The 72,089-nt window shown below is 33.3% G+C and overlaps 3 protein-coding genes and 1 non-coding gene across 28 annotated transcripts; 1 reads left to right on the plus strand and 3 right to left on the minus strand.

The window, feature by feature from the left end:
- Positions 1-5,290: 5,290 nt before the first annotated feature.
- LOC107897291 (ABC transporter I family member 11, chloroplastic) lies at positions 5,291-13,687 on the minus strand. Of its 25 annotated transcripts, none has more exons than XM_041078716.1 (16): positions 13,442-13,687; positions 13,305-13,362; positions 12,897-12,976; positions 12,629-12,680; positions 12,413-12,546; positions 11,893-12,007; positions 11,665-11,751; positions 11,447-11,495; positions 11,135-11,219; positions 10,704-10,799; positions 9,609-9,756; positions 7,358-8,337; positions 7,028-7,181; positions 6,457-6,513; positions 6,293-6,360; positions 5,291-5,694 (listed from the first exon to the last, which is right to left on the minus strand). In XM_041078716.1, the coding sequence occupies exons 1-10, from the start codon at positions 13,528-13,530 to the stop codon at positions 10,721-10,723; spliced, it is 828 nt and encodes a 275-aa protein (XP_040934650.1). In that variant the 5' UTR covers positions 13,531-13,687; the 3' UTR covers positions 5,291-5,694; positions 6,293-6,360; positions 6,457-6,513; positions 7,028-7,181; positions 7,358-8,337; positions 9,609-9,756; positions 10,704-10,720. The 25 variants fall into 25 exon arrangements, with proteins under 25 accessions (XP_040934650.1, XP_040934641.1, XP_040934631.1 ...); XM_041078707.1 differs by having other exon boundaries at positions 6,293-6,384; positions 9,609-9,778; XM_041078711.1 differs by adding an exon at positions 8,433-8,466 and having other exon boundaries at positions 5,326-5,694; positions 6,293-6,384; positions 9,609-10,799.
- On the plus strand, positions 6,991-9,862 carry LOC107895707 (protein LAZY 1). Its single transcript, XM_016820941.2, has 5 exons — positions 6,991-6,996; positions 7,083-7,149; positions 7,618-8,366; positions 9,510-9,801; positions 9,855-9,862. Exons 1-5 carry the CDS (start codon positions 6,991-6,993, stop codon positions 9,860-9,862), a joined length of 1,122 nt encoding a protein of 373 aa, XP_016676430.2.
- A 42,696-nt stretch (positions 13,688-56,383) lies between the features above and the next one.
- On the minus strand, positions 56,384-57,076 carry LOC107895706 (uncharacterized). The gene is made up of 2 exons (XM_016820940.1): positions 56,771-57,076; positions 56,384-56,686 (listed from the first exon to the last, which is right to left on the minus strand). Exons 1-2 carry the CDS (start codon positions 57,074-57,076, stop codon positions 56,384-56,386), a joined length of 609 nt encoding a protein of 202 aa, XP_016676429.1.
- Positions 57,077-61,934: 4,858 nt separating this feature from the next.
- Positions 61,935-62,041, minus strand: LOC121208670 (small nucleolar RNA R71). The gene has a single exon (XR_005903801.1). It is a non-coding gene; the product is annotated as a small nucleolar RNA R71 (small nucleolar RNA).
- Between the last annotated feature and the right edge of the window lie 10,048 nt (positions 62,042-72,089).

Below are 72,089 nucleotides of genomic sequence, written 5' to 3' on the forward strand. Positions count from 1 at the left end.
TGAGCTATTTCTAAGCCATGTAGAATCATCCACAACTCAGTAACCATAGTCGAACCCTTCCCAACAAATCTTTAAAACCCTTCAATCCAATTCCCAAACAAGTTGTGTAATACTCTCCCAATTGTTGACCAATTTCCATCCCTACTAATCGCTTCATCGATGTTGACTTTGATCCATCCATGGTTGGGTGGACACCACCTCCCCATCACAGCTTGGAAATTGGAAATCTCTGGATCTATTATTCTTCAGATTTGCTTCAATGATATGTTTAGCAAAACACTCGGTGCATGTTATCATATCTTTTACTTTGTCAATCGCTTGCTGGAACACGCAATTATTCCTATTTTTCCATAACATCTAACACAAAGTCAAGAAGATGATTATTGACTCAGCTCCACTAGATCCGACCTGAAATCGTCCTCTAAAATTGGCAACCACCCATTCGGCCAAATCCAAATAAAAAAAATCTAGAGACACAATCAACAGAAATCGTCTACAACGATACTTCAGTCGCAAAATGACAATCACATAGAATGTGTAAATATGTTTCTTGAGGGCCTCCACAAAGTATACACTCTATGTTGTTAGACAAATTCCTCTTAACCCTTTCACAGTTAGTAAGGAGTCTTCGATCTAAAACTAACCAAAGGAAGTGTTTAATTCTAGGAGGCAAAGCATTATTCCTTATTTCCAAAAGCTTTTTTTTTAAATTCTTCATGTTTGTTTATAGCTTATGTTAAGAATCGGTGATTGCCTTTCTTAATAAAATCATTTTCAAAGTTTGAATATTTTATCATTTTAATCAAAATCTCATTACTTTTTAGATAAATTATTTATAAATGTATTACTTTACAAAAAAAATTATATACACATAATGAGTGTATCATAATTTAATATAAAATAATAATTTTATTATTAAATCAAGAGATTATTAACTTAACTATAATTGTTATTGATATTAATTTTATTAATTTTACAAATGATAACATCAATGTTAATAAAATCAAATTGAATATCAATTATATTCAATCTTCAATTTTTAATTAATCAATTGAGTTGACACTTATTCAAATTATAATAATTAATAAAATAATTAATAACAAACAACATATATATTTTACTTAATCATATTATTTTTAAATTTAAATCTTATTTATTAAAAATAAAATAAAAGTATATAAAATTTGATTTTCTATTGTTTTCTATTGTTCTTAATGATCTTTTACCAGTTGCCGATTGAGTCTTAACTCCATTGACATTGATATTGTTATTAGTGTAGGAGGACGTGGGTTCAAATGCACTGGAATACATTATCCTCCTATTTAAGGGTTGAGAAAGAATTACGAGTAATTCTAGATGTTGTATAAAAAAGCAGATATAATAAAAATCTATAATGAGGTTAATGTTTTAAAAAAAAAATTCTTCCAACTCATAGAGTTAGTTGCATAAGAAATTGATTATGATCCTCATTTGGAATTAGTTTTTAAACTTTAAAACATTCTAATTATATCCTCAAACTATCGATGTTATATCAATAATGTCTTTTTGTTCCTAAGATTGTTAATTTAATCATTAAATAAGACGTCAGGTGTTATGTGACATAATTTAAAATGAAAATTTAATATTGTAAAAATATTAAATTTGAGGTTTTCAAAACTTTTGCTCACTCTCTTTTTTTAGTTTTACTTTAATTTTTAGTTATTAATTCTAAAAGTCACACGACAATATCTTACTCTATTAATATTTACAAGAGGAGAGTAAAAGCCTAACAACAATGCAATTAGCACGATTCGAACCTAGACTATGTCTGGAGCAATAAACACCTTAATTATCAGGCTAATATGGAGTTTTATATATTTAAATTATTAACTTGAATTTTTATTCATTTTAAATTTTTAAATAATAAAAATATTTATTTAATTGGAATGATTAATTGTGTAATATAAAATGAAAGATGTTGTTTGGGTTTCTTTTATTATTTGGGCTATTTAATTATGAATTTGTTTGTTGGTAGGCTTTTGCTATATTCTAGATTTTGGATTTAGTCATTTTATTTGTTAAAATTTAATCTCTTTATTTTTTAAATTATTCATTTTCAGTCTTTTTGTTCATTATTTTTGTTTAATCATAAATTTAAGCTTCAACTTTTATAATTTTTATTAATTTAGCGCTTACTTGTTTTTTTATACTTTAACAATTCTTATGGGATAAGCCAAGATGGTAGGTGTGGTAATGTATATGCTATGTTATAACCTTAAAATTAAAAAAATAATTATATATATACAAATAGCTAAAAATTCATAAAAGAATCTAAAAATAAAAAAATTATTTGAAAAAAAAACTATAATTTGATAAAAAATATATTATTTACATTTTTTTTCTCTTCAATTTTATAATGGAGAAAATTATTGATCGGGTCAACAACATTTAATAAAAAAATGTAATGAGTTTTTTTATTTTTATTTGAAAGTAACGTTTTAAACAGTTATAAAATAATAAATATTAAGAAAGAAGGAAAAAAGAAAAGAAAAGAAGGTTGGCAATATGAGATCATTTTCTGGTAAAATCTAAAGAGGATTGAAGAATGAATGATGGTGAAAGAAGAAATGCGATTTTTTGGATTAAAAAAAAAAAAGGGGTTAAATTAATAAAAGAAAGCTAAGTTTTTAAGTAGAGATAAGAAAAGGATTAAAATGAGTAATTCAAAAATTAAATGAACCAATTGTAAGTAAAAGAAATTGATAAATGTAGCCTCGATTTTATTGTTTTGGGTCATGACAATAAAATCATTAAGAAAATAGATAATCAAATTTAAAATTAGTTTTTGGTCTACCTTTCAATTTTTGCCTATTAAGTAATAATCTTTGGATTAATCAAAATAGTCACTTTTTATTTTCTTTAAGTTATATTTTACTCACTTATATTTGAATTGTTATGTTTTAGTTACTTACGTTATTGTATTGTAACATTTTAGTCACTGTGTGATAATTACTATTAATGGTAAGCTGACGTAGCACGTTAAATCATCATTTCAAATAAAAATTTTAGGTTAAATTTATAATTGGTCCTTATATTTTTTTTCGTTTTGAGCAATTTAATTTTTTTTCTTTTATATTAAAAGAGATGGAGAAGGGACGGAAATAGAGGGAGAAGAAGAAGAGAATGAAAAAGAAGAAGAAAAAGTTAAAAGAAAAAGAAAAAAATTGCTTGAAATGAAAAAAATATGGGAATCAATTGTATAATTTAACTTAAAATTTTTGTTTGAAATGATGATTTAACGTGTCACGTTAGCTTACCATTACACCGTTAATGGCTCGATGACTAAAATGTTACAACATGTTAACATAAGTAACTGAAACGAATATTTCAAATATAAGTGACTAAAATATAACTTGAGGAAAATAATAGTGACTATTTTGGTAGTTTACCTTTGTTTGATTTATTTGGTAAAACGGCCAACATCTTAAAAGAGCTCATATTAGGTGCCTTAGAATCAATGATTATGATTTCTGAGATTTACCCATCTTACTTGCTACATCAACTGTAACTTAATTCTTAAATATTGATGTTTTTGTTTTATACCAATGCTTATATAAGTTTTTATTGGATAAAAATTTAAATTTTTGTTCTACTTTTTAAGAAATCAATTCATAATATTAACATCTCGGTTTAAAAGAATTAGATTATTAGAATTTTACAGGTTAAAAAATAATTATATTTAAAATAAATAATAGAAGAATATATATAAATAAATGATATTTATTTTTTTAACATGAAATTTATTTATTACCGTAATATATTTATAAATAAAATAATAATCTTATAAATAAAACAATTTAGGGAAAAGAAAGTTAATGAAGAAGACTTAACGTATTCAACTTTTCCCTTTTTTTCAATATTAATAATCATCATATTCAAGTTGGATCAATACAACTTGAGGGTATATGCAATTTGGGATATATATCTACATACATATATACATATATACACACACAAGTGAAGATGAAGTCTTGAGATTCAGTAAGTGGTAAGTCATGTTGGCAACTTTGCAACCAATTCCTAGTTGGATAGTATGACGACGGAAGATGTGAAAATTGAAAAATTCAAAGTAAGCGTTATTGATGGCAATGCCTAGCACTTAGTAGATTTGACGAGAACTAAAGAATAAGACTGGAAATATAATAAACAAATTATTGTTTATAAAATGAAATTAAAAAGGGAAAAAATTCAATCTAATTTAAGTTTTGTTTGTGAGTTTTTAAAATTATTTTATTTAATAAATAAATTTGATGTTAAAAAAGAGAAAAATAGATATTCATCTATTTATGATTTTGTATGTATTTTTATCAAAATTATGTATTTTATCAACAAATGAACTTTTAAATATTTTTTAAAGATTAATATTTAAAAAAAAATTAAGAGTCAAAACTAAATTGACAAAATCTATAAAGTTAGTTGTTAAATTTGTTGATTTTTTTAGAATTAAGACTAATGATTGAATTTGTAAACGTTGAAAGGCTAAAGTTATTACTATTCCAATAAAAAAAAGCTTCCATTAGTGATTTAACGAATAGGTGGCTAAATTATTATATTTCGATAATGTTAATACTAAAATAAAAAATTTTAAACTTGGGTGACCAAAAGAAAATATACTAATAGTAGAGTGACTATTTTTATAATTTACTCTTTAGAGAGAAAAATGGGAAAAACAATGAAAATTTGTAAAAGTTCCATGTGGGATTCACATGTCCACCATCAAATCTGGGGTTTATTTAGCCAACAGAAAGTCATGTATGTTGCACCCTTTTTGCTCTTGTCCTGGTATAGACTGTAGCACACAGTAAAAAGGGATTGGGGGGGGGGGCACCCTTTCCCACTTTCTTCCATAAAATAGCCATTAGACATGTTTTATGTCTACTTGGGTCTTCTCTCGCAACCTTGTTCTTCACTCATGTTCTTTAGCAGCTCAAATTGAGCACCCTCAAACCCAAAACCATGAAATTATAAATAATGAGCATCCCCTCAAAGCCCTACTTTACCTCAAATACAGTATAGGGTTTTTGATAGAATTGCCCAAACATGTTTCACCTCAATCAGTATCTCAATAATGAAATATTTCAAGCAATCATAATCAACAAAGACAAAATGTGGGTTGTATTATCCAAACAGAAAAAGAGTACTGGATATGGATATGTGTCCAACACAACTATACTCAATTTTTTACGTGTTGGAAGATCGTATTCTCATACTTACGCCTTAATATGTATTGGATATAGGTGCTAGATGCGGATACTTAAAAAGTTTTTTATGATTAAATGAGCCATAAGAGAAACTTGTGTTTAAAGTTTCATTCACAAAGACTCTTAATAACAACGTTAGCTGACATCAAATATACATGTAATGTAAGTAATACGGCCCTGCACTTTCATTGTTAGGTAATGATAGGATATGACTGAAGATAAGTATTCAACACAATGGACCATGATTATATGCAGAGGCACATGACAAAAAGTTGCCCTCACATCCAAATTTGGGGGGGGGGTCTAGGATTCAAGTTGAAGACATTTTGGGGTGGCTTTTGTCTTGATGCGAACCATATCTTCCTCCTCGGCTCACTCTAACATCTTAGACTCTTTGATGCTTTTGGGTATACTGAAGTATCAATGTCGGCAACCCTGTCTTATTGGCAAGTTTCTTAATCCAAAAATATACATGCAAGAACAAGAGAGCATGTTAGTACCAATCTTCAATTGCTAAAAAGGCCTCATTATCATGCCTGCATCAAGTGCAAATTCATTATAAGTATCACCAGCCATGTGTATGATAACGACTACGATGACATTACTGCATGGTGGAGTTCAGTTTTTTTCAATTTATGGAACCATGTAAAATCTAAAAGAGACTTGATGAAATTGTTATTTATTCATCTCAAAAGTAAGGCTATATATACACATTTAAATGGCTTAAAAGAGGAAAGAAATTAATCAGAAAATTCGCTATCATTTCCCTAGAATTAACCCTGATATCATGCATAAGATTTGTGTCTAATAATCTGTAACCAGCCTGTAACATTGCAAGATATAGAGATGTATTACCATGATAATTCGCAATAAGTAAAGCTGGGAAATCTAGATTATAAAGTGAAACTTGCCTCTGCCCTATGTCCCATATGAGATGCCCATGTTCTCATTTTAATCAAGGTCTAAAATTATAACGAATTCTAATTAAGAAGAACAAGGAACATGGTGTTAACGAAATTCCATGAACAAAATTTATGAAAATGCATGATTACCGATTATCATCTGCAAACAGTTGAGTTGAACAATGTTGCAGGTTTCACCAAGCTTCAATTGAACTAAGCTGTGAAATCAATAGTTGCAGTTCCTAACACATAAGATTGTTTGAGCTATTTTAGCTAGAAAAAACCAGAATGACATTAGTACAATAGATGAGGACCTTATTGAGGTAGAAACCTTTAAGTACGTCCCTAGTCCTCGTAATGGTGGCAGCATCCTACAAAAAAATACACATCATAAAGTAATTGTACATGAGATGTCTAGTCTCATTGATCATATGCACCCAATTTGGTTATGAATTGTTTGCATGCTTCTCAGTGTACCATAATCTGATATAAGATAGACTTGGTAAAGTCATGGCTGTACAGATCTTGTATGCATTCAAGTAGGCATGCACATACTTCAACAATGCATGTAATGCAGGACAGAGATGACAGTCATGAAAGCAAGGGTCCAGGAACCACTCTCCAACTTTTCAATTTGATTTGATATTGCCAGAGACCAGCCAACCAAAGTCTGTATTTTTCTAATTGTTTCTCTCTAACAATCACTGGCCGATTACTTGCTACTAGTATTGATGAGGAGATCCTGGATGTTTCGTGCATTATTCATCTAAATTATCTATCTCTACACATTCCTCCTATGAAAACCAAAACAATCTGACATCAAACAAGCTCTTCAAAGCGAGAAAAAAATGAAGGTAAGTAGTCTCCAATTCATTAGATTCTTACAGTAGCATAAATGTTAAAGTCCTGCTAAGTTCCCCTCTTACTGTTGTTGCTGCAGTTTCTAGGATGGACGTGGCATAAGTTACAGCAAAGTAATATTGAGCCTTTCAAGGATTTCAGAATTGGTATTCCGACTTCTTTCATTCACAAAGCAATCCTGGAGGCATGAAAATCATCACTAGATTGGATCAGCATAGCTGAATATGGATAATCAGTTGACTTGCCCAACACGAACTAAGGCATTAGTCATTAGAATCCCTCGCAGAGTTATATATAGATATAAAACAGATAGATTATAAACCTAAAACATAGGGTAAAATATAGGCTCCTTACACTACTGTTGAAACTAGGTGGTGACGGCCACATAGCTAAGAGTCAGAACTCGGTATCATTTTTCCTCTAAAGATTTTCTAATGTAGTAGCCACCCATCTTCATGGTCTCAGGTGTATCTTATTTCTCTTCATTTCATGATGGCTAAACCAAGTACATTAATATAAGTGCTTAAAATGAAAATCCATAAGTTCTGCTTAAGCACAACATAAATTCCTTTTTGTGCAACTGTTGTCTGATGTCTTTAAACTCCTGACTTCAGGGAACTACTGCACCTGTCTTTCAGCTTATTCATCCTTCAATGAGCAAGACTCGCATCCTAAGTCAACTTCCAGCTGTGGATATGGATCAAGATACACAACCCAGCGCAAACAGGAAAGTGAAAACTCCACAGATTTCAAAGCTGGTGAAGTAGACAACTTTGGAGATGAAACATCCACTGACTTTCTGACCATTGGAACTCTGGCATCTGAGTGGGCTATTGGCGAGCCTGTAACACCAAGATTCACCATGTTTTTGGAAAACATAACCGAGGGAAAAACAGAGGTGACAGAAAATGATTTTAAGGTCATCAATGATGAACTGGAGAAGTTCCTTGGGCCTGAAGCTGAAGAACATGGGTCTCATGAATCATCAGGAAGGAACAGTCTGGTTAGCACAATTGCACTTAATGGTGAGCCAACACAAGAAGTGAGTGCTGAAGAATATGGGAAGGCAATTGTTTGTCCACTTCAAGGATATCTGTTTGGGTCTTCGATAGAACTCCCAGAAACAAGATTTCAGGTAAAGAAAGAAAAGGCAACACTTGCAGAACTGTTCTACGGTACAAAAATTGCAGATGAGAGTACTATGGAAAAATGTGGGAAAGAAGAAATGCAGACCAAACAAACAAGTAAACCTCTCAAACATTTCATCAAGAAGATTCTGAAAATGCTTCATGCTTCTTCAAGGAGTTCTATCTCTTTCACCAAAGAAACTAATCCTGTTTCAACCAAGAAAAAACTCCAAAAGGTGAGTCTTCTGTCTTCAGGGGCTGGATTCTCTAACAACTTTATAAGAATTTTAAAGGAGGAGGACCTCAATAATGTAAAATCCAATGGTGCATCCCTGCCTTCGAAAACACATATTTTGTAGCATTGATATTAGTCAAAAAGTCTACAATAATTAAAGAGTACAAGGAGCAGAAGGTACAAGAATCATGTATGCCAATACCATAATTCTCAAGCCTTAGATTATAAACCATTCACTGAAAAACGAGTCAAACTCTGGCAAGTCAGAACATTTCAGTCCTAGAGTCTAGAAGTCCACAACATGGCCTTTTGTGGTAATAAAATAATAAAACATAACATAATTCAGTGGCATATATTTCTGGGACAGTCTTTAACTATAATACTTGAATTTAGGATGAGTCTGTATTACGAGTATGTGTTTAATTTTCATTTTAAAGTTGTTCCTTATATTTGGAATATTATATTTTCGTACCTATGTTCAATTTCTGTGCAAGAATTGGACATCACAGCTTTAGGACTGAAAAGTTCAGATAATATAGACCTAACTCTCTATCAGCAAAGAATACTTGCCAAAATTGTCAATAACATATCAGCTAGGGAGGATTTAGATTTTGCCCTTTTAAACAGAACTCGGTACCTACACTAGCAAGTTCAGAAAAAAAAGAGAAGTGAAAAACTGAAATTAACCACATGCTAACATGACATATCAACCTTTTTCTTTTGGTAATTTGCAAATTCTATGGATATTCCAATAAATCTAATTATAATCTCACCATTGAAAAACACTTCTGCTTCTTCCCTGAACATCGACATGGTCAACTGATAAGTCCTATGTTACTTGGACTTAGCTGATGTCGGATACAAGTACGTATCCAACTCAAGTATCCTCAATCTTTTCCAAGTTCATTCATACATTTGTAGAATCATAGCTCATACAAATGGCTGAATATGTGATGGATATGGGTATTCAACATGGGACAAAAGAGAAGAGTCAGAGCAACATAAGACAAGTCCAATTCTCCATTTATTTTTATACCTTAGATGGAGCAGATCTAGGATAGTCCTTCAGATTAATTATTCTAATGAAAGGGGTAAAAGGATTTCTAATCCCCAGCATGAGTTTTACTTTCAGTGTGGCTTGCAGGTCACTAGACTGTTTCACAGAAAAATCCATCCTGAAAGCTCTATAGCTGAAAGAGAATCAAAAGTCCAGCACAAGAATGAGATGAATAATACTCCTTACAATGATGGTGATAGTACTGATGGAGAGCAGATGCACCAAGTTGAAGTCAAGAACTGGTTTTCTCAGGGATCAACGTCCAGGGCAGGAACACAAAATTACAAGTCCTCGGTAATGCCTCAGCCTCAATATGGAGTTACTGGTTGTACTGCTGCAAGTTCAAATGGGGCGCACTGGATTAAAACAGAAGCAGACTGTAAGTATCATGCACCCCTTGACATTGATATAATCTTTTGGTATAAATTTCAGCTATCTAGGGCATTTAAATTAATTCTCCAGCCTCCCCCCCCCCCAAAAAAAACAGCCAAAAAAAATCATAGTATATAGTTACCATTGTTTATGTGGTTGATCCCAAAGTACATTCCATAAAACCGAAAAGAAAAAATAAAATCAAAACAATGACGTCGAAAGGGAAAACAGTCAAATGCATACCATCAGAATGTTGTACTGGACAAATATTTTTCTTGAAAAAGTACATAAATATAATTCAAGAAGTATTTGATACACCACCACAATTGATGTTCATAGTTAACCTATGAATAGGCAATATTTTTGGCATAACCAGAAATATATTGCTAACCAATATATTATTGTGATGTTAACACAAAGACAGTAGCAATATAGACTGTATTGAGATTTGCAATAAAGTAGTTGAGTGATTAATTTTTTCTAACATATGTCTTCCCATCTTCTGCTGCTGCCATTGTAGACTTGGTGTTGGAGCTGTAGAGAAGAAAGGACAACAAATGCTTACTAATAGCTTTCATCCTTCACAATAAGAATGTCAATCTTGTGTCTTCACAATATCTACTCCATTGTAATGTGTTTAGTTTTGATGAACTCCATAGCCTATTAGAAGAAATCTATATTATCCTTCTGGGTGTCATAATAAAGTTGTTCACTTGGTTTCTCTAGTCTTCTGAAGAAATGCTTATGATTATTTTTAAGTCTCATCCAAATTCTTTCTTGAGATAATCTGATCCACATGCAATGTACCCCAAAGAAATCCATCATTGAGCTACAGCAATACCTGAATTTAGTCTGAAAACTTGAAGAAAGAGAGGACTATCAAACCTCAAAGTGAGAAATGTCAATAACCTGAGCAATATTCTAAACTAAATCACTAGCTGCTCTTCCCTCAGAAATCCACCCATTTCCATCCTCCAAGATTGATCAACTAACTCTTCTAGCTCTCTGAAAATAAACCAAAACGCTCCATAAGCTGAAAGTATTAGCACATACAATCGAAAGAGAATTAGAAACAACAAAGTTCGATTTATTGCATCTTGGATATCATCATATAAATCATAAAAGGGTTTAGGTACAACATATATCAACTTGGATTGATTAAGTTGTACAACTCATTATTATAAAAGAGTTGTTAGAAGACGGCATTGGAATTGAATGAAGAGAGAAGGTTCTTACCCAGTTCTCTTTTACCCAATTATGACATACATAAGCTATATATTATAATACTCTAATATAACACTCCAATGGAAAAAAACCTAGAATGGAAATCAAAGACTTACTTGAGATCATGACTGACAACAAGTATGGTTAATTCTTTCTTCAGATGCTTCAAAAGTTTAACAACATCTGCACGCGCCTTCCAATCTGATTTTGCAGAAGTATAAGGAACAATAAGATTTAGAGGGTAAAGAAATCTGAAAGTGAACTATTTATAGACATGTCAAAGCCAAATCAATTAGTACAATTTCTTGGTGCTTTTGAAAGCACTTCATAAGTCATGCTCTATCCAGGAACTCTAGTTTCTAAACTATATCATAAACAGAAGATAACATAAAATGTAAGAAAACAGAAAAGAAAAAGCAATGCCATACCAAGACCAGCGAGAGGCTCATCCAATATTAATAAGTCAGGGACTTGTGCCTTCAGCCATCAGACAATGAAAAAGAACAACAAGAAAAAGAATTATAACCAAAATAATTAGTGGCCAGAAATCATGTCAAGATATAAATAATCACAAAAGAATTGGCATTATGAATATCCTTGTTTAAAAATTGTACTGCAGATTGCAAATAACTCGCTAGGTCCTTACTAATTGAATTGCAAGAGCAAGCCGTCGTTTGTAACCACCACTTAATGAGTGAGGATCTTTATCCAAGGAGATACCATTCAATCCAACCTAACATCATTTAAAGAATTCATCTTAGATTTGGCTAAAATGAAGGCTTTAAGAACAAATACCCACCAAAAGCAGTACATAGGTGAGAGGGAAAGTTTAATGACCCCAAGTAGATAAAAAAAATGATATGAGCATGCATACCCAATTAAACGCTCTTTGGAGATTTAATGCCAGATGCTCCTTCAATTGAGGTCCACCCCTTTGCCTTGGCCAGCCAAATGTAACTTCGTCAAGCACATTGTCCGCTACAAAATACCTAGCCAGCAACATATAGAACTTACAAGAAGTAAGAACATGAACAACGATAGAGAATAAATTAAGTTGACAATATATAAGAAGAGTTCAAACTACTAATTGGTATTAAACCAGTTAAACATTAAACAAATAAAAAGAAGCATTTTGCTTAATGGGCATAAAACATTGCATTAATAACAGAAGCAAGAGTTTTCATCAACAAGATACAGTACCAGGAAAAACATGCATGTTCCTAAGACATCTTTGAAAGATTGCAAAAGCAACTACTTAAGAAAACTCAAAAGTCCAGCAAACATGCAAAAGATGACCCATGAAGAAAAAATTACAAGAATGTAGCTATCAAAGAGATCCAAAATCCAATCAAACAAACAAAGACGAACAGAATTTTTCAGTTGATATGATGTACCTCTCTGGGAACTGGAACACAATACCAACTCTTTCTGGAACCAATGACTTCGGAGATTGAGTTGGTTTGCCATCATCTGTATATCTCTGAATAAAAATAGAGCCTGACGTTGGTTTGCTCAATCCTGCAAGTAGCTGAAAGGAGAAAGAAAAATAAGAGACATACAAGGTATATAAAGTGAATGATCAAAAGCCCACATATACATATATAGCAGACCTGCAAGAGCGTAGTTTTTCCACTTCCACTCTGTCCAAAAATTAAGCCAAAGCTGCAACAATTCACACAAACCATTTACTCCATAACAAAAAGTCAGCTTTGAAGGTGCAGCAGGATATTCCAATGTTGTATGATCATTCTCTTTTTTTTTTTTTCGAGAGCTTACATCCGATCAGCTGATAAATTGCCCAATGTTCCTAAGAGTATTCCCTATGCAACATTGATTTTAAAATAGTAATATTCTATTATTGACAAATAAAGCATTTACCTTTTCTCCGGAAGTGAAAAGCTAACTCCATTCAAAAGGTTAATCTGAGTCCCTGGAGGTCGATAATGAACATCCTTAACCTTGAAATGACAAGATGCAAGGTTTCAGCAAAGTCCATCACTTTCAATATTACCATTCAATCAAAACAAACAAACCCCATTAATAATAGCATTAAAAAAACCATCCATCTGCAAAATAAAACAGCTATAAAATACAAATTTAATAGTCATATTCACCAAATGCAATCCCCCAAACATGTTTAAGCTACCGCTATAATTATCAATTTGGTGCGTGCAAAATAATAACATCATAATTATTACTCAAAAGAAAACTGACGAAGTAAAAACAACAAAAAGAAACAATTAATTCCCTAAAACCATAAAAATAAGATTAAAAGAAAAAACTTACTTCCAAGCAAGAGTAATCACATGAGATTTTAATGACTGGAGTTCTTTTGAAGTTCAACCTGCAAAAAAAAAAACGTTCTTTGAACAAATTCCTTTATTCATAGGGATTAGTGACGTTCTGCTGGTTAATAAGCTTACATGGATGGCGATTTCGAGGAGATTAAGGTTAATGGCTCGGTAATTCTGGAACCGAATAAAGAAGACGCTGTGAAAGTAAAAGCCGCCATGCTGGGTCCGAAAATGAAGTGAAATTCAATATTAAGATTATCGAAATGAAGAGAGGTGAGTGAGTAGGGGAAGAGGAGGAACACGGCAGTCGATGGTGGTGCAGCAGGCGTTTGGCGGGACTGAAAGTAGATGAGGCTTTGTATTATTTTTGGTGGAATTAGGACTCATTTTAATGGATCACCTCAATTTACCAAAAACAATCATTGGGCCACCGCAGCAAGCCCAAAAATAAAAATCTTCATTATGTTATAAAATAAAGAATAAAAAAGAAAGATAATAAGGAATAACAAACATAAAATATCAAAAGAGAAGTAATTTTATTAATCAATACAATGCATATTTAAAAAATATGAATGAAATAAATTTTTATTACTAATGAATTTTAGAGTTCTAAAGTATATAAAAGTTCTTATCATGGACATCCATTTTATAATAATAAAATATTTATAACATTTCCCCTCAATGTCCATTAATAGATAATGTGTAATGGCTTGATTTCCAGTGGTATCAGAAAATATGGTTTTAGATCCCGTTTTCGTAAACTGAGTCTGTAAATATTAAATAAGGATATTTTCAGAGTTAATATTTAGATGAATTGAAATTAAGATAGTTAATTAAGTCGAAATTGTGTTTAATTAAGACCCATAAACTAAATTGTCAAATACAATTGTTATGAATTTTTAATTAGTAAATGGCTTGGGGACTTCAATTGGAATTAACCAAATATCCAAAATAGAAATTAGACCATGCTCAAACATGAGATACTGGACATTAATGGTAGGAGTAGATCAATTTAAGTAATTAAGGGTTTATTTAATTAAACATAATCAATTAAGTAATTAAAGGTTAATTAACATATAAATAACAAACAAAGTGGAAAGGAAGAGAAAATATGTCATCTTCTTCCCCAAGCTATGAGAACTAAAACAAAAAAAAAAAGAAAATAAAGAAAAGAAGACGCTTTAAGGGTTCAAACAATTAGCCAATAATTAGGTAATGTAATTAAGTAATTTTTTTTTGTAGTTTTTATAAATTTGAAGTCATGGGAGCTTGATTTAACTAGCTCAAATACCAATTTGTGAAACTGTTAGAGTTTTAGAAAGTTTCCATGTTCTAAAGATTTAGGTGTTAAATTGATCGAAATTAAGCTTAGTTTAAGAAAATGACTTAATTGTAAAGTCTAATTGCTAGTTTAGTATATTATGGACCAAATTGAATAAAATGTAAAACTGTTAAAAAATTGATAGGAATAGAAAATAGAAGTTCCCTAATGAATATATGTGAAATTAGATTTTAATTCGAAGGTCTAAATTGAAAGTTATGCTTGTCTTGGAAATATGTATAACTTTGTAATTGAATGTGAATTTGATCTGGAATTTGATATTACATATTTTTGTATTATTATTCGTATATAAAGACGACGTAGGACCGCTGAAAGGGAAAGGAACTCAAGTTTTCAATTTGTATTCCAATGATTCAAATCATTATAGTTGTTGCATATTTATACTGTTTTGCATAGTATGATATTGAGGTGAGTTGAAAATGATTACCTGGATTGAATTGTTATGATTGAGATTGGTTATCGAAATAGATGGCTAAACTGAATAGAATTGAAAATAGTGTAACTTGATGAAAATATGAAATTGCTTTTGAATTGGGTTGAATCATGTTATGTTATGTAATGAAATGATGAATTGGTTGATGAATTGAAAACGATGAAATGTAAATTTAGTTATATAATGAATTGGATAATTGCTTACCCTATTAATTATTTGAGCAAAATCGGATATATTTGGCATGTCATATGATAGATTGAGTATAGATTACTTCGGCTATATGTCGATGAGTGCTGGGCATATTTTCCTTTAGACATTTCGATGAGTGCATGGCATAACTTTTATTTTGGTTATACCGATAAGCACTGGGCACAATCTATTTACTTCAGACATTCCGACGAGACATTGGGTGCCAAATTGGTATGTTGGTTGGGATCCGTGTATCCGTTCGAGTCTGAGTCATGCTAATAGAGAACATAAATGGTGAATTGGTTGATTGATATTTGGAAAATGATTAAATGTTATAAAGTTGAATTACATGTATTTATAAACAATATTGATTATTGATAGCATGTGAAATACCATATGAATCGGTTAACGAGCCTGAGGGTCGATATGGTAAGATAACAAATGAATTGATTCGATTCAGAAACGAAATGTGATATGATTAAATGTTGAAAATTGAGGAGGAATGCAAATATTATTGACATTAATGGAATTGGTATGATATGGATACTTAGATTGATAATTTAGGTAATGTATAGTTGATCCATTTGATAGAATTGGTGTAATTTGTAGCATATATAGATATATGTTGATATGTTGATTGAGGATGAACATGAATTGTATATGAATTGATTGTTATTAGGATATGAAGTTGAATATATGCAATTGATTGAAACTTATATTATTTTGATTTGAATCATGAAAATACCACTAAGCTTTATTGCTTAGCGTACGATTTGTTTTCTCGTGCACAAGTTTAGGTACATCTCGAGGTCCCGAGCATTGAATCCAGCATCCAACCTGTAATCCTCAACTCATCAATGTTTTTAAAGTCTCTTTTTGGTTTGTTATATGACATGTACCTAGTTAAAGTCAATTTTGAATTAAAGTGTGAACATTTAATGTATAACACCCCCTAACCCTTATCCGTCGCCGGAATTGGGTTACGAAGCATTACCGGACATTGCAGATCAAATACGAACATTTAAAAATCATTTAGACATCATAATTTAATCATATTGTCCCTCTTTTGAGCCATCGAGACCCAAAATATGTGTTAGAAAAAAAACGAAACTAAACTGGGTACTCTAGAAATTTTTCCTAGGTACAGGGGACACGCCCGTGTGGTCAAAGGACATGCCCGTGTGGCTATTGGACATGCCCGTGCCTCAGGCCGTATTTGACCCAGTGTAACTCTCTGACTTAGGTTACATGGCCAGTCACACGCCCGTGTGCTAGGCCGTGTGCCTCACACGATGAGACATACTCCCATGTCTCTGCTCGTTGAAATTACCTGGGCATTCTGCTTGAAATTTTAAAGTTACAGGGGATACACGGCCAAATCACACGCCATGTGTTAGCCGTGTGTCTCACATGGTCCAGTCACACACCCGTGTGTCTGGCTGTGTAAACTCAAAATGTACCTTAAACATCAAGTTTACCATACCCTGCAGACTTGAACAGCGAGCAACTCAAAAACCATTTATTCAACCAATACAAAACACAATCAAATACATTTAAAACATGTCAAAATAATCAACCTAATGACCTAACCAATGTACCCACATGGTTACTTCACATATATTATCCAAAACAATCCAATGAAACATCATTCAAGCCAATTCTAAATTCATACCAATTTCAACTAAAACATACCATTTGATAGCCTCAACATAAAGCATATGTTCATATACATATAACCAACCAATATCAACTTATAATATCATTTACAATCACTTCACAAAATGATAAGTATTAGATAACCTAGGTACATGTCGACACAAAAAGAAATATACATCACCACGTTTTGAGTTCGGGATCGTTGTGGATGCTGAATCGATGATCAACTTTTAAGTACTTAACCTACGCACAGAAAACAAACCGTACGCTGAGTATAAACTCAGTGGTATTTCTATAATTCGAATGCTTAAAAATAAAAAAAATAACATACATAAATATATTAACAATAGTCATTCAATTGAACAAATTATTTATAACACATTCAATTATCATCAATTACTATCTCAATTAGCATTTCTCAGTATCACACAATTCATATGTCTCATTTCTAATTTCACATTCGGTATTTTCAAATACCTTTCATAATATCACTTCATTTATTTACCCCTATTAACAAGACTCAAACTTAGACGGATACACGAATCCAACCAAAACACACAAGTTTAGCACCCAGTGCCTCATTGGATAATTTGAAGTAATAAGTTGACAACCAGTGTCTCATCAGCTAAACCGAAGTAAATTGGTACCCAGTACCTCTTCAATTTATCAGAAGTAATAATTTGACACCCAGTGTCTCATCGACTCGAAGTCGAAGTATCCCTGAACTCTTCCAATCCTATGGTATGCCATCTATATCCGACTTAGCCCGATACAACTAATAGGGTTTCAATTTCACTTTTGAAAGTCACATTCATCCAATATTCAAATATCACAAAATCACATACTTTCAATTTAATGTCATAATGATAATTACTCACCTCATTTACTTACCATAACATTTAATCAAAATACAACAAATAATAATTTCTAGATTCGGATTATAGAAATACAAACCAGAATTTCTGAGCTACTCCTCGTCGACTTCATCTTTTCTTTTCTTAGCCGAGGTTTCTGACACAATGTTAGATACAGAATTGAAACAATTGAAATTCATCAATACAATACAATTTCACATTGAATATTTCAATTTGTATTCAACTTTTGCCTAAATTTCAATTTAGTCCCTAAATCGAGACTAACTTTATTTCTTCAAAACTAATTCCATATTTTCATTCAATTTCTACTTTAGACTAAATTCAACTCTCTAATTTTACTTAAATCCCTAAATTTTGAAATTTTTACAATTTAATCCCTTTTTCATTCCTAACTTAAAATTCTATCAATTTTGTCCCAAATACTTAAATTATTCAACATGAACAACATCTAAAAATCCAATAATTTATAAAATTTCAACTTAGGTTAAGTAGTATTTAATACTAGGACTCTAAAAACATAAAAATTTCAAGAAAAAAGGGACTAAATTGACTTACCAATTGAGTTTTGAACCTTAAAACCCTAATTTTCTCCTTATTTTTCTTTCTCCATTTTCTTTTCTGTTCGTTTCAACTTTCTTTTTTTTTCATTTCTTTATTTGTTTTGTTTTATGTTTTATTATAATAATATAATAATAAAATAATTACTTAAATAATAAGTAAATAAATATAATATAATTTAATATATGAATTTTATTTTAACACATGTCATCATCTACACCATCCACTTGTCAATTAAGGTTTAATTGCTTATTTAGTTCCTTTACTTTTCTATAATGTATAATTAAACTTTCTCCCTATATGCAATCTAGTCCTTATACCTAATTACTCTTAATTTAAACAAATTCACCTAACCAAAACCTAATTAACCACACAACTAACTTCATAAATATTTGTTTTCCAAAAATGGAGACCCGAAAGTACACTTTTCGGTTACCTGTAACTATCGGGTCGTTACATAATGTTTAAATGACATGATCAATAGCTTAAATCCTTGAAGTAAGAATTGGTATATAATGAAAATAGCTCAATTGTAGCCATTTTGGTTCTCTATACATATGAATGAATAGGAGGATTTGGCAAATGCTAAGAATGGTTCAGATATGAGATTTCAACATGTATATTTGAACTTTATGTGTATGAATGGTATGTTAACTATGTTAGAATTCATTGGATATGTGTTTTGGGTGTTGAAATTGTAGTACAAATGAATTTGAATTTTATAGGTGAATGTAAACATATACCAAAACTTGACCATTTCAAGTCAGAATGTCATGTCATGATGTCGAATGTCTATTGCCGTGATGAAACCAGGTTGTCATGCCACGACGTGATACCGGGCTTTGGTTGTTGTGACGAGACTTACTCACTATGTTGTGTCACGACGAGGAACCTCATGATGTTGCGACACAAACCCAATAATTTGAAAATATTAAAATTTGGTCCTATTTTAACCTCGAGTTAGTTTTAGAGGTTTCGTAAGTTCGTATAAGTAAATTATTGTATATTGTATTGTATGCATGATTAGTTGAAATTGATCATTTAATAGTATAAATTGAATGTAGTTGATAAATTGAATGTAGTTGATCGTAGTTGCTCTGGAAACAAATGTGACACCTTGTAAATTGGATCCAGCAATCGGGTTGGATATTGAGGTTTGTAAAAACCTTACTAAGATAAAAATCCTTCTATAATACGCATAATTTGCTGCCTCATTAAAAAACTTACTAAGAAACCCCAGTGTGAAAAACCTCGATTAAGGGAAAAAAAGTACAACGAATATTAACCCTTTATCATAACAACATTACATAATACCTCATATCTTATGTATTTCAATATTTAATACTAGCTTTTCAAATGATCACTTGAATGATTTTGGTAAACATTTATTTCACCATTATTCTGGAAGTCATGAGTCAGGAAGAATTTTAGAGAAATATATTTTGATCTCATGAAAAGTTCCAACAATAATCATAGTAAAATTTGATTATGGTCCTTCTACAATAATACATATGTTCAAATCAGATCCATAAATATTTACGCAAAGGTATTGAAAATTTTTTCAGAAATTTCTATATGCTTCTAGCATTTTAAATCCTTCAAGGATTTTAATAAAAACTTGAGTATATAATGATTCATATAAAATATGTATCAACAATCACTAGACACAAGTAAGATATTTCATGAATTGTTAGACTAATAAGATATTTAAAGGCCCTTGCATCCATCACAAAATAATATTAAATTTTCTCATAATCAATGTCAACTTAGTGAAAAACGTCATTCTCTTATTTCGTTTTTGTAAAACTACTTCATTTGTACCCTCACTAACTTTATACTTTTAGATATTTGGATTACTAGTCGAGAAACTTCAAAAAAATTAATTCTACTTGAATTGCATCCTTCTAATTTTTTGACCAATTTATTCCGTGTTTGTATTTCTCAACAAATTCATTTAAGATCCTCATTTTCTTTTATTATCTCAACAATATTATTACATGCAAAATCTTTGTCGATAACTTTTCATTCTTGGTTCCACATTTGCTCATATTAATATAACTTATTGAGATATCTTTATTTTTATTATTTTTATATTTAATTTCAAGTACCTAAATCTCTTTCGGAGTTTTAATAATTAGTTGCGTCTTAGGTTGTTTCAAGAGCACATGCGTCCACTATATGACCAATGTGGCACAGTTAAGAAATTTCCATTTGGCACAATAAATATTTCCCACTTGGCACGATAATTATTTGCCACATGTCTTTATTGACTAAAGTTTAAAATGTATATTATTTCAATCTAATTTCCTTATAAAAATATATCAACATTGAATATCCATTCATATAACAAGGATCATATATGTCAATAATCTTTGATATGATTGATTTAGTCATAGATTATGAATTTTTTTTAAATATGTACACACTTAGTCCAATTTTATTTTATTTCTTAATATTAATTCCTTATACAATTTTTAATATCTAATATTGGAAAATACAAATATGTGCTTCAAGTCCGTAAAATTTAAATTTTACACATTCATTCATGCACTCATTTTTTAATTATTGAAATTTGAATTTCATACAAATAATTTTTGAGAAAGATATCAAAGATATTATTGAAATCATATAAATTAATTTATTAATTTAGTTAGCAATTGTATATTTTCTTGTTCTTTTTGAACAATCATATTTTTTATATAGCTTTTTTTTAAAATTTTTTGTTTAATAACTTCATTTACATAATTTTTTCTCTTTCAATTTTAAATTATATTATACATCATTTTTTTAGGAGTAAAGCTAAAATCATAATTTGGAGTATTATCAAATCATTCAAGTTTGTTTTAAATATTAAATCGTGGCCTTAATTTATATTAATTATAATTTAAACTATCATCATTTAAAAATTAAATATTTATATTATTTTTTACATTTTCAATAATATTATTTATGAAATGTTACAAAATTTTGTACCAATTTTTTTAATTTAATATAATATATTTTAATTAATACACACAATTAACCTATGCATCGCATGGAGAAAGAAACTAATTGATTTATTATTTTCTTTTACAAGAATTTTCATTGTTGGAGCCAATTAATCTATGATGCTTTATGCATGCATTACTTTCATTTCTTTTTAACATATTGTCCTTTTTAAGGCATTTTTTCATCTAGTGCCTGGAACAATGTCAACTAACTGTAGCACAGGTTACTCTATAAAGTTGCTATGTTTGGATTTATAAATTTGGTAACAAATATGTTTGGTATGAGATCTACTTGGTTGATTGAGATACTTGTCAGCCAATCCTTAATATCCAATCTAACCATGTATGGTAACTTGAATACTAATTGGGATTAGATCAAAGCAATTGATATCCCTTAATCTAAGGAGAATATCGAATCTTATCTTGTCAAGAAAATATATCCTTAGTTGATAGAAGAATTATCATACAGATTTATGCAATATTTATCTTAGTTAGTTCAAGGGATAATTGATTGTATAGAATTGATTATGTAACACCCCTTACCCAGTCCGGTTTCCAGATCGAGCTATGAGATGTTACTACAGTAATCAGAACTAAAAACGTTAAAAGAATCATGCAATAATCATTCATATCTCAATCATGATCATATGATGTCATTAAAATAGAAATTGAGACTAAATCGAACTTACGGAAGCTTTATTGGTGACCTGAGCATGAATTAGGACCAAATTGAAAAGTTTAGAAAATTTAGACTCTACGTCGTGATGAGACATTTCTCACGTTGTGACATCGCCAGACATTGAGTCACGTATCAACATCGGACCACTTGATGTCAGGACGTCATAGGCTGTTGGTTGATGTTATGACGAGAAGAATTCCATGTTGCAATGAGGACTCTGTTTTTGGTAAAATTAGGTCATTTCGTACCTAATTCATGCTACGCCACACCAAAGTCTCAAGTGATATTTATTTTGCCATTCAAACCTGCACAAAGCCGACTTAAATACATACCAAAAAATCTATTTAACCAACCACAAGATTAAACAAGCCATTATACATGAATTTGACATTTTCTAAAGCATAAAAACTAGTGTTTTCATCTACCAATCAGACATAACTCGTCATTCATATCTAACACTTATATTCAACCAAAAACCCTCATCAAAATATGCCATTATATACCTTGACACATAACTTACCACAATACCGTTAGTGAACATATAAGCTTACCACACAAAACTATCCAAATTCATGCATTGTCCAAAGATCAACCTATTACATCCATGTAGTCATTTTTATCTAATAATGTCTAAATTCATTCACCATACATTCAAGCATACCAAGCTTAACATATTAACCAAATATCCATATTCAAGATTGACCATTTTCATGCTTCATGTATAACTACCACCATGCTACTAGGCACATATTTATACATTATACTTAAAGATTCACATTCAAAATGATATATATATACACATTACAATCGCTATTTACATGCCACATAATTGAGTTCAGCGATTAAAAGACTACCGAGATAGAAGCTGGATAGTGTGAGCTATGGAATGATCTGATAGCCGAGTTTTGCAAAGTATGACTACAAAATAGAAATATAATCGAGTAAGCATTTCAATGCCTAGAAAGTTCATAGTTTAAAACATTAACTCACCTTGATATACATTAACTAAATGGAATATCTAGATACATAATATCTTGTTTTCACAATTCACAAATATACTGTGAGTAACTCATTTGCAATTCATATAACATTTTAATCAAATTAGTATAATACATGCCAATACCATTTACTTCGATTTATCAAACATATCCACTATTATATCCATTCAATCAATATAACCATTTTCCATTCACATCATATACATATCAACAGTCACATAAGTTTTCATTTGCACCTTTAAGCCCGATGAACTATAATAAACATATATGGATACGTAGGTAACCACCAAAACACACTTGATTGCTCAAACAAGCTAAACCACCAAAACACACTTGAACACTGAAGTGCTAATCCCGTAGGCTACACATCGCTCCTATAACACCCTTACCTATTTCCGTTGCCGGAATAGAGTATGGAGCATTATCGAGGAGTACGAACACTTACAGATAATTTAAATTTATTTTCATAATAACTTGTCTTGATTTGATACTATTTCATATTTAAGCTTTACTTACCAAAGTATTTGAAATATCATCTTTATGCAAATAGCACACATGAGGTACATAATTCCATAATTATGAATGAACACATTTATCAAACATATTCCATATTCATATATAAATGTCTCATGTCTCCATATATCAATAATCGTAATTTTTCTTGTTTTTCAGATAAATATGTGTAACCATTTATAAGCATGCAATTTACTGTTTCTTCCTGTCAATCACAATTTCAAATGACAAATTCATGTGAATGAGCTCAACCTCATTAGCTGTTTAAATTCTGTCACTTTGATTCACATACTCATAATTTACTAACATAACCTGTCAAACTCAATATCTGAATGATGAAATCACATAATTGAGCTTAATTTCAATGTTCACTAAAATCTATCATATAAATTCAAATAATAATTACCAAAACTTTGTCAACTTGGAGAACATCTTACGTTCATTGGTCTACACCGGTTTGCACTAAATTTTACTGATAACCATTGATGCCGTAACATAACTATGGTCTTTTCACTAAAATGCCATGGCTCAGCTATGGTCTTATATCTTCACTATCATTATACCATGGTGGAACTATGGACTTATCCGTCAATTCATCACTTTTTACTAAAATGGCATAGCCCAGCTATGGTCTTACACGGAAATCACTTGTCACTTGTAGATGAAGATACCACTATTCACTGATCAGGTAGCTGGAGCTACCACTTCTCACTGATCAAATTACTTATTATCAAATTAGGAAACACCTTACGAAATTGAGTACGTCATTGCTCAGTGCCACGATTCACAATTCAGTATGGTTTTCCTCATTGAAATACCATACCTACATTTCACAACTCGGTATGAGAAATGCCATACCTACGTTTCTTAACTCAGTATGGATAATACCATACCTACGTTTCACAACTCAGTATAGTTAATACCATACCTACGTTTTACAACTTGGTATGGATGATACCATACCTACGTTTCAGAACTCGGTATGGTTAATACCATACTTACGTTTCACAACTCAGTATGGTTAATACCATACCTACGTTTCACACTTTGCCGTGGACCAACCATGGTCTTTTCCGTCAATTCATCTTGTCACTGAACTGAAGTGCTCAATTTGATCATTTATTCAATTTTCATGCTTTTACATTATTCACGATTTTATCATCAATACAAATGAAATAACACATCATGAAATTCATAAAATTAACAAATGGTCATTAAAATTTAGTTATATAAACTCACAAGTTCGATTTTTGTATTATAACGATAATCATAATTTCATAATAAAAATTCCAATTAAAACATTATATCATTTCTAATTCAACATTTATCGATTATAATTGGGTATGTGATCAATTTATACACAAGTCATTCATATATATATTTTTCCTCCTCTTCCTCTCATCCATATCCTTAGTATAAATAGCACACTTGTAAGTAACATTATCCATAATTTTCACTATTTACTTATGTGAATATTCAAGCTATCCATCCTTGTCATAGTTACTAAATTATTTTTATCTTGAGCTACAGAACTCCAAATTAAGATCCTGATATACCATAATTTATACATATTTTTATCCCATGCTTAGCACCTTTATGAATGATTTCTCCTTAGATTTGGTGAATTCGATGCTCCTAATCCTTTAATTTTATGTTTTATACTTAGGTGAGCATATGAGAGTAAAAAGAGCGAGAAACGGGTCGAAAACGAAGAAAATGGGCCAATGTGGGAAATCAACACGACCTGAAATTCCTCACACGAGTAGTTCACACGCCGTGTCTATTTAACATGTTGCAACACGGCTTAAGCCACCTCACACGGGCGTGTCCCTGTCGAGCCCAAGTCTAGTCCTATTCGGAAAAGGCCACTCTTGTGGGTTTAGAAGCATTCTAAAGCCTATATAAACACCCTAGGAGGTACCTGAAAGACACACAGAGAGGAGGAAGCAAGGAATTACTCGAAGGAAGCTGATTGATCCATCTCAAAAACCGGATTCGCCTTTAAGACTAAAGATCTCCCTTCAATTCCCTTCAAGAGTTCTTGGGTTTTCTTTATGTTTTGTTATCATTATTCTTTTGAGATGTTTTCTTTCATAAAAATGAACTAAACCCCCTAAATACCTAAGGGGCATGAAACCTAAGACGGATCTTGTTATTATTATCTAAATTATATGATAAATATTTGATTTATTCTTAATTATGTGTTCTTAATTCTTACTTTGATATTCCAGGATATTAATTCAAGTTTTGATGTGCTTATTCAAAGGAGCAAAAGTCTCTGTCTAAGAGTAGATCTAACATAATTAAGCGGAGTTAATTGTACGCCTAGAGATAGGGTGAGATAATTTTACTGGATTAGGGTGAAACCTAATAAGGGAATCCATAAATCGAGTTAATGCAACACTAGGGGTTTTAATTAGAAAGAGATTTCAATTAATCAACCTAGGGTTAGGCATTGTTAGTCTCGAGAGAGATAATAATATAAATTAGGAATTTCTACAGATCAAGTCAAATGAATAAATCGTCTGATTCAGAGTCAATAACAAGTGAAGTCTAGGTGGATTTTTCCTTAGGTATTGTCCAAATCATTCAGTTTTCCCAAAAGTTATTTTCCCAATTCACTTTATGTGCATTCTTAGTTTAGTAATTAGTTTAGATAAAACAAACCCCTTTATTTTTAGGCTAGATAATAAAAAGAGAGTTAATACTAGTACTTTTAGTTCCTTTGGGTTCGACATTCCTGTCTTGCCATAAGCTATACTACTGTTCGATAGGTGCGCTTGCTTTGTCATGATAATAGTTAGTTTTCAAGAACAGTCATTCATAAATTATAAAACTTATCGCGATTTACATCACATTAGATCCGCTAATTTTCTCTGAAACTAGACTCACGTATCTTTTTACCATAAAATTTTCATAATTTTTTGTTTAACCAATAAGTAAAGTTTATTCTTTAAAGTCACCCTTGTTCTGCTGTTTGATAGTTCTGACCCTTCTTCACTAAAAATTAATTATCTCCTCATACAAGATTCGAATGATGTTTCTGTTTGTTTCTCTTGAAAATAGACTCATTCAGAATTCTAAACAAATAAAGTTAAGCCCCTAATTATTTTTATCCAATTTTTTATGGTTTTCCAAATTCAAAACAGGGGAACCCAAAATTATTCTGACCTTGTCTCACAAAATTTATTATATCTCATGATTTACAATTCCATTTCTTACATCGTTTCTTCTATAAGAAACTAAACTTAATAAGATTTAATTTCATATTTTATTCATCCTCTAATTCGATTTTTACAATTTTTGGTGATTTTTCAAAGTTAGACTACTGCTGCTATCCAAAACAGTTTTAGTGCAAAATGTTGATTTCCATTTTGCCCCAAATTTCACAGTTTATAAAATTCAGTCCTTACTCAATTAACCCCTCAATTGAGCTAATTTTTCTCAATTAGTACTTTATTCTATCATTTTAAACGACTTCATAACCCTTGAAAATTAGAACTTTAGCACTAAACCTTATTTCCAAACTCTTTCACAATTAGGTCCTAAAATCAATTTCCATTAATTTTACTTGATAAAATCATCATATGTCAAAATTAAAGCTTCAATTCTATGTTTATTCATCATATGCTTCCAGCACTCATCCATAACAACTTTAAAAATTAGCCATGGAATCAAAAACTACTGAAATAGTAAGTTGGACCCAATTGTAAAAGTCCAAAAACATAAAAATTTCAAGAAGAAAGTAAGAATTAAACTTATATGAAGTTAGAGTATGAAAACCATCTTGAACCCTCTTCCATGGTTGTTTTTCAGCTGATGAATATGATGAGAAATAAAGAGAATTTAGATATTCCAATTTAATCCCATTTTTATTTAGCTAATTTTGGCAATTTTCTAATTTTGCCCTTATTTCACCCATTTCCTGATTTTTCTCAGCTGTTGCCGCCCAAAATATCTTCTTTGGGCTTATTTTCACTTTATGTCCTTCCTCATTTGACAATGGAGCTATTTAATTCTTTTAGTAACTTTTACACCTTTTTCAATTTAGTCCTTTTTATTTAATTAACCACCCAAACGTCAAAATTTTCTGACGAAATTTTAATACTACCTCACTAACATTCCATAAATATTTATAAAAATATTTATGGCTTGTTTTATGAAGTCGAGGTCTCGATACCTCATTCTCGACCCAATTTACCTAATTAATTCTTTTAAATCACCAAATTCACTAATTCAAAAATACTTCTATATTCACATTTGACTCATAGGTATTACTTTATTAAATTTTCAAATCACTCGTTGGATTTAGTGATCTCAAATATCTATTCCCGACACCACTGAAAATTAGGCTGTTACACCTCTAAAACACACCTAGATCTCCGTAGAGATAATAAGTAGCAGTGGTTTCTATTGAGAAAAATTCAGTAACCTGCAACAAATGTTGGATTCCAGTACAATCATTAAATTATCGTACGTCAATCACATATCATTTATAATCCTATACAACGCACAAATAACCCTATTGGCATTCCAATTGTATCCTATCCTATCGTTCATTCGAGCACAACTTTCACAACAATATTATTTATTGTAATTCATTCCATTTCTCACTTTTTTGTACCAATTTGTATCTAAATTCAGAGCATATTCAATCAACACAATATATAATTCAATCAGAACATCTCCATATACATATACATATACATATACATATACATATACATATACATATACATATACATATACATATACATATACATATACATATACTACATTTTATGAACTTACCTAGAAAAATGATAATAAACGAGGTGTCAAGGACTAGTCTACAATATTCCCTTTTCCTCGACTAAGTTTTAGTTGATTTGATTCTTAATATGCAAAGACCAAACCTCAAGCTCTTAAAAATGGCTTTCTTAGGGTAATTTTGATTGAAGAAACGATAGAGAGAAAATGAGAAAGAAGATGACAACTTTTTTTTTATGTTTTAATTATATTTTTAACTTTTATTTAACATAAATTTTTAAGGGTTAAATATAAAATTGGTACCCGAACTTGTCCATTTCTCCCAGATTGATACTTAATATTTTTTTGTCCTAGATTAGTACCCAAACTTTTTTTCCGTCCATTATATTGGTACTTGAGACTAATGATGTTAATCATTGCTGACGTGGCAATGTTGGCAAATCACACGTCGCCATGTGGCATCCTATTGTACTTTTTTTTAATTTTTGTTTTATTCCCCTCATTTCCTTTTCTTTTTTTATTTTTATTTTTTCTGGCTTTATCTTTTTCTTTCTTTCTTCTGTTAGGAACTGAAAAAGATTTCCCTCACTTTCTCACCATCCAATCAATTCTAAGTTGAAAAGCTTTGTTAATTTATCAAATTGGTGAACTAATGCTAGAAAAAATTGCAATCAATTTATTTCACAATTTCTAATATGTTTGTTTTTTAGAAATTAATAGAAAAAAACAATTAAACATATTAACTATTGAAATTAGACTCATTGGAAGTGTTATAGTACATTAATGGTACCAGTATATAGAAAACCTTAAGAGTTGTATTAGGAAAAAAAATAACACTAGCAGTCAATTATGTTAGAGATGTGACCCATATTCATGATAAAATAAAATACAAATGGCAAAATACAAGTGTGCAAGAGAAGTTTGAATAGTAGTATACTTCCTCTATTTAATGTTGATTTGAATAAGGTGTTTTAATCTTACTACATTACTTCTATTTTTCTTTGATTAGAATACGATTTTACACACCTATAAATAGATATAGTCTACTCATCTTTTAATTATTCAAATTCGACATAGTGAATTATCTTCTCTTATACTTGTAGTTTTTTCCTGCAAAGATTTCCGCGTTAAAATCTGTGTGTTATTTATTTTTCTTTCTGTTTCTTTTACGATTTATTGCCATTATCGACTATATATTTTTCACAAATTACATAATAGTGCTGAATTGCACAATTCTAGTTTTTTTTTGGGATGTATTAAATAAAGTAGTGGGTTTTTTCGTGGTTTGCTAGCGTATACCTGCAATCCTAAAGTGAGAGAATCTGTATTTAGTTTTTTTTACAGGTTAAAAAAAGAAACTTGGGTCTCTTATATAGCCATTGATGTGAAAAAAAATATGTATTTTGTTCTTTCTCATATTTTCTCAGGAAACAAACAGAAAACAAATCCAACTACCCAAAAACTGAAAAAAAAAGAAACAAAATTGAATGAGAAAATCCAAAAATAAAGATGAATCAAGAATCTAAGTGTAAAATAGAGATAACCCAAAAACTATGAGCTAAAAAGAAAGCAATGTAAACAAAAAAACCCAACAGAAAAAAAATCCAACTACCTAGAAATATTATTAGTTGTCGGGTTTCAATAAAGAGCTCTTCATTTTGGGTTTATTGGGTAATCCAGATCTTTGTAGCTTAAATTTGAACCCACTTCCTCTATGCCCGGGAGTCAAGCTCAATACCTTCTACGTTGAACAAAGAAGTAGTAGCAGTAGAGAAAAGAATGAGAAAAGGGAATTGGGAAGAAAAAAGGTGACCAGGAAAAAGAGAAAAAAAATGAGATTAAGAAGAAGAAACCTTATTTGGAAAACGAAAGAAAGAAAAGAAATAGTTTTAAAAATATTTTTATTGATTTTTAATATTTTTATTATGACATTATCATGATGTAATTTATTCCACATGTCATGATCTTATTCCGTCACTTGTCCTGAATTTAACGTCGTTAGTCTCAAGTACTAATATAGTAGACGGAAAAAAAAATTTTGAGTACCAATTTAGGACCAAAAGAAACTATAAGTACCGATATGGGAGAAGCGGACAAGTTTGGGTACCAAATTTATATTTAACCATTTTTTAACATAAAAACAATTTAAATACTAAGCCTTACAATCCACTAATATAAAAAGTGGTAAATTTTCACATAAAACCTTGATAATTACCTTTTAAGCCTTTTTAACTAATCAAAATCAATAATGATTAACTTTTGTGATTTTTACAATTTAGTCTTTATACCCTATTTAACCATCCAATCAAAAAAATTATCAGACCAAAATTCAATAGAACACTAATATAGACTCATAAATATTAATAAATAATGTTTACTGACTCGATTATCGAAAAATGGGATTTTGAAACTGCCATTTTTTGTAGCACTAAAAATTAGCAAGTCCATACTCATATAAAGTAAGCGAACTTGTATAGGTTTTGTATTGAGTTTAGTGAACCTATTTTTTTAAGTGAGGAACTTATTTAAAGAGTGCATTACTTTTGTAATAATTAAGTATGCTGCTTGGTTGAGAGTTTCAAGGGTAAAACTTAAAGGGGGAGATGTTTAGATCTTAGGTACAAAAGTAAAAAGTCTATACTGATGAGTGCTAGAGCTTGGACACACTTGTTGTATGAGGTATTAAGATAATGAATATTGAGCTTGAATACACTTGTGGTATGAGGTACTAAAATAGTGAATTCTCTTAAGGCAAGGCCCCACAGATGTAGGGAAATTGAATTATATAAACATCCCTTGTCATGTTTACTTTTTTCCATTTTACATTTCTTGTACTTGAAGTAGTTAGAACTGGACTTAGCATTACTTTTGGCACTGCTTGTTTTTGTAGTCAAATATCAATTCGGACCCATTAGTCTTATTGGCTTCTGACACTTTTGTTGTTTTTAAGAATTCCAAATTTTGAATTCTCTATCATTTTGGTTATCAAAACAATTAAATTTCATTAATTTAAAAAAAATCTCAACTTTTTTTCAAGAAGATAAAATTTCACATCAAACAAGTAATAGTTTTTTAGCGGTATTAGTGTGGTTTGGACTAAGGCAAAGGCAAAAACAACCAAGCCAAAGTTGGAATGATAAAATTATTATTTTTTGGCATTATATAGATAAGAGTTTGAGCCTTGTGTAACAACCCGATTTTCAGTGGTGATGGACCAGTGGTTCGAGACCAAAAATTTTCGTCGTGTTGACTCATAAATATTATTTTTAGAATATTTATAGAGTCATTAGATTCGTATTAAAATTTAGTTTAGAAATATTAACGATTAGATGGTTAATTAAAGAAAAAGGACTAAATTGAAAAAAGGTACAAAACTTGTAAATTAAAGCAAATAGGTGATGAAATAGTTTAATTAATATTGGAGGAAGGACTTAGGTAATAATTATGCCTAAATTAATATAGTGAGACGACATGTTAATGCAAAATAATAAAATAAGGTAATTATAATGGCAAAATTATAAATTACTTGAAATTAAAATAAAACAAATTGAAATTTTAAAGTTTCCTATTCATTCTTCTTCAAAATTGGTTGAAACCATCATAGGATGGAGCTCTAGGTTCGATTTCTTCATTTTTATTGCATGTGAGTTCAATTTCTACCTGTTTCTTGTAATTTTTATGTTTTTGAGATCATTGCAACTAGGCCCAGCTAGCTCGTACCTTCATTTTTTGATTCTGTTAAAAGTTTTGGAAGTTTCCATTGATGAATATTGAATATTTTTGATGAATATTAGGTATTTGGAGCCTTTATTATGCTCTTTGATGAATTTGTGAAGAGGTTTTTGTTAAATCTTAATTTTAGGATTAAATTGTGAATATGTCAAAATATTAGGGTTGATAGTGAATTTGATGTTTATTAGGGGCTGTTTGAGGGCCTATAATTTATGGATAATTTCCTGATTTGAGAGAATTAGTTAATTTGATGAATTTTGAGTTAAGGGACTGAATTGTAAAAATTATAAAAGTTTAGGGTAATTATATAAATATAAAATAAAAGGATATTAATTGTAGAATAGATTTTAAATGAATTATATGTTAATAAATGAGAAATTTTACATTATAGATCAAGAATCCGTAGATATTCAAGGAAAAAGAAAAATAGCAGAGTAGTCCCTGAACTTCTACAATTTCTTCGATCCAGTCCAGGTAAGTTCGTTACATGGTTACTATTAATTTATTGAATATTCCATACTACTCATTATTTGTTGAATTATGGATTTTATTGAGTTATGCTTACTGAAATAGAAATACAGTGATTATTCGGGCTATGTGCCTAGCAGGTTGTGTGTCGGTAATTATTCGGGCTATGTGTCTTGCAGGCTTTGTACTGGTGATTATTCGGGCTATGTGCCTAGCAGGCTATGTGCCGGTGTATTGAAAATTGCATTAATTTAGTTGTTTCCAATTAATTATAAATGAAACTAATATCGAACTTACTAAGCTTTTTGATGCTTAATAGTTTGATTTATTCTTGTAGGACCTTTAAAATCGTTGCTTTAATTAGATCGACTTGGAAGCTCACAGACTATCATTAACATTTCGGTAGTCATTTTGGTTCTTACTAGTTGGTTTAAGTGGCATGTATTAGGAAAGGGTCTACAGTAATTGAATATTTTGTATGGATGTAAATGTTGTAAATAACTTATTATGCCTGTTTCTAGTAAAAATAGTTAAACTTGTGTGCTTAATTAGGTAAACCTTTTGGAACATATATATAAATAGAAGTTGTATAAATCTTGTGGTGTCAAATGATGATGATTGAATACTTCAAGTATGCTATGTGAATTAGCTTAGTTATAAGTTGTTATAATGCTTAATTTTTGTTAAGTGTTTGGCATGTTTAGAAATATGGTGAAATGGTACTTTGTTGAGAATGACATATATGACGTTAATGCTAGTAAATGAATGACATATTTTGCACCATTTGGTATGTGGTAAGTAAACTCAATGATATGTATAATGCAAATATGTTTAGAATTTAGTTGAATATTTTGGCCAAATTTAGTATATGATTTTGCATATTACATGTTCTCATTCGATGTGCCTAAGGGAATATTGGTTGTATGTTCTTATACCATGATTGATTAGTTAGAATATGCATGATTTTGGTACCTTATTATAGCTTGTATATATGTGAAATTTTGGTTGTAGGTGCATGCCAAAATGGGTGAGAAAAATGGCTTGTAAAAGGACCTATTTTCATCCACATGGTTAGAGACACGGGCGGGTGTCTCAGCCGTGTGTGACACACGGCCAGACGACACGGGCGTGTGTCTCAGCCATTTGTGACACACGGCCAGGTGACACGGTCGTGTGTCCCTTGTAGCTTTTAAAGGGTTGCAAGTCAGGCTATTATATGGCTTACGACACGGCTTGACACGCAGGCGTGTGGGGTTATTTCGAAGGGTACACGGCCTGGCATACGGGCGTGTGACCCAAGTCAGTGAGTTACACGGGCACAGATATGGGCTGTGTCACGGTTATGTGTCCCTATTTGAATACCCATACGGCCTGGCCACACGGCTGTGTGACCCCTGTAGTTTTGAAAATTTTACTTGTTTCTTAAAAAAATCTCTAGGTTTTCGATTTAGTCCCGACTTGCTTGTAACGTGTTTTTAGGGCATCGAGAGCTCGTATAGGGAACAATATGTATGATTGGATTGGTTTTAAAATGATTATTGATATGATTTGAAATGTTTGAAAATTATGCTCATTTGAATTGTAAACACTGGTAATGCTTCGTAACCCTATTCTAGTGACAGATACAGGTTAGGGGTGTTACCTATTTCCCTATCTCAAATTTGTAATGATAAAAAAATTAATAAAAGAAAGTAAAATTAAATCTCAAAATAAAGATAGTACATTAAAAACCCCAATAATACATAAGCTTAAAGACTCTATATTATTTGCATATTTAGAATTTAATATTCTTATTTTTATTTCAAGGAATTTAATTTATCTGTATTTCAGATTTAAAATTGCAAGTTTAAGAGAGTGACCAGTGACTGCATGGAGGAAAAGAGGAAGACGAGAGTCTATAACGATGCATGAGGCGTTTGGCAGGACTAGAAGTGGGATGAGACTTTTATTGTTTTTAGTTTATTTAGGACTCATTTTAATAGGCCACCTCAATGTATTTGCCTTTTTCCTCACATTTGTTACTTTGAAATTATTTACAATAACTGAATTTTTGATTTTTTTCCTTTTGATATCTTGTAATTTAGATTGCATTTTTGAATATGATGGTCGGTTTCATACCATGACCATTGTGCATTGCCTTTTTTATATTGGTGAAAATTTTGATTTGCAGTATCAACTTCTTTTATCTAATTCTATTTAAAAATATGATAATACTAATTAGTACATAAATAATATTAAAAATATAAAAATTCCAACTTTTAACTATTATGATAATAAATAATAAAATTTTAGCTTTAAGAGTTAAAAAGCTTAAAGTTAATTGTAACAAATGTAACTTTAAAGTTGTCTATTTTTTAACATTCTTTAAATTTAAAATATATAAACTAAAAAAATAATAGAAGTAACCTTTTCAAAACATTTGATATGTATGTATGTTTTTTTTTTCATTTTTTTGGGTGGTGGGGATAATATGATAGGAAATCATAAGTAGTTTCATTTAAATAACAAGGCATAAAAATATAAACTATTTTAGTTCTATATTTAATTTTTTTTCTTTTTTAGTTTTAAAATTTGTATTGTTTGTCAAATTATTTCAAAATAAATGAAAAAGTTAATGTCTGCTAACTTTGCTGATATGATATCCACGTGACAGTCTACGTTTATGCCATGTTAGCAATAAATTAAGTTTTAAAAAATATTTTTTATAATTTTTATACTTTTGATATTTTTATTTTTAATAAATTTTTGAATTTTTAAAATTTTTTAAACATAATTAATTGCTGATGTGGCTGCTACATGGCAATCCACGTGTATATCACATCAACAAAGTTAACATACGTTAACTTTTTTTTATTATAAATTTTTGGGTGATTTGGCAAACAACTTAAGTTTAAAGGCTAAAAAAGACGAAAAATTAAATAAATGACTGTTAAGTATGACTTCTATTTCAGTCAACTTTGAAAAATAATCTTCCAGTTAAACTCTATATATTTGTTTCATTCAAACTCTGATTAGTCTAAATCATTTTCTTATTATTTGACCAATGAATTTAGCCTATAAATAGACTCTTTTACAACCTTAGAAAATACACCAATTAGAGATTAGAACTCATAACGCTTTTGGAGAATTTTTGTGTTTACGTTTTGAGGGTTCTTTGTTTTTGGGTTTTTGGGGTTTAGTTTATTTTATCTCCATTTTTTGTACTCTTCTTTCTTTTGTTATTATAGTAAAATTATCTTTGCCTATGGTTTTTATCCTCTTTGGAGGAGTTTTTCCATGTTAATTTTTTGTGTTCAAATTTTTAGTTTCTTTTGCTATTTTTACTTGTTTGTTGTTTAATCAGGTCGATCCCCAACAAGTGGCATCAGAGCTAGTTTAATTTTGTAGATCAGCCCATTCAGAGATGACAGCAATAATGTTTGAAATTGAGAAGTTCGATGGTGACACAAATTTCAATCTGTGGCAAGGTTGGACGATGACAATTCTAGTTCAAACTAGTCTAAAAAAGGTTATTACTAGGAAAAAGGTTGAGAATTTAAATCAAACAGAATGAGAAGAGCTTTATGAAAAGGCCTTGTCTGCAATCCAATTGTGCCTCGCGAATACGGTATTGCAAGAGGTATTGATGGAGGAGACCTTATCCCCGTTGTGGAAAATGTTAGAAATGCTTTATGTGTGTAACACCCCTATCCCGTATCCGTCGTCGAAACAGGGTCTCAGGGCATTACCAAAATTACATCATAGACAATCATGCAATTCTGGGTTATAAATTTGCGTCCAAATTAAAACCATTTGTAATTAAGCAGAAAGACCCTAATACGAGCCTACGAGACTCAAAACATGCTTTGGAAGTGGTTCGGGACTAAACTGAGAACTTTAAAATTTTTTACAGAACTTAGAAAATTTTCCATTATTCAGGGGTCACACGCTCGTGTGAATATGGGACATGCCCGTGTGGGTAGGCCGTGTGGTCACACACGCCCGTGTCCCAACCCCGTGTAACTCTCTGACTTGTAACTCATGAACCAATTGAGATCACACGGCCAAGTCACACGCCCGTGTGCTAGGTCGTGTAGTTAATTAATTTAATTCAAATTTGGTGCAGGTGTCACACGGCCAAGACACATGCCCGTGTTCTAGGCCGTATGGCACACACGGATGAGGCACACGCCTGTGTCTCTGCCCATGTGCCCAATTCTGAGCATTCTATTTCACAAAATTAGGGTGCACAGGACACACTGCCTAACCACATGCCTGTGTTAACAGGCCGTGTGTCACACACGGTCTAGACACATGCTCGTGTGTCTGCTCGTGTGGACAAAATGAAGCCATTGTCTAGCTTCATTTCTCACCTAAAATCACCCAAAAACCTGAACATAAAGCACTCAACCAATTCCAACTATTTCAAGCATTCCATTTGAACAAATCCATCATTCATCAAGGCATACCATTTCATACAGACATGGTTACAAACTCACCTTAGCTTAACTTAGGCACTAACAACATTTGATCACATGAACTTAGCATAACGCATGTATATATATATGTATATATCACATTAGCTTACTAAATCATACCGAAAGAACCATAATTAGCCATTCCAATGGCTTGGATACAAAATAATATTTTAAGCCACCATTTACCAAATTGCCCTATACATGCCATTATATCAAAATAATTCTACTATATATACCCAAGATAACTAGCTGATAGTGTGATGATGCTCCAATGATCTCCCAACCTTCACGAACTTCTGAGCACTATAAGACAGGAGAAAAATAAAAGGAGTAAGCATTACATTCTTAGTAAGTTCGTATAACGGAAATTAAACTTACCAATCTTGATTATTATATCTAAACATAAAATATCATGTTTCCATCGAATTGGCTAAATTCGCCAAAGCACATACATTCAATCAAACATGTTAGTCACCAAAATCTTCATATAAATCAAGTAACATAGATAAGCTCATCAAGCAATATTCTATCTAGTCATTACTATTTCATCTCAAGGTTTTCATGCCAAGTCAAGAGTTATATGTCCTTTGAATCATTGAATTCCAATGAATGCTCAAGTAGTCCACTTGAAGTGTACGATTCAAAAATTAGTCAATTTCTTATTCAAGGGTACCCATTAGGGCACTTAACCAAGAAACACTCTCTTGAGCCATGTATCGTTTAATAGGATTACCAGTCCAGGCTAAATCCTTTATATAACGTATGCTTAGGGGAGCTCAATTAGGATTACCAGTCCAGGCTAAACCCTAATCTTAACGTGTGCTCGAGAGGTATTATATCGGGATTACCTGTCTGGGATAAATCCTTTTATAACAAGGTCAATGGGATTACTCATCTGAGCTAAATCCCATTTGCAACAAATGCAGGACCTTATCTGTTTCAGGAGAGCACATTTAATCATAGGAATTCAACATTCAATCGGGACTAACCCTTTATCATCATTTCAAGCACTTATAAATTTTCCATCATAACATACATATAAGGCACATTATATAAATCAAATTACATACAATATAACATTTAATTAACATAATTGCATATCCGATTAAGTTACACGAACTTACCTCGACACTTGTTCGCGTAAAAGTCTACTAATCTGAAATCTTTTCTTTTCCTTAATCTAGCCTCGAGTTTGTGTTTTTTGGATCTATATAAATAATTTAATAATAAATTTCATACATTTCATACTTAAACGGACTCAATTTATGCCCTAGGAAAAATTACCATTTTTCCCTTAACTTTTCCAAAAATTCCATTTTCGTCCCTAGGCTTGGAAAATGAAACTTGTGCAAATCATTCCCTATTCCAAGCCTAACCAAAGCCCCATCAAAAATGTTACAGCACATGTATACCTAAAATTTTATAATTTTTCTTCAAATTTTACAACTTTGCATTTTAGTCCCTAATCAAGTTTTCATAAAAATTACATTGTAAAAGTTGTTTATCTATCAATAGTCTTTCATTTTCTATCTCCAAACATCAAAATACAAACATATTCGTCATGGGAAAAATTTTAGACTTTGTGTTTCTTTCAAATTAGTCCTTGAAATAGCTAAATCAAGTCACAACGATCTCAAAAATATAAAAATCGTTAAAAACGGAACAAGAGCAGATTTACAATCGAGCTTAGAAGCTTAGCCAAAACCCTAGCTATGGAGACTCTTCAAATTCGGCTAAGGGGGACTAAATTGAGAAGATGGACACTTTTATTTGATTTATTTTGTTTTTATTTACTAAATGACCAAAACGCCCTTAATGCAAAACCTTCAAATTTTACCTAGCCATGTCTATTTTTTGTCTATTATGAAGTGTAATGGTCTAATTACCATTTAAGGGCCTCCAATTTAAAGTTTCATAACAATTAGACACCTTTAACTTATAGAATTCAAGTTTTGCACCTATTGCAATTTAGTCCTCTTAGACAAATTGGGCTCTCGATTGAGAAAATTTCTTGACGAAATTTTCACACAATTTTTCTATCATACTGTAGAAATTAAAGAAATAATAAAATAAATATTTTTACTTTGGATTTGTGGTCCCAAAACCATTGTTCCTGTTTCACTGAAAAATGGGCTATTACAATGTGACTAAGTCTCTAGCTAGCCGTTTAATGTTGAAACAACATCTATTTACATTTCGCATGAACGAAGTTGAGCTTTTTAGAGATCACACCAATCAATTCATAACTCTTTTAAATGATTTAAAGAACGTTGAAGTTCAGATTGACGATGAAGATTAGTCTATGCTATTATTGTGCTCTTTACGCTATTCATACAAGTCTTTTAGGGAGGCCCTGATTTATGGCAGAGACAAACTCTGGTTTGAAAATGTGAAGGGTCATTTGTTGAGTAGAGACAAACTTAACAATGAGTTTGGTTCGGATAGCAAGGCAGATAGTCAAGCTTCTGTTTTGATAGCATTAAAGAAACAAGACAAAATGTGTATATTGTAAAAGATTAGGTCACGTCAAAGCAGATTGTTATAAGCTGCAAAATAAAAGAGCTGCTGAGAGTAATGAGGAAGATGTAGCTGGTGCTAATTTGGCTAATGAAAGCGGTGATGATTTCTTGTTAGTGTTAACGAGCGATAACTCTAAGCTCATGTCCGAGTGGATCCTAGATTCAGGATGTTCTTTCCACATGTGTTCCAATAGAGAATTGTAACACCCCTAACCTGTATTCATCGCCAGAACAGGGTTACGGAGCATCGCTAGAATAGGGTTACGGAGCATTACCAAAGATTACAAATCAAAAGGACAGAAATTACAAACATTTCATAACATATTAACAATCACATTAAAAACAATCAAAATCATCTATATTGTCCCTTATACGAGCCCTCGAGGCCCTAAATACGCATTAGAAACAAGTCAGGACTAAATCAGAAACTCAAAGAATTTTTCAAAAAACATTGAAAAATTTCAAAGCTGCAGGGGTCATATAGCCAATGACACGCCCTTGTCTCAGGCCGTGTGGGCATTCAAAATAAGGACACGTGATAGAGTCCCAGCCTGTATCCGTGCCAGTGTAACTCACTGACTTGGGCTACACGGCCAAGCCACACGCACGTGTGCTAGGCTGTGTACCCTTTGAAGTAATCTCACGTACCCGTGTGCCAGGCTGTGTAACAGCCTGACTTGCAACCCTTTGATAAGCACAAGGGACACACAGCCATGTGTCACACACAGTTGAGACACACGCCTGTGTCTCTACCTGTACGGATGAAAATAGGCCATTTTACAAGCCATATTTCTCACCGAATTTAGTATAAACCTATACCCAAAAATGCACATATACACAAGCTATAATAAGGCATCCAAAACAAGCATAATCAAGCCTTATACAAATAGTATGATCACATACAACGAATATGCCCTTAAGCACCTCAAATGACAACTTATAAACATGACTAATCATGTGTTCAATATAACCAATTGTTCAACTAACATATATGCATATTTACACCAAAACTTACCATGTAGATCATTTAACAAAACATACCATTTGGTACCAAAACTCCTTTCTAAAACTAGCATCAAATGACCATATAAATCATTTCCACCCAAACACCAATTTACCACAATTACATCCTATCACAAAGCACATATTTAATATGCATATTCATACCACAAATTTCACCATCCATAATTCAACCATACCAAGTTATTCATCAAGCTTTAGAGAGTAACTATTTACATGCCATATACTAGACTTATACTATCCTCAAAGTGCCAAAACACTAGCCAAACAAATGGCTAAATTATCAACAAAGCATATAGGCCAACATTAGCCAAAATAACCTATACATGCCATTATAACCAAAATTAAACAACCGAAAGTACTGAAAGAGCTGATGGATAGTGTGATATAGCTTTGACAAGCTTCCAACCTAAACAAGCTTCTGATTCACTAAAAACACAGAAAATACACAGAGTAAGCATTTGAGCTTAGTAAGTTCGTATAACATAGAATTTAACTTACCATTTAGTTAAAAATTAGGCAAGTAAACATAGCATATCCCAACTTAATTTGGTCAAATACCTAAACACATATTCAATAACATGTTAGCCATGTAAAACACATATAGTAGCCAATAAACATGGATGAACATAACCACTAAGCAAGTTTCATATACATGTATCATCCATTTCATGTTTCAATATATCATGTAATATCATTTCCATGTATCTCATGTATATACCTGTAATATTTTGTATCGAACTCATATCATCTTGTAACAGAACATTTCCCGTTGAACCATTTAAAATATCGTTGGATACTCAGGATATCTCACACATAGTATGCTCATACAAGCTATGAATCGGTGTGCTCTCACGAGCTGTAAATCAGTAAGCTCATATGTGCTGAGAATTGGTAAGCTCTCACGAGCTGCAATCGGTAAGTTCATACGGCTGAGGATCGGTAATCCTTAATGATATGTCATTTGTATCCAACGAACTCCAAAGGTTCAAATGGGACTCGGTAATTGTCGCATGTCGTCGGATATGCGATCGATATTTATACATGGCAACTATACAAATCACATACATATAATTCAATTAAAACATATAAATACACAATTTAATTACACGAACTTACCTCGACGAGGATACGTAGATACAGAGGCGATTAATCTGAGACTTTTTTTTGCCCTGATCTAACTCTGTACGAGGTCTAATTCGATCTATATGATAAATTTAACTCAATTTAATATATTTCTCATTCAAACTAGTCGAAAACATTTTTAGAAAAATTACCATTTTGCCCCAGTACTTTTAATTTCTTTGCAATTTAGTCTATATGCCCGAAAAATGAAATTCATGCAATTTAACCCTTACCAAGCCTAGCCAATTTTTATAAATATTAGTAGCAGCCCTATATTTCATAAATTCAAAATTTCACTACACAATTTTTCTATTTTTCAATTTAGCCCCTAATTGATAATTTCATCTAAAATTCCTTTACAAAGGTTGTTTATCTAACAACAACCATTTATTTTCTATCATCAAACTTCAAAACTTATATATATTCATCAATGGAAAAACCCTAATAGTTAAATAGTTTTACAAATTAGTCCCCGAGCTAGCTAGATTAAGCTACAACGATCCCAAAAATATAGAAATAATTAAAAACGGATTAAAAATACATACCTAATTGAAGAAATTAGGGTTGCCGAAAGTTAAGCTTCAACAATGGCTTCTCCCTTTCTAAATTCGGTTGAAAACAATTAAAAGATGATGGCTTTTTCATTTGTTTTATTTATTATAACATATAATTACTAATTTCCAAAATTAACCTTAATAATTAAACCAAATTTCAAAATTGTCAAGCCAACATCTTCCACTAACTCATAAATGGTCTAATTACCATATAAGGACTTCCACTTAAAAGCCCTATAACTATTTAATACATTTAGCTAAAAGAACTCAATTTTTGCACTTTATGCAATTTAGTCATTTTTATCAAATTAAGCATGTAAATGGTAAAATTTCGTTAAGAAATTTTATACGATATTTCTATCATGCTGTAGACCATAAAATAATAATAAAATAAAACTTTTGACTTCGAATTTGTGGTCCCGTAACCACTGTTTCGATTTCAATGAAAATGGGCTGTTACAAGAATGATTCTCCACATATAGTTCGATTGAAGGTAGAGTTGTGCGCATGAGAAACGATTCATCCAATAGGGTAATTGGTATTGGTACTGTTAAAATTAAGATGCACGATGGGACGATTAGGACACTATCAGATGTTAGGTATGTACTTGATTTACGAAAGAACCTCATCTCCTTAAGTATTTTAGACTTGAAAGGATGCAGAATCAACATCGAGTCGAGTGACATTAATGTATATTGTGGAGCTCTTGTTTTGTTAAAAGGTAAAAGGACCGACAATCTTTATATCCTGGAAGGTTCTACAGTGACCGACAAAATTAGACGTCCCTCATCCGTTATGGAGTCAAAGTCAACTCGTTTGGAGTGGAGGCAACTTGGTCATAGAAGGGAAGAATGTATGACTGTTTAGTCTAAGAGAGCTTCTCTTTTAGATGCAGGTTTTGAAAAGTTAAGACATTGTGTTCATGAAAATTAGGCCCGGGTTAGTTTTGATTTGGCAGTGTACAAGTCGAAGGCTAGAAGTATTCCAGTTTCTAAGCACAGATTCAACTTAGTTAATTCCTAGCATAGTTCAAGATAGGCCCATGGCGGGCTTTGAAAAAGATGGCGTTGTGGAAATATGAGTCAAGGTGGAGATTTGTTGAGTATGACTCCTATTTCAGTCAAATTTGAGATATAATCTTACAGTTAAACTCTATTTATTTGTTTCAATCAAACTCTGGTTAGTCTAGATTATTTTATTATTATTTGACCTATGAATTTAGCCGATAAATAGGCTCTTTTACAACCTTAGAAAATACACCTATTAGAGATTAGAACTCATAATACTTTTGGAGAATATTTGTCTTTACGGTTTGAAGGTTCTTTGTTTTCGAGTTTTCAGGGTTTAGTTTTTTTTTTAATCTTCATCTTTTATACTCTTCGTTCTTTTGCTATTATAGTGAAATTATCTTTCCCCGTGGTTTTTTATCTTATTTGGAGGGGTTTTTCCACATTAATTTTATGTGTTCAATTTCTCAAATTCTTCTATTATTTTTACTTGTTCGTTGTTTAATCGGGTCAATCCCCAACAATTACTAAAATGATTTTTTTGTAAAATCAGAAGGTCAAATAAATCATTATGCTTAGTAAACGATGATTCAAAACTTTGATAGGGTACTACATCATATGAGATACGACTCCATATACCAGGGAGAGACTGCTGAAACACTTAGAAGTTGAGAAGGTCCACCATTGACATGCTTTGCAACGAGATCAGAGAGAAACACCATTACATTCTCTAGGTACATAGTCAACCTGGATTTTCCATCACTTTTGTAACATCTTTCCAATGTTTCAGAATGTTGAGCATGCTTGGCTGTTCCTCTTCTCTGTTTGTACCAGTTGAACCGCCTATTTACTATCCGACTCTAATACTACTTGAGATAATTGGAAGCCTAGTTCTAACTACATTGAATCTGCTGCGAAGAGTTACAATCGATTGACTGGAAGATGCTAAGATTGCGTTGCTTCCAAATCTGAACAGTGTATCCCATGCAATTTTGTTGGCCCCTAGAACCACTCAATTCTCCAATAATCAAGTTTGGAGAGACGTTGAGAAGAACTGAGGTTGAGGCTATTCTTCAACCAAGCACACCACACTAATCTTGGGAGAAGACACTCTTAGAGAATGCAGCACTGAATCAGCCGGGTTTCCACAGAGACAACATGATGGCAGCTTCGACATGCCTCGGCTATACCTACGCTCATTCTCCACATCACCAGTTGTAGAAAATGTCTCACTTGGTTAGGCACATTCGAACTCCAAATAACCTTCCATATTGGGTACCTTGGATTCTAGCTGATTTGATAAAACAATTTGTACTAGTTGGATGTTTGAATGATACATGAATGACTCCCTTTCCAGCTAATAGCGTCCCCCTGTAAGTGAGCGTTAGAGGGGATCGCTTGGTTAATGTTGGACAGTATTTCATGATCAAAAAGCCCTTCAAGTTTGTATAGCTTCCACTCCCCATGTGGCGTTGCCATGGCTGAAATTGGCACAACTTCAGCATTATTAACAGGCCTTTGGAGATAGTGCTGCAGCGGCTCCAATTACGGAATCCAGTTTTCTTCCCAAAAGCCGAGTAATGATGAATTTTTATTTATGAATGTTTTATATAACTATAAATATTTTATATATAAAAATGATTTAATATTATTTATTTAATATTTATAAATATTTTTATAAATATTTTAAATATTTGTTAAAAAATATCAAAAAATTCGAAATGACATTGAAGCATATTAATATCGATTTGTATAAATTTTAATTGAAAAAAATGCACCACCAGAACAGTATTAACAACGTGATATATATTATTATTTTTAAATATTCATAATTAATATATGTTCAACTCATTATATTAAAATTGGATTTTGATGTTGTCTTTCATCCTTTACAAGAATTATTTAATGTTGCCCCTTGTCTTTGACTTGAAAGATTAACAAGAGAATGGTACAATAATTTTTTGGCAATAGTACGAAGGTAAAAATATTATGGAGACTTTTGTATTAAGAGTTAAATTGTAATTTTATTTTTATTAAAAAGATAAATAAATTAGTCTTTGTACATTAGATTAAAGATAAGTTAGTCATACTATTAAAAATTTCATCTACTTTTACTATTAAAAAATGGTCCTTATATATCAACATGAATACTATTAAAAATTTCATTCACTTTTACTATTAAAAATTGGTCCTTGTATATCAACATGAAATGTACATAGCATATCATGTATAATTATCTAGTTATTTCGTTAATCACACTAATTTTTACTAATAGAAATAGATAGAAATTTTAATAAAAATAATCAATTTATTTTTTAATTTAATATATAAAATGTAATTTATGTATATTTTTAATAAATAAAATAAAATACAATATTTCTAATACATAATTTTCACCATACTTTTACCTTCAATAAAATAAAAAGCTAAAAGAAGCGAAATGTTGGCAAAGACTCTTGATTGATTTGATGGGATGAACCCCCCAGATTCCCAATATTAATCTAATGGAAAATGATTAATTGTTAGTGGAATAACTACAGGGGTTTTCTTATACCTTTTAGGCAGTTGATTTCGGCAACCCATTGATGATTTGAGGGTTCAAGGCATCAAGTTCAATAGCTGAATAGCCGATTATGTGATCCCCTCTGGGTTCCAGGCTATGGTTTGCTAGCTGATGGAGTATGTTGAAAGTTCATCAGTCTCTTTCTTTGTTTATTTTAATGTGCCAACTTTCTAGATTCATTCAACAATGGCAGCTGCTTCTTGGAATTCAATCCCAATGCAAACGCCAATCTTTCAAAGTTAACCTTCCTTTTTTGGGTTCATCAGCTGGTTTTTTCTTTATTCATGTCAACATGGACTTTTTTATGTTGAAATGTCTGAATTCTGTAGATCGATCTGTTACTTTGGTTTAAGTCTCAATATCTAGAAATCATTTTTCACTTGAAAAGTCCAATCTTAATTCAATATAAAAAACAAAAAGCATTAGATTCTTCCAACAAGTTTCAAAAATTTAACTTGTATGTATATACGTTAGCCATTTTGAATTTTTATCGAAATATTCATTTCTCCAATCATACAAGCTTTTGTAATTTGTGATTTGTTTTTGGTAAAATCAAAGATACATTTGAAAGAATTTAATTAATCAACAAGGAAAGTCCTAGGTTTGAAAATCTTACAACAAGACTTGCAAGGTTTTATTAATATAACATATTAATATAACATATCAATCTTGTATTGTCATTGTTGGTAACACATATTTCTTTCCCCTCTTTTACTCAAGTTTTTCAGAAACCTCTTGATAAATCATAAAAATAACATGTTTTAATCCCATGCTTGGCATGTTTTTGGATGATTTATTATTTGAGTTAGTGAATTTGATGCTCCTAATCCTTTAAATTTATATTTCTATACTTAGGTGAGCATAGGGAAGTGAAAGGAGCGAAAAAGGGGCCAAAATCAGACAAAAAGAGCTGTTTTTAGGAACCAAACGGCCTGGGCACTTCCACACGGATTGGGCACACGCTGATGTGCCAGTCCATGTCAATTTCGAACCCTACTTCTCTTTTACTAAAAAAAACCTAATTTTTAAGGTTTCTAAGCATTCTAAAGTTTATAAATACATATTAGAAGAGGACTAAGGGGGACACAGAGAGGAACGGAGAATTTACTCAAAGAACGCAAGCGAATTCAACTCAGAAGCAGGATCTCCTTCAAAATTGAAGATCTCCATTCAATTTCTCTAGAAGTTTTTGGGTTTCTTTATATTTTTTTGTTTTCCTAATTTTGAGATGTTTTCCTTCCAAATTATTAACTAAATTCCCTAGGTACCTAGGGAAGATGAAACCTATAATGGATCTTATTATCTGATTTTTTAAATTACATGATAAATACTTGATCCTTGTTCTCAATTATGTGTATTTATTTCGTGTTTTAATGTTTTCAGGATATTAATTCATGATTGATGTGCTTATTTCAGTGGAGCAAAAGTCCCTATTTAAGAGTAGATCTAGCATAATTGAGTGGAGTTGCATGCAATTCTACAAATAGGACGACATAAATCTACCGAATTAGAGTCAAATCTAATAGGGGAATTCATAGATCGAGTTAATGCGACAATAGGGCTTTTAATTAGAAAGATATTTCAATTAATCAACCTAGAGTTAGTTGTTCTTATTCTCGAAAGAGATATTAACATAATTTAGGGATTTCTACGGATCAAGGCAAGTTTATAAATCGTTTAATTCAAATTCAAAATAATAAGTGAAGTCTAAGTGGATTCTTTCCTGGGTATTGTCTTTTTCTTTGGTTATATTCAAGTATTTACTCATTCTATTCTCTGTCGCGTTCTTAATAATTAGTTTAGTTAAATTTAGATTAAAAACATCCCCTTTAATTTATAGGCTAGATAATAAAAAAGATAGTAATTACTAGTACTTTTAGTCCTCGTGGATACGATATTCCCGACTCACCATAGCTATACTATTATTCGATAGGTGCGCTTGCCTTTGTTGTAATTTTAGTTAGTTTAATGACTCATCACCTCTTACTAGGAATTTGTTTAAGCTCAATATTGATGGGTTGTCTCTTAGTAATTCGAGGAAGGAGAGAGCCCGTGCACTCAGTTGGGACCATCAAGGGAATTGGGTAACTGGCTCCTATAGATATATCCCTTGTGTTAGTAGTATCCAAATTTAATTGTGGGCACTAAGAGATGGGCTCCAACTAGCTAGATCGTTTAATTTCAATGACCTAAAGATTGAAGTTGATGCCTCCATTGTTATTTTTCTAATGACTAATAATAATTTTACTAATTTGATTCTCTTCCGATTGGTTGATGAGTACATGATGCTCTAACAATCTTTGACTACTAAATCACTGTGGCATATCTTTCGAGAAGGGAAAATGTGCATCGATACTCTTGCTCGTTTAGTGAGTAACTTACAATGTAATCTCCTTCAAATAGTGTCTTGTCTCTGCATTCTTTACTATTTGTAATAATCCTCCTAAATGTTTGGAGAATCGACTACTTGCTGAGAAAAATGGTTGTTTTATGTATCAAGCTTGACTCTTTTAATATTTTATAAATTAATTTCCCTTTTCGAAAAAAAATTATATTGATAATTTGTTGGAGTTGATTAGGATATATATATACATATATATGGTATATATGGTGACATATGTATAGATATATAGATATTTGTGAGGTATCCATTTAATAAGAAATTTATAAAAGTTTTTGAACAAAACAGGTAATAGCAAATCTAATTGTTTCTCAATTGGCCAAATCAGTTCTTCTCTATTTTGAACTATTTTATACAGTGAACTTTGGTATCTGATGTTTGTAAAGAGTTTAAAAAATAGCATGGAATCTTACTTGCAGTTCTAGAAATGATTTTGGAAAAAATCTCTGATTAATTGGAATTCTTTTTCTCAACCAATGGAGAATGGAGGTATAGGGTTACAAATTTTAAGTATATATAGTAAAACTTTTTGGTTTGCAATTTAATTGCTAATGAAAAGTCTCTTAGGGTTAAAGTCTTGTTCCTATTTTTGTTGTTTTTTATTTAAAGAAATAAGCTACTATAATAATGAACTCTAGAAATACAAAACTTAATTTTGACCTCAAAAAAATAATTTTGACTTCACCCCTAGTTTGGTGATGAGAACATGCCAATTTCTATGACTCCTAATAAGAGATGGGTATCTCACTAGAGAGAAGTCATTAAGAGGTGAGGCATGTGGTTGCTATCAACAGATGAATTTACATGCTATAAGGGATTGTTAAACCAAACTTATTTAGGAGGAAGTGCAGGACAAGTTCTTTTCAGCAACTATTAGTTGTTAATTAATTGATGATTTTGATAACTTATTATAGTTTAATTATGATGATATAAAATGGACTACAAATTTCGATATCCCTTGAATTTGATAACGTTGTTGTAGTTGGATTGTTAAATTCTAGAAGAGTATGTGATAGCAACATAAGACTTATTAGATGCATTAGAGACTTATGTAATACACATTGCTAAGCTTGAAGTGAAGATGGAACCAATCATGCATTTGTTCTACAAGCTACAGCAACAGGGATTTGAAATTTGCTTTCAAGTGATGTATTAGGTATTAATTACTTAGGGAAGCAATTGTAACACATTATACATGGTCCGGTCACCTAACTTGAGCTATAAGGTATTACAACTATTAAACATTAATATAATTAAATATTTCAACATAAATAATCAACTAATCCATAATACAATATAAATGTAATTATTCAATTATATTAAATCAAAATTGAACCTTAATGAGCTTATGAAGCTCTTAAAATAACCCAAGAACAAATTAGGACTAATTTGATACTTTTATGAAAAGATAGGTGAAAAGTGAAAGCATGGTCACATGGCCTTGTGGCAAGCATGAGGTTGTGTGGTACTATAACATGGTCGTGTTGCCTAATGTGTTATAGACTGATGCTGTGTAGACTAGAGTCATACGACCATGTCGCTAGGCCATGTGGTTCAACCTGCACTTAAATTTAACAAACTACATGGCCATGCCCTGCACCTATGTATGACACATGACCGTGTGGAAAACTGTGTCACAGGCCATGTGCACCTAAGCATACCTTTTAAACCAAACAATTTCACCTATAGTCACTTATGGTACAAGTCATGTAATACCATCCATTAAATGTGGTACCCCAAACCCAGTCAAGATGGTCTGACCTGAATTTCAAAAGTCATATTAGCCACCAAAGTGACTGTCCATGAAAACCACCACAAAGCACACCAACCACCAAACACACCTCACACAATTATTCATGGAATATTTGATAACCTAAAGTCACGCTTCTGTTGCGTAACTCTGATCATCAAGTCATTAGCATAATTCGTAAATTCAATTTTAACAAGCAAATATTCTAAAAGCTTCAATTGAACATTCATGCAAGTGATAGGGTATTTAAAAGGTTATATATGAAAGTATTTTAGAAACTAGTTTATTTAAAAACAAATTATTAAATCTAATTTGTAATGTAGTAAAATGTTGGAAAATACCATTTTATAAGGTTGAAAATAGTATAGTAGAGTAATATGTATAAATCTTGTTTAGGAAGATTCATTAAAACATTATGCATCTCTTCATAAAATCATCATCGGTTATTTAGTTCACAAGCCACTTACTATTTACATAATTTGTCCAATTTTATATTTCATGCATACTAAACTTATAATTATTTTCCAAATCATACATAAAACACATAAGACTTACCTTAATAACCAACGACTCTTCAGCCTACACTTACAAGTTAGTCGAACAATTACTCATACCATTCATCAAGCATTTATAACATACCATTTAATAATCTATCTGAAGCAGTAGTAAAAGCTCCAAATCAAACCAATTAAAGAGTCCACAATGTCCAATTACAAACCATTAACAATTCAAAGTTTAAAACCCTTTAGATTAGTCCCACATTTCCTTCCTTATTAAGTTGGAAACACATCAAACATACTTAAGGTAAATTGACTTGTTTTGGATCACTTGGTAGCTCACTTCTTATCCTCGTTTAAGATATATCCTTGTATTGTTAAACATAAAAGAATGTGAGCTTTTTCAATCTCAGTGAGTGCTTAAAGATTGCCACAAGTAGTCACAATATCCAAAGTTAAAAGAAAGCATACTATCACAATTAATCATGGTAAGCAATCAAGTATAACTCATAGCATTCACATTGATATGTTGCCACAATTTGATCATGAAGCATATATACAAAATATATTACATTGGATAATCGAATTTCCCAATACGACCAATATAATGTGTAGTATAAAGCTATCACCTACCAAACACAATCATTTTTCCCTCTAAAGACAACCATATGTACCCTCCGAACACAACCAAATTTACCCTCCAAACACAACCATATATATAACCTTCAAACACAACCAAGTATACCCTCCAAACACAACCAATATACCTTTCAACATATCAACTTAAACATGTATACTTACTATTTTATACACAACTCATGTTCATATCACATATTCTAGTCTCATATCATGCACTTACAAGTGCTGACATTATGCTCAAATAGCCACAACATATAGATCTCATATAGTGTACATAAAATCAATAAGACTCATATCATATTTAGTCATAACCACATAACATTTTCATTATCATCCTAATGTACATCACATAACATACCATATTTAAACGTCATTTGCATATCATCATTAGTTTAGGCAGAAACATTTACTCATGAAACTTAATATAGGTGATTAAGCTACCTAAGCTGTAGCACCCCTTACCCATATCCAACACCGGAATAGAGTACGAGGCATTACTAGACTTAAACAGAAGCAATCATACAAAACCGAGACGTAAATTTCCATCCAAATTTAAAACTTTTCATATATATATATCATGAACTCTTATTCATCATTTCCAAGTTTCAACTTATCACAAACACATTTTCAAATATCTTAGTATCACTTTCAGCGTTTTCGAAAGTAGCTCGATTGGAAAGCATCTCTATCTCAACAAAACAATTTCATCAAAATCGGGAGATATCACACGATCATAGGTTATATAAGACATGTATAGCTAGACTTTCACACATGCTAGGTTTGTCTGAGAATCGACTAAACCATAACTCTGATACCATTAAATGTAACACCTTTCGTTAGTGAATGGAATAATACGTGATTAGTGATGACAAAATTAGTCAGAGAAATGATATTTGAATAGTAAAAATGTTTGAGTGTGACAGTTGAAATTGAATAGATTATGATGATCTCTCTTGGGTATTTTTTATATTAATTTATCCTCAGAGATATATGTGATTGTTCGTTTTCTGATGAAATTCTTATCGTATGAAAATGCTAGCTGATTATAATGTTAGATGAAAGCACTGTTGATTTGGTTGGTTGATGATCAGTATATCTCATTTCTCTCTTTAGGGTTCTATTCTATTATGTTTGGAATAAAAGTTGATGGTGAAAATTTATGTGAGGCTATTCTTTTGTTTCTACTGGATGTTGTTTTATTTTATATATATATTTGGAAAATATATTATCTCTGTTACAATTGATTCTAGAGTGTGTAAGCATTGTTTTTCTTCTAGTTTTCTCTGAGAATCATCAAGATCTTTATTATTTTGATATGAGTTATGTTCTCGGACTTCCAGTATGGTATCGCATCTTGGATTTCTTTATCACGGTCTTATCACCTTTAGTTTGAAAATTATCAATCATGACTCATCTTTAAAGTGTGTTCTTTGGCCTGTGATAACTATGTCTATTATGGGTGTATTTCTGGTTCGATCATAGGAACATGGTGATTCTGGTATCAGGATTTCTCTAATTTTCATGAAAGGAATTAACATCAGCAAAGGTATAGATAGTGGAAGCTCAAGCTCAAATTGTATGATGGTTTTCTTTTCTCAGGTAAGGTTGATTAAGGTCAATAAGTCTAGTCAGGATATTTTGTTTTCTTGAGCTAATGCTATTATAAAGATCTTTGATTAGCATGTTAAGGGAATTATAAAAGATTATATGTTTGAGTTATTTAACAGCATGAAGAAAGGAGTATTTCGATATGTTATTATTTGATAGTTGAGATCGACTCAGTTGTTTTTATCTAAACGAGCTGGTCAGTTGAAAGGTAATTTGAGTTATATGCATTTTAAGTTTATTCTCAGGTAAGAAAATAAAATCTTGTACATTTATGGGTGAATAGACAGACAGTTTGAAGGAAGAATTCATATTCTAGAAAGTATGATACAGAGGTATATCTATTAGATTTGTTCTAATTGAATGATGTTGTTATGAGTTAAAGCTATTCCAATTGATAAAATTATCACATTCGTGAAAGTTCAAATAGTCTGTTGCATGTTCGCAAAGTTGAAAACAGTTGAAGGTGTTATTAGCCAAAGCACGGGTTCTGAGTTCTGTTTGAATTGAGTAAAGAATTTGTGATTTTTCAGCGATGCACTATCGAAAGAATTGGAATGTGTTTTAATACAAGAATGTGAAGTGACAGTTTATGTTTTCTAATGATTAAAATCTCATTAAAAGAATTGTCCGATGGGTGATTTAGAGTCGACCACTATTATCTCTGTGTTGAGAATTGATGACATCGTTTGTTCGACGAAAAACGTCATCTGCTTCTTGATTCCAAGAGTATAAACTATCTAATGTTACAGAAAAATCTGAAATTTAGACAACGTTGATGACTTGAACTATTGAAAGATTGTAACGATTAACCTTTACAGAAGTAAATATAGTTGTAGATGCTTGAATGGAAAGCCTTTGTTCATTTTTTGGGTGTTAGTTTCACGATTAATCTTATTTGATGGAAGTCTAAGGGCCCCTTTGGATCACCAGTAAGCTTCAATGCGGTGAGATTTAAAGAGTAAAAAAATTTGAACTGAAATGCAGCTCCAATTGTGGTGTTTGGCAAGCATACCAATGAGCATTTCTCACCTCACTGTAACACAAAATATTGCCTGGAGTTAAAAGGACCAGTGGACTGATTTGGAAGTCCAAAAATAAGGGTAATTATTATTTTACCCCTCCAACTCTTTCTTTATTATTTATTTTATTTAATACACATAACTTAAGTTTAATATGTCATTATTTAATTTAATTTAATTTTCAATAAATTTATAATTTTTATTTATAAATTTAGTATAAATACAATTTAATTTATATTTTATTATTTGATTTAAATATAATTTTTAAAATATTTTGATATTTTATTATGAATATAGTTTAAAAATATTTAAATTTTATTGTATATGATTTTAATATTTTAATTATCATTTTATAAAAAATATAATTTTAATTTATGTTTTATATTAAATAATATAACATAAATACATATTCATTTCTAATCTAATGTCCTTAATAGTCATTTTATATTCTCACCTCACCGCTACAGCTGCGTTTAAATCCAAACACACTCCACATCATTGTTCCTAATTGTAACACCCCAAACTCGGCTTAGATGCTATGGCCGAATCTGGCGGCGTCAAATGTGAGTGCTTTTTAGAAAACCTTAGCAAGTCAAAAATCGTCCAATTTATTATCTTTACTTAAGTCGTGAAATCCCTAATCCAGATATTAAGTGAAAACATTTCATTAATGCGGAAGCTAAAACATCATTAAGTCATAAATCTAATAATTTAACAGTTTTAAATTCCAAAAATAAACCCAAGAATAGTTCGTGTCTAAAACCATATTAATCCCAAAACATATATTTAAATAAGGCAGACAAAATAAAATGTTACTTAAAAATCCGTAAATGTCTACCAGTGGTCACCATTGAGCCCTTCGTCACACTGATCCTTCTACTACTGAGGATTTCTTGACAAACAAAATAAACAAAAGGGTGAGTTTTCGCAAACTTAGTGTGTACATCCCCACAAACCGTATGCATACAAACCGATAACAGAATAGAGTTAATCGGCCTTAGCCATCTAGATATCACATGCGCAATAGATCAAATATCAAAAAACATGCCCACCAACCCTGCACACCATCTCCGTCCAACCCAGCACACCATGTGGGGATAGAATCGACCCACCCAACCCTACACACCAAGTATGGGGATTTAATCAACCCATCCAGCCCTACACACCATAAGGTACGGCATCGCAGCACATATCATAAGTAGGCAGCTTAGCTGCCAGATAACAGGCTAATCACCTCTCAGACTTTCTTCTCTTCACTACAAAAATCCCAACGCAATGCAATGCAGCATAAATAATATGGCATACTCTGATGCAGACATCAAATCATACCATCATTAAATCAGAACATATATACCAAATCAGACGGATACACATGCTTAAATTTTACATGTTTTTGCATACTATCCAGTAATAAATCAGAGTATAGGGTCTAAGTGACGCTTACCGACCCTACAGCTAGGTCACAATCGACTTGGGCTACCCGTGCAACCATACATAACATTTCAAACAAATTGGGCTCATGCACCCGTGTGCCCTGCTCGTGTGGGTCACACGGCCTGACCCAGATTCCCACACGCCCGCATGGTTCACCTGTGTGGGCTCACACGTCCATGTGGCCTACACGGCCCATTTTCTTGAGCCCGTGCCTCGCACATAGCCTACAAGCCATCACACGCCCGTGTCCGTCGTGCCCGTGTGGCACGCGCACGGTTTGGTTCGTTGAACACACGGTCGTGAATCGCCACACGACCTCCACACGGGCAGTCCACAAGCCAGTGTGACGTCGACAATTTCGATTTTGGCTTTCGCTGAAACCCGCTTTCTGCATAATCAGAGTACACACCTGGTTTGTTTTCGCTGCTAATCCAACCACGAGCACTCGAAAGCCTAAAATCGACAATACTGAGCCCAAAACCAGTCTCTTAAGTGAGATTATTAAGAATAGGCAAATCCTGAAACGAGAGATCTACTTACCTTCAATGAATAACGGTGATTATTCGCTCTTTAGAACCCCAATTAGTGATCCACAGAACCTTGATAATCCCCTATACAACAAACAAAAATCCCTCTTAAACAATCTCCTAACGAAACCACGCAATTTAACAAAACCATACTTACCGAATTCGTGCCAAAACTAATCAGAGGAAAGAAAACAGAGGAGAAAGTTAAAAGAACCAAAATTTTAGCAGCACAAAAGGGGGATTTTCGGTAAAAAGAAAGCAAAAAGAAAGAATATGGAGAAGGTAAAATAGAAGAGTAAAACGGCAAGGAGAGTTCTTTTGGGGAAACCTTCACAGAAGAATCTGATAAACCCTACCTTTCCAGTGTTTTAAACCCAGTCAAGCGTCTACACGGCTTATCAGTAAAATAATGCCACACTCATGACTCGAACTCGGGATCTCAGACATAATCCCTTGCCACTTAACCACTAGACCAGTAGGCCTATTCTTGTTAAGTTTTTACCAATAAATTCTTATAAACCCGTTAACCAAAACCCAGGCTTAATTCTTATAAAAACCAAAATTTTAGCCAAAGTTAAGGCTCGAACTTGGGACCTCCCAAACACACCCCCAAAGCACACAACCTCTTAAACCACATATATATATACCAGAAAGAATCAAAACAAAAGTTTCGATATTTCCATGCTCAACAATCACAAAAGCTGAAATTATAGAAATTTGGGGCGTTACAAGTCTACCCTTAAAAGAAAATTCGTCCTCGAATTTTACCTGATCAGAAAAGGTGAGGATACTGCTGTCGCATCGAATCCTCTAGCTCCCAAGTAGCCTCCTCAGTGCTATGATTCCGCCATAGCACCTTCACCAAGGGAATAGACTTTCTACGTAAGACCTTAACGTCACAATCTAGAATCTGCATAGGCTCCTCCTCGAACGTCAGATCCGGTCTAATCTCCTCTACAGGAACAATGTGCGTAGGGTCAGAGCGGTAGTGTCTTAACATCGAGACATGGAATACGTCATGTATACGATCCAACTCTAGAGGTAGCTCTAACTGATATGTGACTAGTCCCACTCGCTTCAGAATTTGGTACGGCCCAATAAATTGAGGACTCAGCTTGCCCTTATGACCGAACCTCAGAACCTTCTTCTATGGTGAGACCTTAAGAAAAACCATGTCCCCCACAGAGTACTCGATGTCCTTCCTTTTCAAATCTGTATAGGACTTCTGTCTATCAGAAGCCGCTTTCAGTCGATCTCGAATCAAGTGAACCTTATCATCAGTCTCTGAAACCAACTCTGGACTCAGAACACGTCGCTCACCCAACTCAGTCCAACACAAAGGAGTGTGACACTTACGGCCATAAAGTGCCTCATACAGTGCCCTCTGTATACTAGACTGATAACTGTTGTTGTAAGCGAACTCTGCCAAGGGCAAATACTCCTCCCAACTACCTCGAAAATCCATAACACACCCTATTAACATATCTTCCAGTACCTAAATCAACCTCTCTGACTGACCATCTATCCGAGGATGAAATGTAGTACTGAAGTCAAGACCAGAACCCAAAGCCTCATGCAGCTTTCCCCAAAATCGAGACTAAAATGAGGATCCCTATCAGAAGTGATCGAGACAGGTACCCGATGCAGTCTTACTATCTTAGAAATGTACAGCTTGGCCAACTTCTATAGGGCGAAGTCAGTCCTAACAGGAATGAAATGTGCAGAGTTAGTCAACCGATTCACGATGGCCCAAATAGAATCCTTCTTAGCGGGTGTTAGGGGCAACCCACTAACGAAGTCCATCGTTACACGCTCCCATTTCCACATCGATATGTTAACTGGCTATAGCAAACCCGAAGATAACTGATGCGTAACCTTAACCTGTTGACAAGTCATACAGCGGGCAATAAAATCGGTCACTTCACGCTTTAACCCTGGCCACCAGTACAACTCTCGAAGGTCTTTATACATCTTAATCCCACCAGGGTACACAGCGTAAGGACTACTATGTGCTTCCCTCATAATCGACAATTGCAAATCCTTATCATTAAGTACACAGATCCTACCTCGGAAACACAGTACCTCATCACTATTAATCCCAAAATCAGTACCCCAGTCACAGTCTCAACTTGACGAAATCACAACTGAAGAGATTCATCTCCTTGTTGCTTATCCTTAATCTGAACCAGCCACTTCGGTTTAACCTGCCACTTAGCCAGAAGACTCCCATTGTAAAAAAGGATCAATCAAGCGAACATTGCTCTCAGATCGATCATAGCCCTACGGATTAACGCATATGCCACTACATTGCCCTTACAGGGTGATAACCAATACTGCAGTCGTAATCCTTGAGCAGCTCAATCCACCAACGCTGCCTAAGTTTTAACTCCTTCTGAGTGAGGAGATACTTGAGGCTATTGTTATTAGTGTAGATGGTATACTTCTCACCGTACAGATAATGCCTCCAAATCTTCAATGCAAAAACCACTGCAGCCAACTCCAAATCATGCATTGGATAGTTAGCCTCGTGAGTCTTAAGCTGTCGAGACGCATAGGCAACTACCTTACCGTCTTGCATCAAGACGTAACCGAAACCTACATGTGACGCATCACTGTAAACCACGAAGTCCTTACCAGGCTCAGGCTGTATCAGAACTGGAGCCTGAGTCAAAATTTTCTTGAGCTTCACGAAGCTCTCCTGCTGCGCGTCAGTCTAAAAATAAAGGAACTCCTTTATGTAACAACTTAGTCAACAATGCTGCAATCAACGAGAACCCCTCTACGAAATGTCGATAATATCCTGCCAGTCCTAGAAAACTGCGAATCTCTGACACATTCTTTGGCTATTTCCATTCTATCACAGCCTCAATCTTACGAAAATCCACTTGAATCCCCTTAGCAGAAACCACATGCCCCAAAAGGGTTACCTCCCTAAGCCAGAACTCACACTTCGTGAACTTCGCATACAACTGTTTCTCACAAAATATCTGCAGAACCACTCTTAAATGCTCATCGTGCTCGTCCTCAGACTTAGAATACACCAAAATGTCATCGATGAACAACACCAAAAACTGATCCAAGTAAGGCTGAAACACAAGGTTCATCAAGTCCAAAAATACCGCTGGTGCATTAGTTAACCCAAAGGGCATAACTAAGAACTCGTAATGCCCATAACGAGTCCTAAATGCCGTCTTATGCACATCGACCTCCTTAACCCTCAACTGATGATAACCTAACCGCAGATCAATTTTAGAAAACACTGAAGCCCCTCTGAACTGATCGAATAAGTCGTCTATCCTCGAAAGTGGGTACTTATCTTAATCGTCAACTTGTTTAATTAACGGTAGTCAATACACATCCTCATTGTACTGTCCTTTTTCTTTACGAACAGAGCAGGTGCTTCCCACGAAAACACACTGGGATGAATAAACCCACGATCCAATAGCTCTTGAATTTGAGCCTTCAATTCTGCCAGCTCCCTTGGTGCCATTCGGTAAAGGGCGATAGACACCAGAGTTATACTAGGAATCAACTTAATCCCAAATTCTACCTCACGACTTGCAAGCAATCCTGGTAGTTCATCTGGGAAAACATCTGGAATGTCCTTCACAGTACGGATGTCCTTAACTGATAAGTCTACAGAATTAGAAACATTGATGTAGGCCAAAAATGCCTCACATCCTTTCCTCACCAGCTTCTCTGCTATCAATGCAGATACCATATTACTCAGATAATTTCGTCGTTCTCCAATCACGACTATCTCCTTATCCCCTTCGGTCCTTAGAACCACTCACTTCTTAGCACAATCCAGACTTACACGATGCGTTACCAACCAGTCTATACCTAGAATTAAGTTTAACTCCCAAAACGGAAGTTCCATCAGATCAGCCAGAAATATCGCTCCTTGGACTTCCAACGGAACGTCTCTGAACAGTTTACTAACCCTAACGGACTGCCCTAAAGGACTTACCACTTAAATATCACTAGAAGCACTCTCATACGATATTCCCAAAGTCTCTGACATAGAACATGCAACGTAGGAATTTGTAGTGCCTATGTCTATCAGTGCAACATAAGGTACACTAAGGATAAAAAAGGTACCCGTGATGACGTCTGGAGCATCTCCATCCTCACAACGACGTGTAATATAGACAAGTGTAGGCTGCGTTGCCTCAGTCGGCCCAGCACCTCAACCCGGTACTCTCTGTCCTCGGTCCATACCATTACCACCCCTAGCCTGGCCTCTTCCCCTAGGTGGCTGCTGAACTTGATAAACCATAATATATACATATTTTTAGCCCATGCTTGGGATGTTTATGGATGATTTTTCCTTGGTTTTATTGAATTCGATGCTCCTAATACTTTAAATTCATGTTTTTACTTAAGAAAGCATAGAATAACCAAAAGAATGAGAAACGGCCAAAAACGGACAAATTGGGCCTAAATTAGTGTTACACACGGCCTAGGCACTTCCACACAGGTGATCTACACGCCCGTGTGTGACACACAGGTAGGCCACACGCCTGTATGTCCTGGCTGTGTCGACATTAATCCAAGTTAGAATTGCACACGGCCTGAGCATCTTCACACGAGCGTGGCACATTGCCATGTCGCTGTTGAGCCCAAGTCTAGTTCTACTCCGAAAAGGCTTATTTTGGGCTAATTTGGGCATTTAAAAGTCTATATAAAGACCCTAGTAGGGGATTAGAAGGACACACGCAGAGTTGGAAGTAGAAAATACTTAAGGACAGCCATCAGAATCATCTCAGAAGCAATGATCTATATCAAGATTGAAGATTTCCATCCAAATTCCTAGAGTTCTTTGGGGTTTTCTTTATGTTTTGTTGTTTTCCATGCTTTGAGATGTTTTCCATTAGTTTGAACTAAACTTCCTATATACCTAAGGGAGATGAAACCCATGACGAATCTTATTACTATTTGAATTGTATGATAAAGACTTATTCTTATTCTTAACTGTGAGTTCTAAATTCTTGTTTTAATATTCCAGGGCATTAATTCAGGTTTTGATGTGCTTATTTCGTGGAGAAAAAGTCCCTGTTTAAGAGTAGATCATTCATAATTAAGCGGAATTGAATGCAATCCTAGAGATAGAACGACATAAATCGGCCGGATTAGAGTCAAATCTAGTAAGGGAATCCATAGATCAAGTTAATGTGACAATAGGGGTTTTAATTAGAAAGAGATTTCAATTAATCAACCTAGAGTAAGTTATTCTTAGTCTCGATAGAGATATTAACATAAATTAGGGATTTCTATGGATTAAGTTAAGTAAATAAATTGTCTAATTCAAAAGTAATAAGTGAAGTCTAGGTGGATTCTTCCTTAGGTATTGTCTTCTCCATCGGTTTTTCCTAAAGTATTTTCTAAACTTTCATCTTTGTTGTAATCTTAGTTAATTAGATAATTAGTTTTAGTTTAAAAACACACTTTAATTCTTAGGCTAGATAATAAAAAGATAGTAATTACTAGTATTTTTAGTCCTCATGGATACGATATTTCTGGTCTCACCAGAACTATACTACTATTTGATAGGTGTGCTTGCCTTAGTCGAATTTATAGTTAGTTTCATGACCATCAAGTTTTTGGCACCGTTGCCGGGGACTAAGATATTAGGAACACTTAATTTTTATTACTTTAGCCATTTATTTTTATTGCAATTTAATTTTATTTTAATTACTAAATTTTTTTTATTTACTTCTGGTAGGTTTTTTATATAGTTTATGACTAGAAGAAACCCATCAGGACCTCTACTTTTTGATAGTGAGATCAAAAGCACAACTCGCAGAAACTGAAGAGAAATAAGGTGAAGCCTACGATACATAGAGGAAGGATAATAGGACGATATTGAAACCACAATCGAGGAGATGGCTGATAATCAAAATAATCAGTTACCCCCTGTGGCTATTGCAGACCCAGTAAATCAGAAACCTGCTCCTCGTACTATGTATGATTATGCTAAACCTACTTTAGTAGGAGCTAAATCGACTATAGCTAGACTTGCTATTGCAGCAAATAATTTCAAACTGAAACCTAACACGATTCAAATGATACAACAATTTGTTCAGTTTAATGGTTTGCAGGACGAGGATCCAAACACTCATTTAGCAAACTTTCTAGAATTCTGCGACACCTTTAAGATCAATGACGTTTCTGACGATGCCGTTCGCCTTCGGTTATTTCCCTTTTCATTGAGGAATAAAATTAAACAGTGGTTGAACTCGTTACCACGAGGATCAATCACCACTTGGGAATAAATGACCGAAAAGTTTTTGCTTAAATATTTCCCGCCGGCTAAAACAGCTAAACTAAGAAATGGTATTTCTTCTTTTGTGCAGATGGATTTAGAAAAACTCTATGATGTATGGGAGAGATACAAGGATCTATTGAGAAGGTGCCCTCACCATGGGCTACCACTTTAGCTACAGGTTCAAACTTTTCACAACGGCCTGAATCCTTCTACTAGACAGATGATTGACGCAGTTGCTGGTGGGACTATTAATAATAAGACACCTGAAGAGGCCTATGAATTTATAGAAGATATGTCATTAAATAATTATAAGTGGCAAGTCATGAGGACAAAGCTGACGAAAGCGGCTGGCGTGTTTAACGTCGATTTGGTTACTATGCTCTCTAATCAGGTAGAACTTTTGAATAGAAAAATTGATGGTTTACTTGGTTCTTCACAGGTTCATCCAGTAATGTAGTGCGATGCAAGTGGAGGTGGAACGAGGAATTCAGAATACTCACCCTATAGCCACCACATGGGGAGCGAACAAATGAATTATATGGGTAATAATCCTCGACCTCAAAAATAATCCTTACAGTAATACTTACAATGCAGGTTGAAGGAACCACCCAAATTTCTCATGGGGAGGCCAAGGGAATCAAATACCACCACCCCCTCCAGGCTTCCAACAACAACTTTACCAGCAAGAGAAAAAGCCGAACCTTGAGAAGATGATAACAAAATTTATTTCAGTATCAGAAACCCATTTTCAGAACACTGAAACTGCACTTAAAAATCAGCAAACATCGATCCAAGGGCTTGAGAATCAAATTGGAAAGTTAGCTAAGATGATTTCAGAGAGACCACTAGGAATTCTACCTAGTAACACCGAACCCAATCCAAAAGAACATGTGAAAGCAGTTACACTAAGGAGTGGGAAAGTGTTAGCTGAATCTGAAAAGAAGCCACCACAAGAAGCTGACAGAACCAAAGGAGAAGAGGGAAGACCCGAAAACAATGCCAATCTAATGCCAAAGGAATACAACCCACCAATCCCATATCTAGGAAAGTTGAAGAAAGACCGTATGTATGCACAATTCGGTAAATTTTTTGAACTTTTTAAACAACTGCATATTAACTTACCTTTTGTTGAAGCTATATCGCAGATGCCGACATATGCAAAATTCTTAAAGGAGCTTCCAACAAATAAAAGGAAGTTTGAAGACTTATCTACAGTGGAACTTAATGAAGAGTGCTCGGCCATACTCCAAAATAAACTGCCAACCAAACTGAAAGATTCAGGAAGTTTTACTATTCCCTGCTTAATTTGTAGTTTGAATGTTGATAAGGCACTAGCTAATTTAGGCGCTAGCATTAATTTGATGCCACATAAAATGTTTAAACAACTAGGTCTTGGGGAACCTAAACCTTCTAGGATGAGTATTCAACTAGCTGATAGATCTGTTAAATATCCTAGGGGTATTATAGAGTACGTACTTGTAAAAGTAGATAAATTTATATTCCATGTTGTTTCATTGTGCTTGACATGGATGAAGATGTTGAAGTGCTTTTAATCTGAGGTCATCCATTTTTAGCTATCGCTAGGGCTGTTATTGATGTAGGTGATGGTAAACTTGTGCTTAGAGTAGGTGACGAAGAGATTATTTTTAAAATTTATGATGCCATGAGATTTTCTAGGGAACAGGATGACTTATGTTATTTTATTGACTCTATTGATCATGCTACTCAAGATTTTTTCCAGGAAATTGTACATAAGGACACGTTGGAACTGCGTCTTACTCAAGGAGAGGAGGTAGATGGTGATGATTCTGAGATAGGAAAGATAAAAGTTGAACTAAATTCCAATAAGCCCTTCCCAAGACAAACGAAATATGATGGTATTAAGGTAAACGATGAACTTAAGCAAAAACCCTCTATTGAATAATCTCCTAAACTAGAACTTAAACAATTGCCAAATCACTTAGAATACACATTCCTTGGAAATAATTCTATATTACCAGTGATTATTGCTTTTAACTTACAACCCAAGGAGAAAGAGGAATTACTCAAAGTATTAAGAGAGCATAAAAGGGCCATAGCTTGGAAAATTTCTGACATTAAAGAGATCAGCCCTTCTTTTTGCACCCACAAAATTTTAATGGAAGATGAATATAAGCCATGTGTGCAAGCTCAAAGACGACTGAACCCCAACATAAAAGAAGTTATTAAAGCTGAGGTAATTAAACTCCTAGATGCTGGAATTATTTATTCTATTTCTAACAGTTCTTCAGTAAGTCCAGTGCAGGTTGTTCCTAGGAAAGGAGGCATGACTGTTGTAGCCAATGAGAAGAATGAATTAATTCCAACAAGGACAGTTACAGGTTGAAGAGTTTGCATTAACTATAGGAAGCTGAATGATGCCACAAGAAAAGATCACATCCCCCTGCCATTCATTGACCAAATGTTAGAAAGATTATCAGGGCACATGTACTACAGCTTTTTAGACGAACTCTCTGGTTATTTTCAAATCCCAATGGCTCCTGAAGATCAAGAAAAGGCGAAATTTACATGTCTATACGGTACGTTTTCTTATCGTAGAATGCCTTTTCGATTATGCAATGCTCTTGCTACTTTTCAGCGCTGCATGATGACCATTTTTGACGAACTCGTAGAAGACATCATAGAGGTTTTTATGGATGACTTCTCGGTATTTGGTAACTCTTTCGATCTTTGCTTTAAAAATTTAGAATGAGTTCTAATAAGATATGAGGAAACTAACCTTGTACTTAACTGGGAAAAATGTCACTTTATGGTTCAAGAATGTATTGTGTTAGGACATAAAATTTCTAGTAAAGGGATTGAGGTTGATAAATCTAAAATTGAAACCATTGAAAAACTACCTCCCCCTAGTTCAGTTAAGGCTATTAGAAGCTTTTTAGGACGTGCTGGGTTTTATAGAAGATTTATTAAAGACTTTTCTAAAATAGCTAAGCCTTTGACTAAATTACTAGAAAAAAATGTGCCCTTTAATTTCGATCAGGGATGTTTAGAAGTGTTTAATACTTTAAAGGATAATTGATTAATGCTCCAATTATAATCGTACCTGATTGGAATTTACCCTTTGAACTAATGTGCGATGCAAGTGATTTTGCAGTAGGTGCAGTTTTGAGACAACGAAGAGACAAGCATTTTCAACCGATCTATTATACCAGCAAAACTTTAACCTCCGCACAAGAAAACTACACCACTACGGAGAACGAACTGTTAGCTGTGGTTTTTGCATTTGATAAATTTAGGCCATATCTAATATTGTCTAGAATTGTCGTTTATACTGACCATTTTGCTCTTTGCTACCTTTTAACTAAGACTGATGCAAAACCTCGACTCATTCGATGGATTTTATTATTGTAAGAATTTAACTTGGAGATTCAGGATAAGAAAGGAGCTGAAAATCTCACGGCTGATCATCTTTCTAGGCTTGAAAATTTAAGTACCAAAGAGCTAGATGAAGTTGAAATAAATGATTCGTTCCCTGAAGAACAATTTTTTGCTATATCTGATTCTGAGGTACCTTGGTTTGCAGACATTGAGAATTTTTTAGCCGCTAATATTATCCCAAAAGGGTTGACACATCAGCAAAAGAAGCGATTCTTTACTAATGTGAAAAACTACTTTTGGGAAGACCCTTTTCTTTTCCGTATATGTGCAGATCAAGTCATTAGGAGATGCGTTTCAAGGTCAGAAGCATTTAAGATCTTGGAACATTGCCACTCAGGACCGACTGGAGGACATTACAATGAAATTAAGACCGCACATAAATTGCTTGAATCAGGTTTTTATTGGCCCACGCTATTCAAAGACGCCAACAGGTATGTTACTTCCTGTGACAAATGCCAACAGACAGGTAATATCTCCAAACGTGATGAAATACCTCAAACATATATACTTTCATGTGAAATATTTGATGTTTGGGGTATCGACTTCATGGGTCCATTCCTTAGTTCGTTTAGGAATAAATACATCTTAGTAGCTGTTGATTATATGTCCAAATGGGTAGAAGCCCAAGCTCTTCCTACTAACGATGCTAGAGTGGTAGTACGATTCCTTAAGAAACTCTTCTCTTGATTTGGAACACCTAAAGCAATTATCAATGATAGGGGTGCTCATTTTTGTAACACCCAATTTGATAAGACCTTTAAGAAATACGGAGTTCACCACAGAACAGCTACCCCTTACCATCCTCAAACTAGTGGACAAGTCGAAGTAACGAACTGAGAGCTTAAACGTATCTTAAAAAAGACAGTAGAATTAAATAGGAAGGATTGGGCGAGGAAAGTAGATGATGCTTTATAGGCTTATAGAACTGCTTTTAAGACCCCCATAGGAACATCACCTTACAGACTTGTTTATAGAAAAAGTTGTCATCTACCATTTGAGCTAGAACACAAGGCATTCTGGGCTATAAAATTTCTAAACTTTGATCCCAAACTTGCAGGTGAGAACAGGTTGATGTAGTTGAACGAGTTAGATGAGTGGCGAACCAATGCATATGAGAACTCACGCCTATATAAGGAAGCAACGAAGCATCGCCACTACGCTTGTTTAAGGCAACGCAAGCAATTTGAAGTTGGAGATCTTGTCCTGTTATATAACTCGAGGCTCAAATTGTTTCCTGGGAAGCTTAAATCACGATGGTCAGGTCCTTTCGTAGTCCAAACTGTCTTTCCATATGGCACAGTAGAGGTAAGTCACCCATCACAAGGCACTTTCAAGGTAAATGGACATTGTCTCAGACTTTATAACGGTGAGAATTTTAAAGACGATAGAGAAGAGTTACGGCTCCACGAACTTCCTTGAATATACTTTAAATAAGTACTTCTTAGGAGGTAACCCGAGCACTAACCCCACAAATAACTTAGTTCATTTTTTTCCTTTTTGTTTTACAATCTAATTGCAGGTATACTTGGCACACAAGGCCTTGCACACGACCGTGCTTGAGGCCATGGGACCTCCACAGGTAGGAGACACGGGCATGGCCATGGCCGTACTAAAACAGGACAAATATTTTTCCCAAGATAGGAAGGAACACAGGCTGCGATAAATAGCCACGACCGTGTGAGCCACATGGTTACGAGACACGGACGTGTCCTTAACCGTGGTAAACTTCACCTTAGTTTCCAAAAATATCAGAAGAGACATGGCCTATGATACATCCACACGACCGTTCGAGGCAGCCGTGGAAGATACACGGTCTTTAACACGGGTGTGCTCGAGACCGTACGCAAACGTGCCCAAAGATTAAAACATTCAACGAAGTCAAAATAGAGCACAGACTTATTCCACGGCCGTGCTTTTAGGCCGTGTGCAACACTGATTGACTAACACGGGCGTGTTGGACCTTACACGAGTGTGGGGGAAAACGAAGGGAGCACCACATGGCCGTGCGATGCAGCCGTTTGAGCCACACGGCCTGGACACACGGACGTGTCCGTAGGCCGTGTGCGATACTGACTTGAAACATCAACTCATAAGCATAAGCCATGAACAGGGGTATGGAGAATCCCATACGTGCGTGGGAGAAATGAACGAACGTGTACATAGACGTGTCGAAGAGCCCGTGTGCGAACCTGACCATGATTTCACGAAAAACACAGGCTGAGGGACTACCACACAGGCGTGGGCCATGGTTATGTGGCCCAAAACGGGACTTACACGACCGTGGCCCCTCTTTTAATCCCCTCTAACCTTAATTTTTTTTATTTCATTCACTATTCACCTTCTTCCACAAACCATCCATCCTCTTCTTCTCCATTTTTCTTTCTTTTCTTTCCTCTTTCTCCTCTCTTTCTCTTTTTATTTTTTCCTTTGTCTCCCCTTTTCTTTCCCTTTTTTCCTCTCCTCCACTTCCCCTTTTCCTCCGTCGCCCAAACATCACCGCACACCAATGCCGCCTCCTCCTCCGTCGCGCCACTTTGTTTCCCCCAACCGACCCTCATCGGTTACGCCTTATATCATCCTTTTCTTTTCTTTGATTTATTTTACTTTTATTTTTTTATTCTTTATTTTATTTTAATTTTATTTCTCTTTTATTCATCATTTATTTATTTGTTTACATTTATTTTCACTTGATTATGTGAGTCTTATTTAGTTTAGCCGATTATTCTTATTAATTTTACTAGTTTGGGATTTATTGCCATGTTTTGTTCTATTATGCTACTTATAGGATCATCCTTACTCCCTATTAGGTGCTTTGAATTTTTAGTTTAGTTTAGACTAGTTACTAATCCTTTATTATGGCTAATTTAATTAGTCTACTGATGGCTTGGGTAGTAACACATATAGGACTGGATTCTACACTTTGCTCATTTTTCTTATCAGTATTTATTTTCTCACACATGTACTCCTATCCACATATCCTATCCCATGACGTAGTTGATTGGTATTCCAAATTTAGTCATATCACTGTTCTATCTTTTTCAGGTACACTATGACAAATACTCGTGGAAAAAAAGCTGCTGTCCCAGCCTTTAAGAAGCGAAAATGAGAAACATCCTCCTCGAGTCCTACCAATGAGATACGTGTCCGACCTCTTGGCGTGGGCCATTGTATAGATTGGGCTGCACTAGAGCAGGTGCACCTAGCTGACTCGGTTCGGGCCCTCCTAGCCATCGCTCCGTGGGACCTGTTCTTTGACATCATCAAGCCGCCATATCTAGAATTCATCTTGGAACAAGGCTCGACTTTCCAGTTACAGACGGTGATGGCGGAGCACAATGACCCAGGAACAGTTCGATTTCGCCTTAGCAGTCTAGTACATCAGTTGACTGTCCCCGAATTTGGAGCTGCCTTTTGACTCTATACGGACGAGTTCATAGACGCCGCCATTTTTCCCAACCTCCACCGTCACATCTATCATTCACCTTCTGTGTGCTGGAATGACCTCCAGCCTGCTACAGGTATTTATGATCCTAGTCGTTCAAAGGCATCGACACTACCTCCAGCTCTGCGCTATCTCCATGCACTTTTAGCACACACATTAACGGGGAGGCAAGAGAGCATTGGCGTCGTCAACACTCACAACGCATACTTCTTGTGGAGCATGAGGAGAGGGCACATCGTTTATCTCATGTACTTCGTCGCCCTTGCTATTCGCCATTAGACAGAACGACACCGAAAATGAGTCATCAGTATAGGCCCATATGTGACTCCTCTAGCACGCTATTTTGGGCTCCTGAATACGGTAGCGCAGTCTTCATCGCTCACTCTCATTGGCCAGATGTCTCCACAGGGCATCCAAAGTATGCTCCACATACGAATGATTGAGCGTCGGCGTTGGTTCAACCCTCCCCAGTATCGACTTACACGAGCCAACGATGAGGATGAAGACGTTGATAATATCCCTGTAGTTCAGGACGACCCACCTTCTTAGTCATCACCGAGACTCCGGCCAGTTCATGCGGCTACTTCATTGTCTGAAATTTCAGACCTCCTTCATCGCTTTGAGCAATACTGCACTCAGTGATTCGACAGCATCGATGAGACTTCACAAAAAATCCACCAACATTTTCACATATCGCTTCCAGCACCACCACCTCAGGATCTAGCTGTCGACGAGGACTTTTAAGTCTATTTAATTTTAAATTGCTTTTCTTTTTCTTTTATTTTTATTTTTGCATTTCTTTTGAACCTTATTTATCATTTTCTTCAAAAACTTTTATTAGTTTAATTTGAATTTTCTTTTATCTAGTTATTTCATTATTACAAACTATAACAACCCGATAAATATAAATCCCTTAAACATTACTGATGGCATCACAGTTTCAAACGATTTAGTCGATTGGAGCTACTCAGGAATAAACAAACACCCCTCTACGACTGCCATATCCTGCTCGACCACGACCATAGCCACCACGACACCGACCACCACGATAACCTCTTCGCTGGACACTGCGATTGTGGAACCCAACCTCTACCACCACCTTCACATCACTTTCAAATGCCTCTAAACCCGTTTCCGCTCTTTCCAGGATTACATCCAAAAATTCAGGCAATTTCTCTTCTCTCCCTCTCTTCTGTTATTATGCTTACATTACTATTATCTATCTTTGTACATTGAGGACAATATACATCTTAAGTGTAGGGAGGTTATTTATGTGATTATCAGAAAACCCCTGAATTTTTATCTTGTTCTCAAATAATTTTCTCATATTACTATTAGAATGAATCTTGATTGACTTATGAATTTTGTTGATCTACTTTGATTTAAATCATAGGTAATTGTGCTTTGATGGTTGAAACTTTAAGACACTAGAGGATCAAGCATGATAAGTTAACTTTTGAGAAGTAAAACTGCTAGGTTCTTTCTCTGAATTGAAGTGTTATCTTGAAGTTTTTAATTCACAGGATTGACATCAAATGCCCATAACTTTCGTGAGATTTTGAGCCTTTTAGAGCATATATCTTTCTTGCTCATTGATTTTATTGGTTATGAGTGTGTCAACATTGATTTTTTTTATTCTAGAACTTTTATCGATTATACATGTCAAGACCACACATTTGATTTGGTATACTAAAATGATAAAGGCACTTAGAATTTAACCCATTTATCCCATAAAAAGCCTACACACATAATTGACCCCTAATGAACCTCCTTGGGCCTTGACTTTTATTTCTTGATTTTCACCTTAATATTAACCCGCAACTTAACCATTTTCTTTTTTTTTTGATTCATTAAGAATTTCTCCCTTTTTATTGACTCCCTTTTTGTCGAGATTTAATTTAATTAGTTACCTATATGTTCGTTAATTCTAGTTGCTGAATTTATCCTTATGATGTAGTTTCCATTACTTATTCTTATTCTTAGAAAAAACCTATATATTTGTTCATTCAGTTACAGATTTTTCTAAAGAGCGTGGATAAGTTAAAGTTGTTATATTGAGAAAAAGCTCACATAATTTTCTTTAGATAGTTCGAATTCTGGCATTTTCTTGTAATTTAGCATTTAGCTTCATTCTTCTAAGTTGGGTAATCTATTTAAATTAATCTCGATTCTAACCCTCTTTTTAAGCCTTTATCCACACATTTAACCCAAGCCTCATTACAACCCTGCTAAAGACTTTTTTATTTGTGTATCATCTCATTTATAATAGTGGAGAATTGATTTTCATGCAAGCTTATGGTAATAACTTTTCATGTTTGACTTTTGAGTGCTTAATTGATAAACCTTAAACACTTTGAGTGATTTGAGTGAACCTTTAGAGAGGATGTCAACCCTTGTCAATTTGGAATTAAAGATAACTACCTAGATAAAGGAGGGAGCCTATGATTTTATGATTAAAATGCTCAATTTGGATTGTTTGAAACTTTGATGTTCTTATAGTTAAGCTCTTAATGTATGATTTCTTATGGATTATTTCGAACATTATTGATGAGAATTATAAGTTGAAAAGGATTTATTTTAATTGTGAGTTGAGGATTTTGCTTGAGGACAAGCAAATGCTTAAGTGTGGGGATATTTGATAAACCATAATATATACATATTTTTACCCTATGCTTGGCATATTTATGGATGTTTTTTCCTTGGTTTTATTGAATTCGATGCTCCTAATCCTTTAAGTTCATGTTTTATACTCAGGAAAGCTTAGGATAACCAAAAGAGCGAGAAACGAGCCAAAAACGGACAAATTGGGCCTAAATCAGTGTTTCACACGGCTTAGGCACTTCCACACAGGTGATCCACATGCCCGTGTGTGACACACGGGTAGACCACACGCCCGTGTGTCCTGGCCGTGTCGACATTAATCTAAGTCAGAATTACACACGGCCTGAGCATCTTCACACGGGCGTGGCACACGGCCGTGTCCCTGTCGAGCCCAAGTCTAGTTCTACACGGAAAAGGATTATTTTGGGCATTTAAAAGTTTATATAAAGACCCTAGAAGGGGATTAGGGGGACACACGTAGAGTTGGAAGTAGAAAATTCCTAAGGACAGCCATTAGAATCATCTCAGAAGCAAGCATCTACATCAAGACTGAAGATTTTTATCCAAATTCTTAGAGTTATTTGGGGTTTTCTTTATGTTTTCTTGTTTTCCATACTTTGAGATGTTTTCCATTAGTATGAACTAAACTCCCTAAATACATAAGGGAGATGAAACCTATGACGAATCTGATTACTATTTGAATTGTATGATAAAGACTTATTCTTATTCTTAATTGTAAGTTCTAAAGTC

Source organism: Gossypium hirsutum, chromosome A10 (assembly GCF_007990345.1).
Source record: "Gossypium hirsutum isolate 1008001.06 chromosome A10, Gossypium_hirsutum_v2.1, whole genome shotgun sequence".
Taxonomy (NCBI): domain Eukaryota; kingdom Viridiplantae; phylum Streptophyta; class Magnoliopsida; order Malvales; family Malvaceae; genus Gossypium; species Gossypium hirsutum.

Excerpts from the sequence above, each read along its gene's own strand:
- LOC107895707 (XM_016820941.2), top strand. Across the intron at positions 7,150-7,617 it reads TTTCAAGGATTTCAGAATTG|GGAACTACTGCACCTGTCTT; the intron begins GTATTCCGACTT and ends TCCTGACTTCAG. Across the intron at positions 8,367-9,509 it reads CCAAGAAAAAACTCCAAAAG|GTCACTAGACTGTTTCACAG; the intron begins GTGAGTCTTCTG and ends TGTGGCTTGCAG.
- LOC107895706 (XM_016820940.1), bottom strand. The coding sequence starts at position 57,076 with ATGGATTTTCGAGGTAGTTGGGAGGAGTATTTGCCCTTGGCAGAGTTC. Across the intron at positions 56,687-56,770 it reads GGGACATGGTTTTTCTTAAG|CGAGTGGGACTAGTCACATA; the intron begins GTCTCACCATAG and ends CAAATTCTGAAG.
- LOC107897291 (XM_041078716.1), bottom strand. The coding sequence starts at position 13,530 with ATGGCGGCTTTTACTTTCACAGCGTCTTCTTTATTCGGTTCCAGAATT. Across the intron at positions 12,547-12,628 it reads GAAAAACTACGCTCTTGCAG|CTACTTGCAGGATTGAGCAA; the intron begins GTCTGCTATATA and ends TTCTCCTTTCAG. Across the intron at positions 11,220-11,446 it reads TGAGCCTCTCGCTGGTCTTG|ATTGGAAGGCGCGTGCAGAT; the intron begins GTATGGCATTGC and ends CTGCAAAATCAG.